General features: G+C 35.9%; 5 protein-coding genes, 2 long non-coding RNA genes, 4 other non-coding genes and 2 pseudogenes across 18 annotated transcripts; 8 read left to right on the top strand and 5 right to left on the bottom strand.

Annotated features, from left to right (window-relative positions):
- Positions 1–5146: 5146 nt before the first annotated feature.
- Positions 5147–7958, bottom strand: LOC145123682 (uncharacterized). 6 transcript variants are annotated; one of them, XR_013715237.1, is made up of 7 exons: positions 7212–7958; positions 6883–6937; positions 6713–6770; positions 6460–6598; positions 6239–6352; positions 6052–6127; positions 5147–5353 (listed from the first exon to the last, which is right to left on the bottom strand). It is a non-coding gene; the product is annotated as an uncharacterized LOC145123682 (long non-coding RNA). The 6 variants fall into 6 exon arrangements; XR_013715235.1 differs by having other exon boundaries at positions 7436–7958; XR_013715238.1 differs by lacking the exon at positions 7212–7958 and having other exon boundaries at positions 6239–6349; positions 6883–7203.
- A 399-nt stretch (positions 7959–8357) lies between these two features.
- Positions 8358–11074, top strand: LOC145125621 (uncharacterized). Its single transcript, XR_013716077.1, has 3 exons — positions 8358–8496; positions 10325–10677; positions 10747–11074. It is a non-coding gene; the product is annotated as an uncharacterized LOC145125621 (long non-coding RNA).
- On the top strand, positions 8538–8622 carry LOC145128147 (small nucleolar RNA Z199). The gene has a single exon (XR_013716748.1). It is a non-coding gene; the product is annotated as a small nucleolar RNA Z199 (small nucleolar RNA).
- LOC145127925 (small nucleolar RNA SNORD18) lies at positions 8686–8763 on the top strand. Its single transcript, XR_013716530.1, has one exon. It is a non-coding gene; the product is annotated as a small nucleolar RNA SNORD18 (small nucleolar RNA).
- On the top strand, positions 8868–8938 carry LOC145128148 (small nucleolar RNA R64/Z200 family). The gene has a single exon (XR_013716749.1). It is a non-coding gene; the product is annotated as a small nucleolar RNA R64/Z200 family (small nucleolar RNA).
- Positions 9040–9133, top strand: LOC145128149 (small nucleolar RNA Z221/R21b). The gene has a single exon (XR_013716750.1). It is a non-coding gene; the product is annotated as a small nucleolar RNA Z221/R21b (small nucleolar RNA).
- A 3904-nt stretch (positions 11075–14978) lies between the features above and the next one.
- On the bottom strand, positions 14979–20524 carry LOC145126392 (nucleoside diphosphate kinase IV, chloroplastic/mitochondrial-like; annotated as a pseudogene).
- Positions 20525–21034: 510 nt separating this feature from the next.
- LOC145123374 (uncharacterized) lies at positions 21035–23895 on the bottom strand. Of its 2 annotated transcripts, none has more exons than XM_079058585.1 (7): positions 23661–23895; positions 22773–23097; positions 22097–22190; positions 21892–22013; positions 21590–21748; positions 21415–21507; positions 21035–21286 (listed from the first exon to the last, which is right to left on the bottom strand). In XM_079058585.1, the coding sequence occupies exons 2-7, from the start codon at positions 23079–23081 to the stop codon at positions 21230–21232; spliced, it is 834 nt and encodes a 277-aa protein (XP_078914711.1). In that variant the 5' UTR covers positions 23082–23097; positions 23661–23895; the 3' UTR covers positions 21035–21229. The 2 variants fall into 2 exon arrangements, with proteins under 2 accessions (XP_078914711.1, XP_078914712.1); XM_079058586.1 differs by having other exon boundaries at positions 22773–23062; positions 23661–23894.
- Positions 23896–29349: 5454 nt separating this feature from the next.
- DGD2 (digalactosyl diacylglycerol deficient 2) lies at positions 29350–32854 on the top strand. Of its 2 annotated transcripts, XM_079059741.1 has the most exons (6): positions 29369–29506; positions 30181–30389; positions 30485–30867; positions 31307–31573; positions 31783–32132; positions 32215–32854. In XM_079059741.1, the coding sequence occupies exons 3-6, from the start codon at positions 30586–30588 to the stop codon at positions 32705–32707; spliced, it is 1392 nt and encodes a 463-aa protein (XP_078915867.1). In that variant the 5' UTR covers positions 29369–29506; positions 30181–30389; positions 30485–30585; the 3' UTR covers positions 32708–32854. The 2 variants fall into 2 exon arrangements, with proteins under 2 accessions (XP_078915866.1, XP_078915867.1); XM_079059740.1 differs by lacking the exon at positions 30181–30389 and having other exon boundaries at positions 29350–29506.
- A 339-nt stretch (positions 32855–33193) lies between these two features.
- LOC145126047 (elicitor-responsive protein 3-like) lies at positions 33194–34443 on the bottom strand. The gene is made up of 5 exons (XM_079061445.1): positions 34314–34443; positions 34144–34209; positions 33922–34051; positions 33539–33653; positions 33194–33437 (listed from the first exon to the last, which is right to left on the bottom strand). The coding sequence occupies exons 1-5, from the start codon at positions 34378–34380 to the stop codon at positions 33372–33374; spliced, it is 444 nt and encodes a 147-aa protein (XP_078917571.1). The 5' UTR covers positions 34381–34443; the 3' UTR covers positions 33194–33371.
- Positions 34444–34933: 490 nt separating this feature from the next.
- LOC145126391 (umecyanin pseudogene) lies at positions 34934–35356 on the bottom strand (annotated as a pseudogene).
- Positions 35357–37301: 1945 nt separating this feature from the next.
- LOC145126390 (uncharacterized) lies at positions 37302–39330 on the top strand. Its single transcript, XM_079061767.1, has 2 exons — positions 37302–38697; positions 38891–39330. Exons 1-2 carry the CDS (start codon positions 37302–37304, stop codon positions 39328–39330), a joined length of 1836 nt encoding a protein of 611 aa, XP_078917893.1.
- A 290-nt stretch (positions 39331–39620) lies between these two features.
- Positions 39621–40697, top strand: LOC145123614 (uncharacterized). The gene is made up of 3 exons (XM_079058812.1): positions 39621–39877; positions 40238–40384; positions 40488–40697. Exons 1-3 carry the CDS (start codon positions 39668–39670, stop codon positions 40629–40631), a joined length of 501 nt encoding a protein of 166 aa, XP_078914938.1. The 5' UTR covers positions 39621–39667; the 3' UTR covers positions 40632–40697.
- Positions 40698–70821: the final 30124 nt, after the last annotated feature.

Genomic DNA, 70821 nt, shown 5'->3' with positions numbered 1-70821 from the left:
AGTTGATTCCAGCTTAGAGGAGGCCAAGGAGGTTGCTTATTCGTGGATTGCAAGCAAAGGACATCATCCTTGAGGTAGCATATCGATCCTTTTTCTGTTTTGTTAAAGAATCCATGGATCTAGGGTTTTCTATACCCTTTATTGGGTTGATTTGTTGGAAATATGGTCCCTTATCATGTTTAGATATCAGATCTGGATCCATAGTGGTCCATAGGACTTATTCCATCTTGCTTTATGAGGAGTTATGGAAGAAATGGACTTAGGATGTTGTATTTGGGGCTAAATCATCAAGTAGAGTCATTTGAACGTTGCATGAGTATCAAGTTCGAACCTTTACGTGTTTATTGAGCTTGGGAAGGTTGGATCTATGGATTAGGGGAACAGATCTGACCTCAGAAGGTCATTTGAGTATGAGCATGGCGGCAACTTGCCGAGTCCATAAGTGGACTCGACGAGTCGAGTCGGGGTTGCCCCGCGATTCGTGACAGGTGTAACTCGTCAAGTGGAAGAAAGACTCGACGAGCCAAGAGAGACTGAAAGGATTCAGAGGACCCGCATGGACTCGCCGAGTCACCTTTGTGCACTCGACGAGTCGAGTCAAAGTTGACCGTTGACTTTCGTTGACTTTAGGGTTCTGGTCAAGACTGATTCAGGAGAGTTCAGGGAATGGTAGAATGACCTTCTACCCAGTCCGTAGAGATGAGATCATGAGAGAGTATTGATCAGAAATGTTATTGAATAATAGGAGGAGGCTAAGTCGGGACGTTGAGCGCGAGAGTTTATCCGACTTCATTGAGGTGAGTCTTCTTACTATACTTTACCTAGAGTGGCAATTAGAGTTATGTGACAAAGTATTTTGTATGCTTTTGCATGATGTGAGTTCTATGTGATTTATGCTATGTATGTTCAGAGTTAGGACCGGAAGGTCCACAGAGTTAGGGCCTGAGGGCCCACAGAGTGATGGGACTGGAGGGTCCCACTGAGACACATTGACCAGAGGGTCGAACAGAGTTATAGCCTCGAGTGGCTAATATGTGTTGTGTGTGGTATTTTGGGGAACTCACTAAGCATTTATGCTTACAGTGTTGTGTTATGTGTTTCAGGTACCAGTGAGGATCGCGGGAAGGCGCCGGCTTGATCAGTACACACATGAGGAGCTTTTACATATTATGGTCTTGGGATGTGATGTTATGAATTGTTTATGTGATACAATGATATTTTTATAACAATTACTAATGGAAGTATGTTTTTAAAATGTTAAAAAAATTATTTGAAAATTTGGGTGTTACAATATTTATATTCATTGAATTATTGAAATAAGATGGAGAATTCTTTTCACAACCTTTTCTCTCTTATTCTCAATCTGTTCTACACATATCACTATTACAACCAATGTTGCTTCAAGTTTAAGGCATCCTAAAGTTCCAATGGACCTTATCGTTAAGTCACTTGCATTTATAAGGAATCTAACTCCATGTCTAGGTGATATCACTATGTGCTTAAAATGAATATATTATATATTTTACAAACAACGGACACATAATTAAAATTGAAAATATTACTTTATCATTTTTTGAAAGACTGCAATCCAAACTAACTATATTAAAATACGGTTAATTTCATAAAAAAATATTAATTTTATGGTTGTATGGTCAAACCATTTCCTTTTACCAAAAAAAAAAAAAAAAAACCTGTATTTAAAAAAAAAATACTTTATTTTGCTCGATTATCCATTTTGCAGGTTAACTTCCAGTAATATACAAGTTCATTTTAATGATTGTTCGGTTTAATACATTTTTCTCAATTTGATTCAAAAAACTATAACTTTACTTAATGACAAGGGGTTCAATAAAAGTTTTTCCTGCACCGACATCTTTATATGGCTATATATAACATCAAAACAATTTACAAAATGGTTGATATGTGACAATGTTTTTATTTTAAAATGATAAAAGTCGTAAATATATGTGAATGATATTCTTTGATGAAAATGGTTGAACGTAAACTTTATGTGGGATGACACAATTTTAATCATTCAGGTTGACATCCATAGTTATTGTCAATTCTATTGGTCTAGTTGATCATCCTTCAAATGAGTCCGATAAACAAAAACAAATGGGGGTAATGATTGTATATGGGAGACCGATAAACCCGATAAATTTTAAATGAAATGGTAATTGTTGTGTTTGAGATTAGATGAATATGCATGATAATAAAATGATTTTAATTATGAGACAATAGTACAAGACAAGGCTACAGAGATGTCATAAAGTTTTTTTTGTGTTCATGGAATAAAGCTTGAGTGTTATAGGAGACATAAGATTGGAGTGACACCAACAATCTAAAGAAGAGGCATTTTATACTTGTTTATCTTATATGGTGTATTCATCATTAACACTTGTGGAAATGCACACCAAATCTTCGATGATGTCGGATGAACAAAAAAACTCCCTCCAACACATTGGTCGTATCATATGTCCGAAACAAATATGTATATATCCTTTTAGATTCAAAATTTCGAATACAACTTGCATTTGACTTTGATCTACACATTTTTCTCATCGATATTTGTTTCGCTCATTATAAACAAATTTTATTGTATTTATATTCATTTCAATTCGTCAACGTCGATGAAACACGTGGAGGGACATCATTATTTGTCATTTTTGCCACCATAAATGACTCCTTTTAATTAGCTGATTTGCGAATGAATAACCCTCCATGCAAGGTGATGATTATGTTCACCAGTAACAACATTCAAGTTCCAAAAATTATAAATATTATAATAATTTGCAACCAATTTAAAATGACAAATTATTTTTTTGTCATTATATTTCTGCTAGATGTATTCACACCTCTATATACGACCACTTAGATCAACAATGAATTTATTTGACTATGAAATAGAAGACAACCAGACAACAAGCTGTGGTGTTAAACTTTTAGACTGCAAAAAATACATACTTCGCGTTATATTGTTATTCATCATCGATATCAACGTCAAATCAAAAAGAAATTAAACTATTTTTATGGAAAAATATTTATAATGATTTGACGTAAAATAGTTTGCAAGAACATTGTGAATTTTATTTCAGAACTTAGGTCATACGGTATGGAGGCTTCATCATGCCTAGGTATCCTATGTGGAATGGATTTTCACTAGTGAACACCATTCCAAAGAGTAGTGGATGTGTTGTGGAGTGGTGGCTACCACGGAAGATCACCAAAGCCTTTGTGTCTATCTCTCTCTTCTTCATTGGTTCTTCACTAGTTCTTTACTAGTGAACAAAGGTATAATGGGTTTGTTGTGAAATGACATTTGATGATATGGAATTGTTTTCACGCGTATATGTGTTGTAAGGATACCTGATAGCCTTATAGAGGTTCACAATCGTAACAAGCCTCTATGGAAAAAAATTTAAAATAATAATCTTAATATATAAAACTAGCTAACATCTATTTTTTATTTTTATCTATAATGATGTTGTGGTTTTTTTGATTATTCATTGGGAAATCTCCAAAATTAAGTCTCAATATTTTGGTCTAGTTTATGAAAAAATTTTAAATTTTATTTTGATAACAAAAAAGTTTTGATTACCGGATAAAAAATTCAAATCAACTTTTTTACTGGTAAACTTTGCTTTTACCCGGTTATCTCTAGAAAAGTTATATTATTTTGACACAATTTATGAAAAAGTTCTATTTTTTTTACTTGAACTCTTTTTTCTCTTTCATTAAAAATCTGAAAATTTCTTAGTTTAAACTACAAATAGGAGTAAACATCATTAAATTCTATAAACTAATGATCAATGTATTTTATAACCAATTATTTGACACAAAACAATGACGTTAGAACCATTTTGAACTCATCATCGTTCATATAAATTATTTCTCACACATATTTATGTTAGAATTATTATAAGATATTTAAGTTATGTGTTGAACACTTTATATTACAATCTATCCAAAAGTAGGTTAAATCATTGATTGATGATAAACCAATCAATACAATAGTAGGTTAAGTAAGGCGGTACAGATTATAGAGAAGAACATAAGTTTATCTTTAAATCTTAAGCATATATGAACAATTATTCCATAAATCAATTACTTCACGTGTCTACAAATTTAAAGTTCGAAGCTCCAAAACACCAAGAGTGTAAGAAACATAGTGTTCTTCTATGGATTTACTTATATGATCATTTTTGGTTTGACACATGAATGTTTAAAATGAAGTTGTATTTAGACGACATACCAATATATAACTTTGTGATTTTATATTATGTTAAGTGATGCAATGATGGACTTGCTTTTGACATTGTTTGTAGAAAAAACTACAATGTCTTTTTTCGTTTACATCATAAAAAATAGTCCTGAAAATGTAACAAATGGTAAAAAAATGAATTTTTTTAAAACCAGTAAATATCTAGATGTTTTATAAAAAAGTAAAAGAGCCGAAGGAAAATTTCGAGAGTTTTTTAAAAACTAGACCAAAATAATGAGATTTTTTTCTCAAGGTAACTAAAAAAATAATTTATTGGTAAAAAGAGCTGATTTGCATTTTTTATCTGATAATCGAAACTTTATTATTAACAAAACTAGCCGTTTACCCGCGCCAAACGACGGGTGAAAATAGTTTTTTTAGAAATTAGTTTTAGAGGCTATTAGTTTTTTTACACAAATAGTTGGATGTTTTACGTTGTTAAACAATGTAAAGATGTTCAAAACATATGAGGTCACTAATATGTGATAAAAGTAGATGAATGTAGTATCGCTCCCCTTCAGCGAGATTAGAATTAACCAAACGACCTCGCATTAATCTTTGTTTTCAAGGATTCGAATGACTTGAGCTCGGATTCAACGTAATTTTTTTTTTGAAAAATCTTTGTATGTTTAATGTCTCGCATTGATATCTTCTTTATTTTTTAGGAAAAAAAGTATTCAAATTATTAATTTTTATAAAAAAAATTATGCAACATATGCATACTAATTATATTGTTTGTTTTTCGTCAACACAATGCTTAAAAAAGGAAAACCAAGTGATGTACATTTATAGTTATTGCGGTTAGCACCTAAATAGGCTAAATGCAATGATAATGATAATAATAATAATAATAATAATAATAATAATAACAACAACAATGTACGTTTGATAGTTTAATTACATACCCCAAATATCATTCTTAATAGTTTATACTTTATATACATGAGAAAAACACAATGTCCGACTTTTTTTTTTACATATGTAAGAAATGATAAATGGTGATTTTTTTTTTAGTTTTGGAGTGTCCACAACTTTGAGTGTGCAGAATGCCATATTTCACTTCCATTGAAGTTTTGCTTCCTGTCAAGGTCTCTTAACGCCATTAAAATGTGTTGTTAATATAGATTTAATGTAAAAATATGAAATTAGTTATTGCAAATATGATTTTAACCTTCTAAACTTAAGAACAAAATATGACAGATCAACATAAAATCACCAAATTCGACTAATTCTCAAATTTCTTATAATCACATTACAAATCGAAGTAAAACAGATAGTTTGATATCATAAAGTGGTGGGTTTTTTTTTGTAAATGGTGGATTTTTTGGTATAATCCGGTGTGTGTGCGTCCAATGTAAAAGTGTACATCTATTTCCTTGGCCGTTGATCGTTATGATTTCCGACGCTCAACTACATTCAACTATGTACATGTAACAAATATACATTATATGAGATTCCAAATCGATTTTATTAACAACTATAGATTTGAAACGTGCGTATAAGTGTTGATATTATTTTTGGCACAAAATCTTTTTTTAGCATTTTATCATTTTGGGAGGTACATAAGTAGAGTTTAGAATATTTGGTTGAAATATAAATAAAAAAATAAATCCTTGTTCCCGATAAGATTTGTGTTTCAGAGTCAGCATATTTCACACTTTAGACGGTTTTATAAAGGCAATCCAGGTTGAAGCATAGACAAAATACCAAAAGACAAGTTTAAGAAAAAAGAAACATTGAAGGATAGATAAACATATGAACAAAATTCCAAATATTAGCTTTGATAATACCATGTTGAAAGAGGGAAAGATGCAGGATTGCCAATGGAAGTTGCTACAAAGTCGACACTGTTTTGAACCCATTCACCTAAAAAAACATATAAAATAAATTAAATTTGAAAAAAGGAGTATTCATTACATAAAGAAAAAATATTTGAGTATACAATGAAGGAAAAAAGACAAGTACAAGTAAATATACCAAATTAGGAGCAATGCAGGAACAATTTAACCAATGTAAGCCGGTGCACTTGAAAAAAAAACCTTTGATTTTGGTTCACATGGGTGAACTGAGCTTTAGAGTTTAGACTTTCTTCTAACATACGAAGTTAAAAAGTAAATACAACCAAAATCAAACAAACATGATTGCTTTCCATGTTACAGATCAAGGATTTCATCAACAATAAATGAATAAAAGTTTACCTATTTGTCCTTGTCATCATTTCAAGGAACTTTAAATCCTCGTCATTGTAGTTATAGTTTTCAAAATCATCTTCACCTATGGAGACTTCATCAAAATCAATTCAGATTGTTAAGGTGTTGTATGAATTGTACCTGTCACCTTCATAAGACACAAATGTTAATTCTCAAAGTGTAGATGTTATTTTTCGGTATCATGTAATGCCTGCATATATAAACCATAATTCTTTAGTAACTTGATGGATGTTCTCCTCACCTGATGTTCTCTTCTCCTTAAATTCTGGAAGTTCACCTCACTTTAAGTTTTTCTTGCTCTACAATCATTAAATTACCAAAATAATACCAATATGACAGTTAGTATGTAGCAGGAAATAAAACAAACAGTTGGCAGACATAATTAACTACAATGTTAAATGAAAAACTAACCTGAAAAAACAAATTGGGAGATCGCTCATACTCTTTGTAGCATATATCAACTTTTCTGTGGAAGGCATTTATGTATTTCGTTCTTAATCATATGCTCCATAAACTTGCAAAAAATTGAAATCATTTGTATCTCCAAATTCAAATGTACAGGTTAAGTTCAATAATACGATATTGTTTTCAATTTTTGACATACAGTTGGATTTCGACTTTTAGGGTTCAAGAACAAATTACCAATAGACTAAATCATTCGAATATATTTAAAAATGAAATTTTATACTACTAAAAGACAATTAATCAATATCAAAAGGTAAGAACAGAGGAATGTTTACCAATCCAAAGCACTAATGAGGAAACCAGCCAAAGGGGCAAAAACCCAATTATCAAAATGAACAATATAAACTAAAAGATGGCGTCCATTACACTTATATCTAACAATTGACCAATAATTGGTAAACTTGAATTCGAAATGTAATCTGCACAAAAAACTAAAGGAGCCAATTCGGTAATAAACAGTGAAATTGCAAAATTGATTACAAAGAGTGTAAACGATTGCCTGCTTCTTGGGAGTTATAAAACCGAAGAAGTTATAAACCGAAGAAGCCTCCGTATCGTGATGATTGAAGAAGTCTTTGGAAGGAAACTGAATACCGACTCTGAGGAAGTGGGGAGAAGAAGTCGCAGAAGACGCAGTCGATAGGGAACCGCTGGTAGCGGTTGTGCAAGCCAAGAAAGAAACCGTAATTGTTGAGAAATGGAAATTATATCACCAAAGGAGAAGAGCGCCTGATATAAGGGGAGGGCAGGCCAGAATTCAAAGATTTTTGCCGGGATCTCCGGCTTCAAGATGACTTCATCACAGATTAAAGGACCGGGTCAAAGTCTGTGATAGATAAGCGAGAGAAATGAAAAGCGAGAGAAATGAAAATAATATGGAAAGAGTGTGGGTGCTGGAGTTTTTAAAGTGATTCTTGAAGAGACTCAATTCAAATTTTGAATCGGGTGAACGGAGATTATGGTGGAGATTATGGGTTGATGATGGTAACAGGCGAGATCAGGAGAAGATAACGGATTTCAATTTTGACTTTTGACAGATTCAGTTATTTGACCGGATGTAAAGCATAAATTGATTATAGCACGTGGGGAAAGTGGACAATTTCTATTATTGCATTTTTTTTTTAATTTTTGAATGAAACAGAAATTAAAGAATAAGATAAGATTGGCTTTGTTATTTGTATTATAAGCTTAATAATTAGGACGTCTTAAATCTATTTTTAGAAATAGTAAGATTTATATAATAATATAGTAAGATATATTTTAAAATATTTTTATAGATTGGACAAAAATATTAAGAATTGGCTGAAGATTTGGTTATCTATTATCGCTTTATCACTGTAAAAAATAAAAATCGTTCAAATGCAACAGGTTACAGTGGGCCAGAAGCCCAGTCTAACTTATCAACTAGGGTCTAGGGTTTCTTTCATTCACAGTTTTACACCATAAACCATACGTTTCCTCTATAAAACCTACCACCGGCGTTTTCATCTTTCATCAGCTCATACAGTGTCTTAGGGTTTATCAAGACACCCGCGGCATAGGGTGCTCTACTGTCTACAGGTAATCTGGATGTTGTAGATAGGTATTATTTTTGTTCTGTTCGTCAAGTGATGAGAGAAATAACTGCAACAAAATGATCGAACTATGTGTTCGTGATTACTTATAGTATTTAAGTCTCTGATGTTGAACAATTGATTAGATTTTTGCTTATGATCTTATTCTTATTTACGTTCATCGTTCGTGTAATTGGAGATATGATGATCAATTCATTGGTCCGTGTTTCTGAATTTACCGTGACCGACAACTTATTAACCAAACTCTGATCTCCATTCTCGATATTCGATCTTATTTCCTTTTCTCTTTACTTTGGGCGTATATTTATTGTTTTGGATTTTCAAAATCCTATGTGTTATGTCTGATTTGTTAAAATTTATCTGCTTTGATGATTTATGAAACCAATCACATGTCAGACTTCAGAGATTCCTTTAAGTCTGAGCAGATGTGTGTAAAATCTGGAAGTACTTTTTATCTTTCCGAAACTACTGAACAGCTAAGTTCAAAATATTAATATTTTGTTTCTGCAAAGGTTGATTGATAGATAGGGGGCATTGACGATAAACTAGGAAAGTCATGCACCACTCTGAAATTCATTGTGATCGACAAACTTTCTCATTACCCATATTTTGTTTCTGAGCCCTTTCTTTTATTCCTGTTTTTTTGTTTGATAAATGATATTTTCCTTTTGATTTTATTTCGTTGACTGTGATGGATCAAGAGAAGATCCAGATGATGGGATTTCTCTAAGGAGATATCAAACCATGATGCGGACCGTATGGCTTTAACTAGCATTTGGGGATAAAATATTTGGTTTCTGATGGTTCTTCTCTTCATCATCAAACATGTCATTATCATCAAACATGACTTCAACCGCTCAGTGATAAAACAAACAACCTTTAATGACAGCTTCTAAATAGAGCATGAGTTGCTAATCATTAAACCTTGAGAAACTTAAATGTTTAAGAGCATTTCCAACATGTGCATTTTTCAAACCAAAATACTTTGTAAGTAGCCAGTTCAAACAAACATTAATAACAACGATTACAAATCAAATTTCTTGGCATCATAATTAAGTATTTTAAAAACCTTTCTGTAAAGTATCCATGTTTCTATCTATGAATTGAATAGGCAGTAATGTTAAGTAAGGAAATCTCATGCACTTCTTTTGTTTTTTTTTCTATCTTGATTTTGATCGATTAAAGAAATATCAGATGTTATTTTGTCTTTGGGGAGATTAAATTACGATGCGTCCCTTAATTTTCATTACTATTGGAGATAATTATTTAATAATAAACTTGTTAGTTTATTTTAATCTTTTAAATTGGTACAAGAAGTCTTCATTTGGACCAGCAGGTCGTCTTGGTTGGACCTGGAACTTGTTGGGTCAGTTCCGTGAGGATCAACTATATCCGATTGTGTTTGTTTTTAGACTGTAACAAAACGTCTGCTGTTTACAAAATTTTGTAAATATAACAAAAATCAATGGGAATGAATTTTATTATGTGCTTTCTTTTTAAAATTAAAAAATATATTGTAATTGCTATGATGCCTGTGTTTATATAAAATTAAAATTTCTTTTGGTATTTGATTCTTTTACGTATGTAGATTGATCTAAACTTTGTGGTTATTTGTACTTTAATGTATTTGGAATGTACAACAGTTAGTATCTATCTGTATTTTCAATATTTGAACCTGTGTATGCAGGAAAAGTAAAACAAAGTACCGATATTTTCATCCAATTGACACAAAAGTCCCAAAACTAAATTTTTTTGACACAAAAGCCTGAATTACCGGCATTTATTGACCCAATTGACCTTTTTTGCTGATGCAGCCTGTTTACTTAGTGACGTGGCACCAAATGCGGGTAATTTAGGCTTTTGAGGAAATGCTTATGAGGACCACAGGAAATGCTTATGAGGACCACTGATTTATTAAATGAGAGGCTTATATAGTGTTGTCGACCTTACTTAAGCACCATACTGTCAATCCCTATAAACCCTAGCTTCGTATTTTTCAAAGGAAAAGATGAGAATTTTGTCTTCTTCATCTGTTAGAAGCAAGGCTGTGAGTATGTTTAATCCCCCTCAAAGGACACATTGCAACTGTGGTGACTTAGTTGGAAGGTGGACTTCATGGAAGACAGGAAATCCTGGAAGAAGATTTGTTGGATGCCCAAATTATAGGGTTAGTTGTTAATGTTGAAATTCTTCATCTTTTAGTTTTTTTTTCTTTCTTTAATCTTGGATTATGCAGGATTTGAGTAAAAGATTGCAAATTCTTTGATTGGGTGGATCCTTCACTTTACAATTGCACAATGGGTGGAATGGAGATGTTGTAGAACAAATGGAAGAAGTAGTAGTAGAAGTTGTTCCAGCTCAAGTGCAAGGTGCAGGTGGTGTTGTTTTTAGGGTGGTCAATGTTGTGATTTATTTTGGTTTTATGTTTTGGTTTGTATTTTAAGATAATGTAGTGGGATATGTAGTCACTATGTACGATGTTTCTTTTGCAATGTAATGAACATTTTACTTATGTTGTATTAACTTTTGCAATGTAATGAACATTTTACTTATGTTGTATTAAATTATGGTGAAATCAAAGTACAACAACTATGAACCACAAATGAATAATATAACTATCAATAACCAAACCAAGGCTAACCTGCACAATCAAATTTGAACTAAAATATGACATTGACCAATTATGATCATTGCTTAATGCCCTTGCTTAATTACCGGTAGTTGTTTACAAAATATGATTCAATATAAGTGGATATGTACCACCATTTACAAAAATATGATTCAATATAAGTGGATATGTACCACCATTTACAAAATATGAACCAAAAGATGGTATGCAACAGTTTACATATTACCACCTTTTACAAAATATGAACCAAAAGATGATAAACCCTATCCCTAATCTATAATTAATGTCTTATCTTCACACATTCCTATTCCAAGAGGGTCAACCACCTTCTTTTTCAGCTTCCGAAGAATGATCCTCTCTGAGGATCTCCTTGTTCTTTGTTGCATATTATTCCCAAATGCCCTTGTTGTACTGGATCATTCACTGGAACACCTTCTTCATTTCCTTGAACATCTTCAGCTTCCACTTCAACTCCTTCTCCACCTTCATCATTTCCTTGAACATCTTCGGCTTCAACTCCTTCAACTTCATCCCCTTCTTTATCTTCTTCTTCTCCATCTCCTTCTCCTTCTTGTCCATCTCCACCTCCTTCCACTCCATCTCCTTGCCCATATCCTTCTTCTTCTTCATTACCTTGTCCATCTCCACCTCCTTCCACTCCATCTCCTTGCCCATATCCTTCTTCTTCTTCATTACCTTGTCCATCTCCACCTCCTTCCACTCCATCTCCTTGTCCATGTCCTTCTTCTTCTTCATTACCCTGTCCATCTCCTTCCAGTCCCATAAGTTTTCCATTGTTAAAATTCTTGACACATGTATGATGTGGATACATTTTCTTTATTTGGAATGACTTTTCAGTGCTCATCCAAGAGGCTTTAACATAATAAGGACAACCGAATTTCTCATGATCACTAGCACACACACAATGTAGTCTAACACTATCACATTTATTAAACCTAATCTGATAACCTTTAGATATGGCATGATTTGTTAAACAGAGTTTAAGTTGCTGTGGAGATTCATACCTTTCTCCCTCTTGAGGTTTCATTCTATTTCATTTCACGTTTGGATCATGTGTGAAATATTTAAACTGAGCTTCACTATTATTTTCCTCTTCATCCACAACTTCATCTACATTTTCTTCCTCCTCCTGTTCGTCATCCAAAGGTTCTTCTTCCACGGGTGCTTCATCATCTTCAACATTCTTGAATAATGGGATTATGAAGTCTTCATCTTCATCGTCAAGAGACAGTGAGTTCAAGAACTCATCTCTACATCTCCTACTCTGTTTCTTTAGAAGGTCTTCATCTAGTTCCACGTCGATTGTGTCAAAGTCCAACACACCTTCCATCTTCAAGGCTCCAACTCGTATCTCCCTCGGACTCGAATTCGTATCTCCCTCACAGTAAAAACCCTAGAATTGTCGCAGTAGAAAGAGAGGTTTTTCCAGCTCGATTAACCCTTCTTCATTTAATGATGTCCTCGTCATCTTCCAGGTAAGCGTTAGTAGCCACATCAACTCGATTACCAGCTATTAAATGAGTTACCGGCAAAAAAGGTCAATCGGGTCAATAAATGCCGGTAATTCAGGCTTTTGTGTAAAAAAAATTAGTTTGGGACTTTCGTGTCAATTGGATGAAAATATCGGGACTTTACTGTATATATCCCATATTCAATATTTGAATATGGTAAGAGTATTTTAGCCTTTATTATGATAGACGAACATAGTTATATAGATATAGATTTGAGTGGTAAACCTAGATTTTTTATAACAAAAATATATAAAAGTGTAAGTTATTCGGCTATGGCTTTGAAGAATTAGTTCTCACAAGGCTAAGAAAAATATGATAAACCTAGGTTGGTTTTTTATGTGTGAATATTATTTAATAGATTTAAGCTTTTTAATATATGTGAAATTTTAATTGTTGATTAAAAAAAGTATGTGAAATTATTTTTTCAAAGTTATGTGAAATAATTTTTATTTGTGATTAATGAAAAAAAATTATATTGTATAATTAAATGTTAAATTAATTATAAAAATAAAGCAAGTAATTAAAATTGATATAAGACAAATCATAAAACTAAGTTGTTAAATAAACATATTTGAAAGAATATAAAAAATATACAAATGAAAAATACAATTACTAAACATCGCACTAATTAAGCTAAAAATATAAATTTTTTCAAGAAAACTATCGCACTAATTATGCTAAAAATATAAATTTTTCAAGAAAACTATCGCACTAATTATGCTAAAAATATAAATTTTTTCAAGAAAACTATGAAGGGTAAAAACAATATCCAAGAAAAAAAAAGAAACTTAAATAAAGTTGCACTATTTGAGTTTTTTTTTTATTTTTTTTATTTTTTTTTTATTTTTGTATAAGAACGGCAAATCTACACTAGTCATAAGCTACTTCTAATACCACCTATGTCTTTAATTAGACTTGAACCCTCAACCTTTAGGAGGGAAGACAACATCCGGTACCGCTGGACTAGAAGCCCTTTGGTTGCACTATTTGAGTAGTCGAGACTTTCTGAACAAATATACATTTAATGTCATAGTTGTCATGTTTACAACTGTATTCAGTTCAAAGAAAAGAATGATCCAAATTAGGTTCATATACAATAGACTATAAAATCAGCTGCCATGTAAACCAGGTTAATGTGGTCACCTCCAAAAAACTTTGTACCTTTCACTTTTAGTTCATTTTCTAGTATTTGAAGTTACTCACAAACTTCTGCAACAACTTGCTCATCTCCATTGTTGCCAAAAACCTTGAATAGTGCAAGAATGCACCGAACAAACCAAAAATAAATATAGGATCAATAAATGGACCAAAATATTGTTCTATCATCAATCATCATCGTTATGATTAAACATTAAATATTAGATATATGTAACCGGAGTATATGTTTTAGCACTCCAAAAGAAGATGATTGTAGCTTCAAAAGAATCTTTATACTTGAAAATTGGTTACAATTTCTCAATCTATCCTTTAACAAATGCTCATATGAAATCAATTCATGTGTAATCAATCATGCACTAAGAATTACATAATCACACAAAAAAACAGTAGCAATCAATGAGGATTAGGAAAGAATGAATTTCGCCCAAAATCGAGCAACAACCTTCAGATAAGGATCCCAAGGCAAATGTATCATTCAAGCTTTCTCGTTACACCATAAAAGGAATTGTTTCATTTTAGTCAACAAACTGAATAATATAAAAGATTAATGATATCTTCTAATAAAATAATATGAAAAGTTACAGGCCTTTCTTAAACATAAAGGAATCTGTACAAGTAAATATGCATTTAGGGGTCCAAAATTGAAATGCACATGCATCTGGTCAAAATAAATCAATGAAAGTTGAGCAATATAAGATTTTTTTTTTAACTTCATGAAAGATTAATCCCACGTAATAAAAATCAAATAGGATTAGATTATGATCATTTCAAATTCATGAAACTAAAATTTTAATATCAGGTGTTATGTATATGATTTTAAGTGACACTTTAAATCATTGATTGCTCCTTGGTCATCCTATCCTGGAATTTAAAAAATCATCATTACATCATGAAAAGCCTAACAGATATAACAAAGAAACTGGAATCAACAAACGGGGGCTAAAAGAGTACTTACGGCTAAAAGAGTATTTGCCTAATTCCCTGACACTTCTCTTTTGTTAATCGTTTGACCAACCCAAACAAACATGACAATATGTGTATCTAACATCAATATATCATTTGGAAACATGTCATTTTGTTCAAAGAAAAATGAAATAACAAACAGTGGCTAGATTCAAGAAACGACCATGTAGTTTAAAAAACTATAAATTAGAAACAGTACCTTCCAACAACAATGGCCAAATCACCTATGATGGTTCCAGGCTCTGATTTGGATGGATCCGTGGCTCCAATAAGCTTCCTTCCATATCTAATCACACCTTCTCCTTCCCAAACCTGCATATATAAATCAACAACAATGGCGTAATTAAAATTCCTTGTTTCCTCACAATTCTCATGCCAAAACAATAACTATTTTAATAAGTTCTAAGTTCCAACCATTTCAAGAACAGGCCTCGAGCTGAGGAAGTTGCACAAGCCATTGAAGAATGGACGATCCTTAAGATCATGATAATGCTTCCCAACAAACGCCTTTGAAGGTACCACAAGTTTAATAGCTACAAGTTTGAAGCCTTTACGTTCAAATCTAGCTATAATCTCTGAGAGTGAAACTCTCCATGCCATAAAAGGGCAGGAGATCTGATCTTTATATACAAAGAAATAATTAAAAGAACACCCCTTAGATAATAGACAAAATACAGGAAGGTAAACCATCACAATAAAAAAAACAAATGGTGAGACTCAAGAGTGACTGATATCCCCTTCAAGCGAAACGGTGGCGGTCTGATGCACAACATGTCCCGAAAGAACTCGAATTGATGTCTAGGAAGAATCTTTGTAAATATATCAGCCACATGGAGCTTGGTAGGAACAAACGTAGTGTGGAGTTTCCCAGAAGAAACAAGCTCAGGAATAAAACGATAATCCAGTTCTATGTGCTTAGCTCGTTTGTGAGAGACCGGATTTTGTGTGAGAAATAAGGCATTTTTGTTGTCACACAAGAGTGTAGGACGATCCGGAGGTAGAGCATGTAACTCTCTTAATAAGTGAGTGATCCAAATTATCTCCGCAGCGGTGTTGGCCATGCATGGCCCGATACTTAGATTCACATCTAGACCGAGAGACGGTAGGTTGTTTCTTCGCACTCCACGAGACAAGATTGTCGCCTAGGAAAATAAAGTAGCCATAAGTAGAACCCAATCCGCATTAGAATAACCAAGAAGGGAGGTGGTGGGATGACGCGAAAAAGTGAGACCAAAGGACAAGGCACCCTTAACGTAGCGGAGAATACGCTTAAGACTATGAAAGTGACAGCGTGTAGGAGCATGTAGAAACTGACTAACTTGGTTGACTGCATAAGAAATATTAGGACGAGTGATTGTCAAGTATTGTACGGCAACCACAAGTGACCAATAGTGGGTTGGATCATCAAATAGCTCACCACTAGTGACAAAAGCGGCATTGGAAGCAAGTGGGGTGGTAGCTGGTTTGGCATCAAGGAGGTTTGCTCGTTGGAGAATGTCATGAGCATATTTGGATTGGCTGAGAAACAAGCCATTATCAGTATATATGACTTCAAGTCCAAGGAAGAAATTAAGGCGCCCGGGATCCTTGATGGCAAACTCAGCATGTAACTTGGTGACAAAAGACTTGAGGACCTTATCGTCATTTCCTGTCAAAATTAAATCATCTACGTAGACAAGTAAGTACAAAATGCACGAACCCCGTTTGAACACAAACAAGGAAGTATCTGCCTTACTGCACACAAACCCGCTGGTAACAAGAAAGGTGCTGAGCCGATGAAACCAAGCCCGCGGAGCCTGTTTAAGACCGTATAGAGCTTTGTTGAGACGACACACATGATGAGGAAAAGTAGCATCCTGAAAGCCAGGAGGTTGTTCCATGTACACGAGCTCAGATAGCTCACCATTAAGGAAAGCATTGTTAACATCAAGCTGGTGAAGTTTCCAGTTATTAAGAACAACCAATGATGGAACAATACGCACACTTGAGGCCTTAACCACCGGACTGAAGGTTTGAGAATAATCAAGCCCTGGAACTTGACTGAATCCCTGAGCAACGAGACGACCCTTGTGTCTTTCAATCGAACCATCAACATTATATTTGGTCCTGAACAACCCACTATGTTATGATGTTCGGGTCGGGGGACCAATGTCCATGTATTATTCTGGTGGAGCGCCTATATTTCCTGATGCATGGTAGTCACCCAGTGGGGGTGTTTGGCAGCGGACTTGAACCCTTTTGGATCAGTGGAAGCAAACAACGCTGAATAAAGGGCATATGCAGATGTGTGAGCCAAATCGACCCGATGTTTTGGTTTAAAAATGCCAGCCTTGGCTCTAGTGATCATTGGGTGTCCAACATTTGAAGCCGGAACGACAACAACAGGTGAAGTCGGGAGCTGCAACAACAGGCGAGGTCGACGCGGAGGGAGAAGTCGATGTTGAAGGTGAGACTGACGCTGAAGGACCAACAGGTGAGACCGGCGCTGAAGGAGCAATAGGTGAAACCGGTGCTGAAGATGGATTAGGCTGGGGTTGGTTCGGAGTTAATGGAGACACCGAATCAACTGAGGAATCCGGACTGACGAATGAAGGTTCAAAGGGTGAGCACGACATGTCATCACAAAGACCATAAGCACGCAATGGTGAAGAACAGGCCGGAACAGACGAAACAGTTGGAGTAACTGGTGAGCATGAGGGATCATCCAAAAAAGATGTCAAACTTAACATTGTTGTTGGAGTTCCAGACGTAGCATCAGAAAGCGGGAAGCACTGCTCATCAACCTTGGCATGTCGGGTAATATAAATGCGGGACGACACCAGATCAAGACATTGATAACCCTTATAACGCGAGCAGTAACCCAGAAAAATGCACGGAAGGCTTCGCGGAGATAGTTTATGATCCGCATAGTCACGTAAGTAAGGGAAAATACGACATCCAAAAGGCCGAAAGTGGTCATAAGTTGGCGCCCGATGAAAAACAAGCTCGAACGGAGATTTATTATCCAACATTGAAGTAGGTAGACGATTGATTATATAAATCGCAGTACTAAATGTATGAACCCAATATGATGGAGGAATGTGAGCATTGAATAACATTGCAAGCCCTGTTTCAACAATATGTCGGTGTTTGCGTTCGACACGAGCATTTTGTTGAGGAGTATATGGACAAGAAACCCGGTGAAATGTTCCATTATTTTCAAGTAGTGTGCGAACGTGGTGATTTAAGAATTCAGTGCCACCATCTGTTTGAAAAACCTTGACTTTGCGTGAGAACTGGGTTTGAACAAACTTGAGAAATACATCCAATATTGCATGGAAGCCAGATTTGGTTTGAAGAGGGTAAAACCACGTGAATCGGGAATGATCATCAACAAAAGCAACAAATATCGGTAAGCATCAACAGAACATTCGGGAGATGGTCCCCACAAATCACAATTCACCAAGTCCAACACATGTAATGACCGTTTTTCATTAATAACAAAAGGTAAGCGGTGTGCTTTAGCCAATTGACAAAGAGAGCACACAACCGGTTTTGGTAAAATAGAGGTAACCGATAAGCGACCCTGTTTATTTAAAAGTAAAATGGTGTCAAAGGACACATGTCCTAATCGAGAGTGCCATAATTCAGAAGACGCTTTCAACTTCGACTTGGTGGATACAAAAAGAGCCTGAGGACTAGTAGAGAGAACATACAAGCCACGATCACACCGACCTTGCGCGAGAACTTGACGCGTTGTCCTATCCTGAATGTAGAAATATGGTTGAGAAAACAAAACATTCAGATTATTATCAGTGGTTAAGTTGCTAACAGATAAAAGATTTTTAGTAATCTTGGGAATAACCAAGACATCCCGAAGGCGGATAGTATTATTAAAGGAGGAGTGCCCAATATGTGATATGGGAAGAACCTGACCATTCCCAAAGATAACTTGATTGGGGCCTGAATATGGTGCGGCATGAGTCACTGATGTGGATGAAGAGGTCATATGATCAGTCGTAGCGGAGTCAACATACCAATCAGGTCCAGCAGAAGAAACATGATATTGAGCATGAAACGCTTTGGCAAGTTGATAATCAGAGGTGGGAGGATGGGTAGCATAAGTAGCAAGCCGAGGACACACATTGACATAATGGCCATTCATGCGACACAATTGACAGTGAGGAGAACGGAGACCGCGTCCCCGACCACCCCGAGAGGACCGACCCCCACGGCCCCTAGTAGCAGAATTTTCACGAGATTGGGCAGTGAGCGCAACAGTTGGAGCAGCAGACCCATGAAGTGATTTGAGAAATAACTCGTGCCCTTCAGCCTGTGCAAGGAGATCACGAAAAAGAAGGGGGGTGCGAGAGGCTCGAGTAGCTGTTGAAAAAGACTCAAATGAACTGCCAAGACCACACAAAAACCAATGAATCTTGTCAGATTCCTCCACAGGATGACCAAGCGCCGATAATTGATCACAGATTGTCTTGAATTTACGGCCATACTCGGTAATAGTAGATGCTTCTTTAGAAAATTGGCGAAGCTGATCACGGAGGTTTTGAATACATTCAACAGAGGAGTTGTTGAAGGTAGACTCAAGGGCTACCCAAATTTGTTGAGCGGTATCAAGACCAACGATTTCAGAGAAAGCCTCCTCGGTAAGAGAGGCATGAAGAATGATAACAGCGCGCTGATCAGCAGCAAGCCAGGCCGCAAACGCCGGGTTTGGCGAGGGCTTATTGTCAACAAGAACTTCTGTGGGCGGGGCAGCAAAGGTGCCATCAACGTGACCCAACAAATTCTGATGGGTGAGAATAGGAGTTAATTGGCTCTTCCCTGACAGGTAGTTTGAAGGAGAGAGGCGAATGGTGATTAGATGCATAAGGGTGTTCATGGGAAGGAAGGTTTCTGTGGAAGAAGAAGAGGAAGACGACACCATTGTTTAGGGGGGCAGCAGAGGTGCCATCAACGTGACCCAACAGATTCTGATGGGTGAGAATAGGAGTTAATTGGCTCTTCCATAACAGGTAGTTTGAAGGAGAGAGGCGAATGGTGATTAGATACATAAGGGTGTTCATGGGAAGGAAGGTTATTGTGGAAGAAGAAGAGGAAGACGACACCATTGTTTAGGGAAGAAGAAAGGGTAGGATCTTAGGCGTATGATACCATGAGAGTGAAACTCTCCATGCCAGAAAAGGGCAGGAGATCTGATCTTTATATACAAAGAAATAATTACAAGAACACCCCTTAGAGAATAGACAAAATACAGGAAGGTAGACTATCACAATAAATAAAAATAAATGGTGAGACTCATGAGTGACTGATAATCTCTGAAATCTGGAAAAGAATTAAAGCTCAAATGATCGGTGCATTGACAAGTATGAGGGATTGAGGGTTAAAGTAGTAAATTACCAGTCCTCTTTGCACACCATCAGGCTTTATCACAATGAAGGTTCGCTCCATCTTTGGAAAGAGAAGTAATCGTTTGTTAAGATAAAATCACAGAAAATGATAATGGCATTTAGTCGAATACCTGTGCTACCTATGCCTCTTGGTCCTGAAGCATGTATGCTGTAATGAAATTACACATATCAATAACCTCTACAAGGAAGAGAATAAGATCATAAGAAATTAAGAATCATGGAATCTGAAAGCTAGTTTGAATCTGCAGCAGGAAGTGCAAGTGCTCCGGCAATCCATTTGTTTGAAGTGTTTGTGAAATCGGTGATAGTGTAATTTCCAGAACGTAATTAGCATAGTAGAAGAAATAATACTACGATCGCACCAATACTTTCTTATGAATAGTATTGTACTTCAAAATGTCGACACTCTTGAAGATCTTCTTCCAATTTTTCGTATTTTATTTCCTTCATATTCAAAGTGATTTGCACTCTGCAAACATATGTTAAAGGAGTGCAATAAGGTAGATTTATGGATTGATTTAAGTTTTGAATTTGAATAGAATCCGATAATTGTCAAACAGACTGATTTTGAGGGATTACGATCAATCCCAATTAGTTAAGGATTACGAATTTTATTTAAATTTGCAAGTAAAATTGTTGAAAATTACACATGTCTTTTTTAGAGAACAGGAGAAAGAAAAAACAAAATTATAAGAAAATGACATGTGGCATAGTAACTACTCTTTTTTTATTAAGAAGGGTAGATGATTGAAGAATTCAATAAACATAAATACATATTTATAAAGAAAGAAATTTTAAGAGCATTGATTCAAATAGATCTAATTATACACCATCAAATTAAATAAAATGTTGAATTATAAATCATCAAAGTAAAACAAAGAGACTCCCTTTTCCCAATAGATCTAATTCTTTTATTTCATCGTAAATGAATCATACATCATCAAGTTTAATTCTAAGCTCTACCAACCCTTCCAAAAAATCTGAGCCCTAGAATTTACAAGAAACCCGTTTTCTATTTCTCCAATCTTTCGCCTATCTGCTTTCATAATCATGGGTAGCTTGAGTCTTTTCTACAATCCCCTCCAGTTTCTGGTAATTTAGAGCCAAAACAAACCAACAATAACATTACCAAATTTGTTTTTGTTTCAAGTCATTTATTTGTGTACAAATATACTATTATTACTATTTTCTTTAGAAGGTTAAATAAAAAAAGGTACCTTGATGGATTTGCTGAGTTGGACCATTTTGTTTATTATGACATCTGTATGATTCAACCCTCTCTGTTCTTGTAAAGGAGGTCGAGGTGAATTCTTCCAAGTGGCAAAAAAAAAAAAAACAAATATTAATTGGTTTTTAAACACTATAAAATTACATGATTAGTGGATTGATTACCTTCCAATTTCTTGATGCTGATCTTAAAAAATTTGATCCATCTGTAAAAGATCTGGATCTCATCTGAGCTGGAGTTTGTGGTTCACTACCATGTCTCCAACTCCTACCAGTACCAACATCTTGTATTTGTATAACCTTTGAAGCTTCTTTTACTATCACCTAAAAACCATGGCATTAATTCAACTTCTAAAATGATATACTTTTTTCAGAAAAGTAAGGGTAAAATGGTCATTTAATCTCTCTCACCAAGACAGACATCGTGCTACCTATTCAGCCACTTAATGGGAAAAAAAAGCATTTACCTTTCTTAAAAGTTGAGGATTAGAAACACCTTGAATTTGTAATTCATCAACATAAGCAACTTTCCCTTGTGCTACACTTTCGAGTCTAAAGGTATGGATTCCAAACATGGCTTGCAAGCAACCTAGTAAGAAATTACATAATTGCCATGTTGAATAAGTCATAAAACAAGTGAGATGAGAGTTTAGGGTAATGTAATACTAATACCTTGTTCAATAATGATATCTATTGCTCGAGCAAGAGGTATTCGCCTTTCAGAATTTACAACCCCCCAAAAAGGTATAAACGATGGTCTTGACACCTTTAAAAATTAAAACCAAAACTCTCCTTAACATCTATCTAGCCTCCATATAAATCAAAGGCTTACTTGCAAAAACAGACCAACTTACTTTTTTTTGTATATTATAGCATCCGACTTTTATTATTTTCGATCACATCTTTGCACTTTTAGTTGCTTTCTTCATAAGACAACGTACTTTGAGAAATCTACTAAGTTATAATATTGTACTTTCAAATTTTCTTATTGTTAGGATATTATAAATAAATTTATTATACTATGAGAAGTATACCCGATTGCAGCAGTGAAAATTGCTTTGTATTTGGATGAAAGTAGAATTCAATAATAAACAAATCAGCAAAATGAAAGTAGGATATTATAATAAACAAATCAATTAAAACACGTTGTATAATACTTCAAAGTAAAATGCTTTAATAGGAATAAATGAAAGTAGGATGCTATAATAAACAAATACATGAAAGCTCGTTGTAAACTACTTCAAAGTACAAGGCTATGATAACCAAATAAATGAAAGTGCGTGGTTATTTTTTGCATTAACAAGCCTAGATGAAAATCTGAAATTTGGAGTGTAACTTTTCAAAGTACCTTGTAAACTACTTCAGAAGGAGTAACATAGAGTTGTCGTGAAGATATGTCTTTAGAGAGCACATAAAATCTCATGGGAAGATAGAGCAGCATGATGACACCAACTCCCCAAGCTAAAACCAAGATCAATGATATGGAAATCCATATAATAGTGTCATACATTACAATACTTGAAGCAAATTCTTCAAAAGAGGCAGAATATAGTATCTCCCATGATACATCCCCATCCAGTTCAGACACAGGGTCAGCAAGTGATAATTCCTTTGAAGACCCCACTCTTGGCAGCCCATCTGTATGACCCAAGAACATCCTTCAAGCCAAGAATCTAAATATTGTAGATGGTGTTAGCCACCAATTGATACAAAGACTTATCACTTATGTTCTTTTATGGATGCTCACAATCCACCAATTATCTATGTACTTCAATGAATGTATTCCTTAATGATACAGTATTCGATGAAAGTGTCTGCCATCTCAAAATCCGATAATTCAAATCTATGACCAAAAACTCATTGAATTTGTAGTAATAAGCAATTACCGTATCTCTTCTTATACCAATTAAAAGGGGTGTGAAGTTACTATCCCTAATTCTCTCTCAATGATAGGAGCCCTAACAGGCCAATCTATTGTGAACGTATCTAATACTTGTATTACTCAATAGTTAGCTAAATCCAAATCAAATACCATGCAATTCCACTAATAAAATGATGCCCAACTCAAAACAAGATCAATATGTTCATCAATGAATCTCATCAATAACAACAACGACTTTCATCCGATTTATCAGTTCAATCAGTTAAATGAACAACAAACCGACACCGCAGTGTCTAACTATGTGTAAAATCCATATAAAACAGTGAGCAAGAAGGTAACGAATCAATCATTTACCTGAAAAAATTTCGGGTGTATCTATAGTTTGCGACGAGACGTTTCGACCATCTACGAAGGTTTTGAATGATTTGAATCAAAGAATTTGTGGTAACAGAAGTTTATTGTTCATGTGGGGCCTTATATTGTAGTATGATTTGAGGTTCGATAGAAATGGGGTTAAAGTAGGCTTCAAAAGAGGTGAAATACTGAGCTTGAGGAATCCATCTTTGAGAAAAATTCAAGCTTTGATGCGAGTGATTAAATCGAAAATATCCATTAAAATAAGAGAAATTTAATTTAATTTCTTCCTATTTATATTTCTAATAATGGAATGGTGTTAATTTTATCATACACAGAAATAAAAATATATATATTTTTTTAATTTCTCTTAAACTAAAATCTGCCAATCAAAACTGAGCAAAACAAATCAGATTTGATTAAAAAAATAGGTTAATTTACCAAATATTTTATATTAATTATTTTCGTTGATTTGTAGTTTAAGATTATCTACCAGTCACATGAAAGTTTTTTTTTATTTTCGAATATATTCCTTAAACATTAATTATAAGAATTTTTTTTTTCAGAACGGCATAATTATAAGAAATATTATTAATTAAATATAAGATGCATTAATTAATTATGAAAAATATATTTTTTATAATTAATGCATTTCATATTTAATTATGTCAAGATTTTATATAGTTAATGTTTTTTTAATGAATACTCTTAGACACATGTTATAAAATCTTTTTTTTTCTAAAAGAAATCTCACAGATCCCCAAATTTACTAAATGATCAAAGGATTCAAAAATCTTATTTTCTTAGCATTGTATCATTTAATTGTCAAAGGGATAAAAAAAAATAGAAGTTGATATTTCCATTTAATAAATTCATTCATCCACATGAAGTACAAAACATTTGTGGTTATCGTACAAGTTGGTAAACATATATTTCAAGTGGATGAATCAATTTATTAAGTGAAAATATCACTTCCCATATAAAAAAACCTTACGTATCTCTAATTTTTGTGTTTACTTTATTGTGGATCTTTTTTCCATAAAAAAACATGTTTACTTAAGTCACCTAAAGAAAGGTTATGTTTGAGCTTCTCTTTTCACCTAAAGAAATGTTATGTTTGAGCTTCTCTTTTCAATGAATCATTGTATTTAAGTAAACTTGTACCTATTATAAATATCATTAAATTTTCAAATTTCTTACTATTTTATTATGAAATTCAAACTGAAACACCAATATTCAATTTATCAATATATATTCATTTGAAATTCATTTTATAAAAAAAAATATCATTTTTATGGAAAACTATCTTATAGTGTTTCTTTTCAAAAGATTTATCATTAATAAGCTTGAAAGAAGGTAACAATCATCTTATCATAACATAAGCTAAGCATACCACTAGTCCACTACATAAATGTCACCTTCTTAAATCTCCAAGTTTCTTTGACGACTCCAATCACTAAGTTACATGAATACATATCAAAATATCTGTTAGGCATTGTGAACGCCTAGTGAATAATAACAGAATTTCACATCTTTAAAGTCAAAAGGAATTAACATAATCCCTTGACCAATAAGAAATTCCAAAAATAGTTTGAAAACTTTTAAATCTTTAGACTTTGAAATCGAATAACCTTTAACTCAATCATACTCTTTCAAACATCATAAATATTTAAAGTGGTCAAGCTATTTAAAACACCTTATATCTTAAAAATATTTTAAATCTTTAAACGTCCTTTAATCATAAAACATTGTAAATCTTTTGAACTCTTAAGTAATAATACTCTTAAAACATTTGAAGTATAAATATCATTTTTTCCATTTAAACGCTTGACCCTAAAATCTTAAACACATCCTTAATCGTAAGTAAAACGTCTTAAACCATAAAACTCTTTATTGAATCTTGTCCAAAACATAACTCTTTATCCTTTTCTTTTGAAAACCCTTTGGTAGATAACAATCATAAAAATTTCACAAATAGAAGGTACAATGTATTATGCTTCTATCATTAATCTTTGTCTATCTCTTAGTTCTTTTTTCACACGTTCTCGTTATTATCTTTGGTTCTCTTTTGCAATGGAGTTGTAGGACATACACTAATCTTTAGACCAAATTATATAAATGCACAATCAAAATATGGAAAGCTTTTCAAAATTTATGTCGGTTACTCTTAATCATTATTCTTTTATAAAACACATTTCCATAAATACATATAAATGTAAATATAATATAAGACATAGCACAAAAGTGTAACACATTTAAATAAGTTGAAGTCGAAAAATCATTTTTAGCTTTGTATGAGGGACATGTATTCGATAATACTCACCTCAATATATTGTGATTCTAATTTATATTGCTTCTATGCTCAAATGATCTCTTAATCACCAGCTAATGATATGCTCAAAAAGATAAAAATGACTAAAATATCTTTCACAGGACCCAACTTTCTTAGTCTTATGTTGCTTGTTTTAACCCTATATGGAAGTTTTGGAAACAATTGGAGGTCAAAGGCTAAGAAATCAAACTTTAAAAATCACTTATGAACATTACAGAATGTTACACGGGCATGTAATTTTTGTTTTTCAAACCTTTTGGTCATTCGGTAAAAGTTAGGGGAATACGATGTTTTTTAAGAAAAAAAATCATTATATTATTACCACAAGGTAATCTAGAAAACTGCAAATCCAAGAAAATAAAAAATAAAATTAGAAAAATTGTTGTTTTTTATTGGTAAAATATACTTTTGGTTTAAATAGAAAAATCCTAAACATTGTAGGCATTTTTTAAAAATTAACTCTAAAATATAACCAGTAAATATTAATAAAATGTATTAGAATCTATTATCTTATCGGTTCCTTGTTTATCATTGTATTTATTTTTTATATTTATTTTCCCTTCATTATATGTATTACCGTATGTATTATATATATACCATAAAACAGAGTAAATATACAATACTTATGGTAATCCATATAATGAATGGAAAGATAAATACAATGATAAATAAGAAAACGATACACGATAATAAAATGTACTTTGAATAAAACAAATTGGATTAAGGGGGTGTTTGGCTTAGCTTTTCACAGCCCAAAAGTCCTTTTTGGAAAAGAAAAAAAGCAAAAAATGTTTGGCAAAACTAGTTTTAAAAGTTATTTTTGGAGTTTTTATACAAGGAAAATGAACTTTTTGGAAAAGTCAGGAAATCCTGATTTTTTGTAACTTTTCCAAAAAGGACTTTTGGACTGTGAAAAGCTAAGCCAAACACCCCATAAGATTCATCATAATTGTTATCATGTATACAACATTTTAATAGACGAAGATTTTGATTAAAAAAAAAAGGAAAAAAAAAACTCTTCCATTTAGTTGTTTATCACTTTGGCTCGTTTAAAGCCGGATATAATCTTTGACAAAATTAAACATCAACGAGCTCGTGAACAGTTTTTCTTTTTTACTTGAATTGACCTCTCCGTGTTATTCAATCACACACATATTATGAGCTATAATTAAAAACTCAAATATTAACACGATTTCTTTTCGATTTAAATTTAGCAAATAAATAGATAAACACTTAAATATATAAAATAGCAATATAATTGTATTTATTTATATACCATCTTTTTGTTTATCATTATATCATTATATACTTATAAAGGAAGCATTTTTTCTTTCACCACATTCATTTGAAACTTCCATGTATTTTTCCTTTCACCACATTCATTTGAAACTCTCATGACTTTTCAATTTCCTTCTAATAATAATTATAGTTTGGTTAATTATGTTAAATAAATATCAAACCTAAAGTATAATCATATATAAATTAAATTTTAATATTAAAATAATATTTGGAACAATTTGTATAAAATACTTAAATTATTAATTTAAATATAACATTATAGGGTTAACTTAAATATAAATTTTAGTTTAACTTAAACAACCCAAAGAATACTTTGTAAATAGTTAAAAGCGATAAATTATAGTGTCTTTCTAATAATGTTTATAAGTTGGTTAATAAAGGTTAAATAAATATCAAACCTAAACTGTAATCATAAATAAACTAAATTTCAATTTTAAAATAATATATTTACTTCTACTTATAAAGTTATGTCTTTAACTTTTAACATATTATACTTAATTTATTAAATTTAATATGTTGTTATATGTAAACCATTATCAGTTTAAAGCTACAACTTTTGAACAGTTTGGACAAAATACTTAAATTGTTAACTTAAATATAACGTTACAATGTCAACTTAAATATAAATTTCAGTTCCACTTAAAAAAACCAACGAATATTTTTTAAATAGTTAAAAGCGATAAATTATAGTGATAAATGCAAAAACTAAATTGTAATCTCAATTTAACTAAAATATTTCCTACACATACTTTTATAATCGTTAAAAATTTTCAAATAAGTAGCTTAAACTAACTTACAATAACAATAGTTAAAATTAACTCTATATAAATGATTATATTGTTACCTTTAAAATCAAAACATAATGTTTGATGTTTTAAATCATTATAATGATAGAAATTAAAACATTAAGCAAATAAACTTTAAAAAATTAGTTAACAATAACAACAACTATAAATAACATTAAACCATATATTATATTTAATTTTATTCATATGTAACTCGCAGGTAGAAGTCATTCAAACGATTGAGATTATGAAGTTATAATAGATGTATATATTACCATATAATTCAAAATAATCAATATATTATATCAATTTAGTCTATGAATTATTATATCAAATTTAACAACAACGTTATTATTATATATAAAAAAACATATATTTGTAAAAACTTCAACTATATAGGTGTTTCTGCGCATTACAATGTTAACTTAAATATAAACTTCAGTTCCAATTAAAAACCAAAGAATATTTTGTAAATAGTTAAAAAAATTATAAATTGTAGTGATAAATGCAAAAACTAAATTGTAATCTCAATTTAACTAAAATATTTCCTAAAGATATTTTTATAATCGTTAAAAGTTTCCAAATAGACAGCTTAAAATAACTTACAATAACAATAGTTAAAAATAACTCTATATAAATGATTATATTGTCACCTTTAAAATTAAAAAATAATGTTTGATGTTTTAAATAATTATAATCATATAAATTAAAACATTAAGCAAATAAATTTTAAAAAATTAATTAACAATTACAACAACTATAAATAACATTAAACCATATATTATATTTAATTTCATTCATGTGTAACCCACGGTTAGAAGTCATTCAAACGATTGAGATTATGAAGTTATAATACATGTATATAGTATATATTATCATATAACTCAAAATAATTAATATATTATATCAATTTAGTATAAAAATTATTATATCAAATTTAACAACAACGTTATTGTTATATTTAAAAAAAACATATATTTGTAAAGACTTCAACTATATAGGCGTTTCTGCGCAACGCGCGGGCATTCGCCTAGTTTAGTATAATATTATACTTTTAATTTTTTATATTAAGGAATGAATTAAAAAAAAATATCTTGTGATGCATCATTGTCAAGTTTTTGATTTTTTGTTATTATAATATTATATCATATAACTCAATAATGTGGAATTGTGGATTCTTGATTTAACCATTTTTTTTCGATTTTTTGTTATTATAATATTATATTATATAACTCAATAATGTAGAATTATGGATTCTTGATTTAACCAATTTTTTTCAATAAAAGGAAGGAAATTCTATTTTGAATATTCGCATCTTTTGCTTTAACATCTCATTAAGCGTTTGATTGTTCCCGTTTCTTCCTTCGTCTTCTTCATCAAGCTGCGTACAGTTTTCTTGTTTACCAACCATGCCTTGTTTCCCGTAAGAGGTACGCTTTTATCTCACTTGTAACAGACCGTTTCTTTCATGATTGGATCTTCTTTTCCGATTTGATTTCATTTACTCTGCTGTTCTTGATTCCATTTTGTTTATATGGTTGATTGTTTATTCGTGCCCTCATATGTTAGTTCATCATGAAAACAAAGGCAAGAACGAGTTTTTCTGAAGCATAAAAACGTTATTTTAATTTGCATATGGAGTCATTTGTTCGAATATTTGATCGCAATTTGTTGCAGACTGATAAATTTTCTCCTATTTTAATTTTGGAATTCTATGCTCTTAAATCAGGACTATGGTTCTTTATCTTGTTTCATCAGCAAATGGTTCATGATTCCGGCTTAAACATAAGTAAACTTCAAATTGATTCTGTGTTTTGGAATGTTTCTATGTGCAAAAACGAAGGGTTTTTAGGGTTTTCCATATGATCCATAAATCCTGAATTTGTTCCCCTAATGCTTATTATGAAACTCTAGCGTCAGTTCTGTAAAAGGAGATAACCAGAATACTTTGTTATTTTGGAATCTAGAAATTAAAAAATCCACGTGTGTTTATCATTAGTCTCTTATTAGAAGTTTTTGAGATTAATTGTTGTGTAGACATGAAAAGTTACAGAAATGAGGCTTCTTTGTAAGTGCTATTATTTACACTGCTGTTTTTAATCAGATTTATTGATGCCATCAAATGTTAAGTCAAAAGGAGTTATTCTGATGAAAAAAGCTGGTTCTTTATACTTTATTTCCAATTCATGTCGACTGATTTGTACAAGTTTTTTGATCACATCATTTGTTACATACAAGAACGATAACTTTCTCCCTACTTTTGAAATTTGATGTCTGTAAAGTGAGACAATTGTTCATGATTCCAGCTTATCTGTAAGTATTTTTGAAATTTGTGTCTGTATGTGGACTTTGGAATATGCTACAAAAAGTTATAAATGATTTTGTTTGATTATTACTCTGTGATGCAGTTCAAATAAGCAATTTATCAGTCTTGGACGTGTTCTACAATCCTATATACAACATCTAGAACCTAAAACCTATTGATAGTATATAAAGTCAATGAATATACATGGATAAAAAAGAGCATATCGCGATATTTACCACAGCAAGCCTTCCATGGATGACTGGAACGTCTGTTAATCCTCTATTCCGAGCTGCGTATCTTGCAAAAGATGGACACAGAAAGGTTACTTTGGTCATTCCATGGCTATCTAAGAATGATCAAGAATATCTGTACCCTGACAAGATAACTTTTGATACACCCAAAGAACAAGAGAAATATGTCCGTGAATGGATTGAAAAAAGGACCGACCTTTTGTGTACTTTTGATATACGTTTTTATCCAGGGAAGGTAAATTGTGCAAAGAGTTTGTTTTTGACTTTTTTCCATGTAAATTCAAAAATCGTCCGTGTTGTTTGCAATTCTGATTGGTTTTAATGTGTATATATATATATATATATATATATATATTTTTTTTTTCAAAAATGGTCCTTAGTAGCATGTTTTGTTCTGGTTTTGGTACCTGACTTTAACAACATCATTAGTTTAAGTCCGTTAAATCCTTGTAAAAATGACAGGAAGGGTAAAATAGTCATTTTATACATACTTGACGGAATTAACGTCAGGGACCAAAACCGAAACCAGTCTGAAACGTGTCAAGAAGGACTGTTTATTAAAACGATTCCTTTTTGGACCCAAACCAAAGAAAATTGCAAACCTCAGGGTACCATGTTTGGAGTTTACTCTAAATTTGAAACTAATTTGAGTAAATACTTATTGATTTTTGAAGTTTTCTAGAAGTAAAAGAAGCATTCTTGCTCTTGGGGACATAACAGAGAGCATTCCGGATTCAGAATCAGATATTGCTGTTCTTGAGGAACCCGAGCATTTAACATGGTATCACCATGGTAAAAGATGGAAGATTAAATTCCGCCTTGTTATAGGAATTGTTCACACAAATTATTTGGAGTATGTCAAAAGAGAGAAAAATGGACGTGCCTATGCATTTCTTCTCAAATACATGAATAGATGGGTGGTCGATATATATTGTCACAAGGTAATTATTACTGGAAAAACATATAGTTTCTCATGTTCTTGCATAGATTGATTGCCTTTGGGCCTGTTTTATTTTTTACTTAATGTATTTTCCCTTCTTTTTTCCTCCCAACTCCTCTCACATTGAAAATTGTTTGTTGGAAGAAAAGAAACAAACTTTATGTGTACAATGACTGTTTGTTGATGACATATCACAAATCTTTGTGGCAGGTGATACGGTTATCTGGTGCTACGCAGGATCTCCCAAGATCAATTATCTGCAATGTTCATGGTGTTAACCCTAAATTTCTTGAAATTGGGATGAAAAAGAGACAAGAACAGAAACTTGGAAACCAGGCGTTTTCAAAAGGTGCATATTTTATTGGGAAAATGGTGTGGAGTAAAGGCTACAAGGAGCTGCTTGAGCTTCTTGGTGATCATCAAAAGGAACTTGATGGACTTGAAGTTGATTTATTTGGCACTGGCGAAGACTCTGTTCAGATTCAAGAAGCTGCTGAGAAATTGAATCTAACCATTAGGGTTAATCCCGGACGTGATCATGCAGACCCTTTGTTTCACGAGTAAGGAAAATGACCATTTTACCCTTTTTTGTTTACAAGTGATTTTGTTTCTTTAAATTATTGAATCTGATTGGTATGACAGTTACAAAGTGTTCATGAACCCAAGCACAACCGACGTGGTCTGCACAACAACAGCAGAAGCATTGGCCATGGGCAAAATCGTCATTTGCGCAGATCACGTCTCGAATGAATTCTTCAAGCAGTTTCCCAATTGCCGAACCTTCAAGGACGGGGGCAGTTTCGTCAAAGTGACACGTCAGGCGTTGACCGAACAACCTGCCCCACTGACCGATTCACAAATGCATGAGCTCTCATGGGATGCAGCCACCACAAGATTTCTAAATTGTGCTGAGCTAAACAAGGTGCCCGAAAAGAAACCCAAAAAATCAGATTCCAAAACCAGTTTTATGACATCATCGTTGAGTTTTAATAGGAATCTTGAAGACGCATCTGCTTTTATGCATTTTGTAGGGACCGGGTTTGTGAGCCCTGTCCCGAATGACGAACAACGTAAAGAGCTCGGGTTGACCACTCCGAGTAGAAAAGACGGATTTACCCTTTGGAAAGGTGCATAATGAAGTTGTTTATGTATGTCTTGCTGGTTTGTTCTTGACTTGCATCTCTTTATTCGTTTTCGTTGAATTGTTATTTGTTAGTGATCTTGTAATTTACAATTCTTTGTGTGATAACTTGTATTTATCTTTTTGACCTTTTGATTGTAATGTGATTAGCAATTTAGGATGTAATTTGAAAGCTAAGGCCCTAATAGACTCTAACATGACAAGACAGAACATTGGACTTACAAAATTGGAAATGAAAAAACTGCTATTTTTTTATCCCACTCAAAAAAGGTGTAGCAAAGTGCGGCAATTTCTTATTTGAGCAAAATACATAATACATGAATACCCTTTTTATCATTTTAGTTGGGTGAGAAGATAAATTGCAATTTTTGTGTCATTGGTTTTAGTCTCGATGCCTTAGAGGATCAATATAAGGTGCATTTCAACCCCTCTTTCCTTTCCAACTTTCAAGACAACACTTTGCTAAAGTCAATAGGCTGTATAGACTTGTCTTTAACATAATAATATACAAGTTACATAAAATTCAAGAGCAAAATGTCTTGCATGATGGTTTTTGTATTGTACCTACATACTTGCATATGGTTTTTAACATTGAATTAATGAAACAAATTACATTTCTGATGGAAGATCACAACCACAATCACAATTTTCTGCATGATCAATCATGGCTTGATTGCTTCCAACCACCCATATTCCCATCCGTTGGATCAAAACCTCGACTTCTCTGAAACATAGAACACACAAAAAAAAAAATAGAGAACAAAAAATTGTTCATTATTGCTCATGTGAATGCTACAATATCTGCAAGTAATGAACAACATGAACCTGGGCTGTAAAGTTAAGGCCAACTCTAATCTCTCCACAGTATGCATCGTCCTTCATTACATTATATGATTTTGCTGGGATGTCTCCATCATGAAACAATGCATCCAACGAGATACTAAACAAGTTCACAACATCACACATTTTTTCATGTCCAATTTGTAACACAAGACATAACATGTTATACTGCGTTTAACATTCATTGAACTGAGGCTGAACTAACTTATGTTAATAGGACAAAATTTCGCCCAAAAAAATAGAACAGGGCCTTGCACTCGACCTCAAACCCCTAGGAGTGTGCAGAAAACCCAAACTTTAAATTTTATACTTGTTTTTATTATTATTATTATTATATGTAAATAAATGAAAGAAGATATGCAACTTACCTAGCATGGCCAACAAGATCATCTGCATTACCGGTATCGCTATCCATTATTTTGATCTTTAAATCCGCTGTCTCTTTACTCGAAACATCAAACAAAAATGTCTCGTTCCATTCAGGGTTAGATCCTTTACCTACACATTATTAACATATATGTATGTTTTTTTATATATTTTTTAAACATTCATTCTGGTATATCACAAAAACCTATAAAAAAAATACGTGCCTGGTGCAACATTGCTTTTCTTTTCCTGACTCCTGTACGTTATAATAACATATGGGTCCATGTTGCCTGCAACAAATTAACCAACTTATATATACTCTTCTTTTATAATTAAACGATCCCTATAAATTAACATGCAAATTTAAATTAACTTGTTATTTGAAAGGGCTTACATAGGACATCCGTGTTCTCCAGGCCTTTGGCGCTAACGACAAGAACTTCAAGCGTTCCTTCTGGCATGATTAATGGTAAGATAACAAGATTTCGATTTTTTTTTTTTTTTGGGAGTTTTTCTCCTCTATGAAAGACTGCTTCAAAATTCAAATATATATATTTATGTGTGTTGTATTATTGAAGGTTGTGAGACATATTCGGTGGTTTTAGAAGTGAAAAAAAGAGAGGATAAATTTATTTCAATTTACTATTTTAAATGGAAAACCTCATAAAATCTAGGAGTGTAGCTAGGGTCGGATTTTAGAAATTTATTGAAATAAAATGATAAATTTTCTTTGGCTGTGTCTGGTTTTGCAAAAAACAGAGCTTTATTCTGGTTTTGATTATATTGAGAGTAAAATGACTAATTTGACCACTGTATTTTTCATTTCATTTAATTTATTATAATTATTAAAAATGATATAGGAGCCATCTTCTTCTTAACTTCACCACCATTACAGAATCATATTTTATCCATATTTTTATTGTATCCATCATCAACGCCATATGGAAAACGATATGAAAATGTATAATTATCGAAGTATAACTTCCTCATATTAATTCAAGAACACATACAAAATCAATGCGGCAACAATGCAGACGAGTTGTTAGCTGTGGGGGCAACCCTAATCGCTAATTTCTGATGGGAATTGCAATGTGGGCCTATGGTGCAGATGTAAAAATGGTTGTTAGGGTTGTTTATGGTGAATCTAGCGGGGCTGGTGGTATGGAGCGAGATAGGGTTTCCGGCGTCGCAGTTCCGATACGCCTCCTTCGTCACTTCTGCAACAGTATGAGATCCGTTGGCGAAATTAAAGATAAGCGCGTCATTGACTGTGAAGGCATTGTGCAGTGACCAAATAATGTAGAAGTCATCAGTTGGTGGCACGATCCACCCGAAGGAATCGCCGACGACATGCTCTGTTGCCGCCGATTGATGGAACTCCATTGATGCAACCACCATCGCCATAAGCAGAAGCAAGATTGACTTTAGTTTAGCCATTTTTGATCGTTTTTGTGTTCGTATTCTCAGGTTGCCCCAAAATGTTAAAGCTTGTCTGATGCCATGGGAGAGTAAGTTTTGGGTATATTTAAAGGAATGTAAAAGTTGCAGGTATTTGTTGCAAAATTTAATGCTGGTGTAAGTAATGTTTGATTTTCGAGATGAATCAAATTCTTACCATTTTTAGAATACGATTACATGTGTAAAGATATTATACTCTTACCAAGATAATCACTAAATTACCAAAAAAATTAATATTCAGGCCAATGGGTGTTGCCATTACGTCAAGACCCAACAATTTGATACACAACACGAGCTTTTCGTGTATGGGTTTTGGAAATTCGTGTTTTGTGTTTAATTGTGTCGACATAAATTTTAAATCCGTGTTTCGTGTCTTACGCGTGTTAAACACGAATTTACTTGTTTAAATACGAACAAACGACACATATAAACACGTATAAACACACGACACAACATATAGACATGAATTAAATCCGTGTAAAGTCATGTTTATCCGTGTTTTCGTATAACACAGTTAAAGTGTGCTTATTCGTGCATGTCGTTTGAATATGTGTTAGACACATATACATGATACACACAAATTGTCATTTACGCCTCACGCTTGATTGTTTAGACCATTCAATATATTTGCAACGCCACATGGGGTGCGATGAGGTGACAATATGCACACCACCTCTGTCTTGACATGACACCACACAATGTGGTGAAATGTGGTCTACACCACATGAGGGAACGTCTCTTTTGCCATATCATATGTCTTTCTCTCTATTCCTCTTTTTATCTCTTTCTTGTCTTTAAATCAATTAAAAAATATTTTTTTTAAATAATTAATAAACAAGAAAAATATGGTGATATGGAGTGGTAAATATTTTATAATGGTATGGTGTCGATGCAGGGCCGGCCCATGGCATGTGCACCAAGTGCCCATGAACAGGGCCCAAAAAAGTATAGGGCCTAATTTTTTTATAGAATTTTTAGTATAGTATACTCATTTAATGGCCCAAAAAAAACTAGGTTATTCTTTTCATTTGTTCAACTGCACGCAAGCAAGAATGAACGGCTGAGCTGGAAGAAATTTCGGGAAAAAAAACGTTTGGGTTCTTTACTGATTACGCTGCAAGCATGGAGCATTCATTACAGAGCAACGGTATTATTGATCTTTTGATTGCTTCTTTTATGTTTTATCCATCGATTCCAATCACCACAAGCAATCAACATAATCTTACTTCTTTATTTCTTCTCAAAACTTTGAAGCAAGCTGCAAGTCAAGGTTTCAAGCCCTTCATTCCTTCAAGCAACGATTCATTCAAAATCAAATATTCAGAAGTTTCGAAATCAGAAGACAGAAGGTTTCGATTTTTGAAATTAGAAACAAGCAACGATACATACAACAATCTGAGGTTTAGACATTCGAAATTAGTAGGTAAAATTAAGGCAGTTCTTATTTTTTCATGGATTTCTTAGTTGTTAATTGTTAATAATAAGTTCTTAGTTTTATATTTCTAAATTCTAATCAGATTTTTTTCTTCTCATATTCTGCTTCCAATCACTAATCAGTTTGACAATTTCTAAATTTCTAAATTTCTAAATTCGTTTATGATTTTGAAGGTGTTTTCTGATTCTAAATTCGTAAGACAGAAGTCAGAAGAAACAAGGAAGTGAGGAAATTAGTTTCTAAATTTTGAAGGTACAAGCAATTTCTGATTTATGTTTTGATTTCAAGTTTCTGAATTCCTTTCTGTTTTTGGTTTCTGATATTGAAATATATCATGCTGATTTGGGATTTGGATTATGTTTTTTTTACAGTTTTGATACCCTTTCTGGCTTTCTTGTTGATTTAAAGAATTGAAGTGTTGAAATTCTAGAACCAAGAAGAAATCTACAAATCACAAAAAGGTCGTTTCTTTCTTTTCTACAATTTGCAATGCCTCCTAGATTAAAAAAATATGCATCTGGATATGAAAAACGTAAGAAAAAACAAAAAATTGAAGAAGATAATAAAACTCATGCAGGATCTATGCATAAGTTTATAACAAAAAAAACACAAAACTTTTCGGAAAATGAAACACAAACTGTTAATGAAGCTATTCTTGATGATAATGATAATGTTGATGCTAATGTTAATAATAATGTTAATGATAATATTGATATTAATGATAATGCTAATGTTGATGTTGATGATAATGTTGATGTTAATGATAATGCTAATGTTGATGTTGATAATAATGTTGATTTTCACACTTTTGATATATTTGATCCAAGAAATTGGGATGTTCTTGATTCTAACATGATAAATATTTTAGCATTGAAAGGTCCTAAAAGAGATTTATCCATTATAAAAGGTCCTAAAGATAAATATTTAAGAAGATTTTCTGCAACATATTATACTAAAACTTTACCAAATGGGGAAAAATGTGATAGAGATTGGCTTGTTTATTCTAAAGAAATTGATAAAAAATTTTGTTTTTGTTGTAAAATATTTCGAAAAGGGTGTGGAAAAGGTCAATTAGCAAATGAGGGTTTTTGTGATTGGATACATCTTAACACTAGAATTAAAGAGCATGAAACAAGTATGGAACATGTTAAAAATATAAATACTTGGTATGCTTTACGTTTAAGATTACAAAAAAATAAAACTATTGATAATGCCGCTCAAAAACAATTAGAAAAAGAAAAAGTTCATTGGAGACAAGTTTTGTTGAGAATTATATCAAGGAGTGCAAAAAAAAAAAATTTAGATATAAATTCTAGAGCTTTTTATACTCCTTGTGGTTGTCATAGTTTGAACTTAACTTTATGTGATATGGCTAATACTTGTAGTAAAGCTGAAAGTTTTTTTGGAACAATACAACGTATCTATACAATTTTTGCAAATTCCACTAAGAGATGGCAAATTTTAAAAGATAATGTGAAAGGGTTAACTCCTAAATCTTTGTCATCCACTTGTTGGGAGAGTCGTGTTGATAGTGTTAAAGCTATAAGATTTCAAATTTTTGATATACAAAAAGCTTTACTTCAAGTTGCCAAAAATGATAATGATCCAAAAATAACAAGTGAAGCTAAATCCTTAGCAAAAAATGAACTTGGTAACTTTGAGTTTATATTGACATTAGTAATTTGGTATGAAATGTTAAATATTGTTAATTTAGTTAGCAAACAATTGCAATCAAAAGATATGCTTATTGATGTTGCTATGGAAAAAATAAAGGGGTTGATTTTGTTTTTTAAGGAATATAGAGAAAATGAGTTTTTAAATGCTTTAGAAACTGCAAAAGATATTGCCTTGAAAATGGGCATTGATCCAATATTTCCTAAGAAACGTGAACCTAAAATAAAAAAAACATTTTGATGAAATTTCAAATGATACTTCTTGTATTGCTTCACAATCCGTGCAAGAGAAATTTAGAGTTAAATATTTTATTTATATTGTTGATAAATCAATTATTTCTTTAACTACAAGGTTTGAACAATATCAACAATATGATAAAATATTTGGTTTTTTGTTTAATTCAGAAAAATTGCTTTCATTAGATGATATTACATTAAAGTCTTGTTGTAAGTCTCTTGAAACTTCACTCAAGAAAGATGAACAATCGGATATTGATGGAAATGACTTATATGTTGAATTAAAATTACTTTTACATCTCTTGCCTACAGAAAAAATGACAGCAATTGATATTCTAAATTTTTTAAAACGTGTTGATTGTTTTCCTATTACATCTATTGCATATAGAATTATGTTGACTATTCCTGTTACTGTTACATCTGCAGAACGGAGTTTTTCAAAATTGAAGATTTTGAAGTCCTACTTACGATCTACAATGACTCAAGAACGACTTAATGGATTGGCTTTGATGACGATTGAGCGTAACATGTTGGATAAAGTTACTTATGAAGATATTATCGAAAAATTTATTTCAACAAATATTAGAAGGATAGCTCTTTTCAAGTAGAAGCCAATGTCTTTTTTGTGTATTATTTTGAATGAAAATTTAATTTTATGTATTTGCAGTAGAAAATTAAAATTTATAGTTTTTTTTGCTTATATTTTGAGATCTTTCAAAATTTAGGGCCTATTTTTGTTAAATCGCACAGGGTCTCCAAAATCTAAGGGTCGGCCCTGACAAACATCCAATTATGTTAAGCATATTTTATATAGGGACAATCACAGCATAGCTTTAAAATTTAAAGGACTGAAATTGCACATTAAACAAAAGTAGAGCTGATTATCACCGTAGGTTGGTAGATACAAATCTGATCAAGAAAGAGCAACAAATCATTTGGGGGGAAATGGCGGCAACCGTCGTATCGAAAGAGATGCCTCCGGAAACCGTCGCAAAGGTCACTGGATTCTTCATGAGCGTCGGCGGTGGCTCCGTAGTTCCAGAGAAGTATGAAGGCGAGCGAGTCCACCCCGATTTGATCCGGAGCCTGCTTAAAGTTCAACACATCCATCGTGGCCGGCTAACCTGCATCCTCACCGTCAAACCATACGTTTGCGTAATTTATCTCCCTCTCTCTCTCTCTCTCTGTGATTACAGTTCTTTCATAACGATTTATTTCCCTCCCTCAATGTTTCTATTTATTTCTGTAATTTGTGGTTATTTTGGTACATTCGAATTTGGTCAAACTATAGATCGAGGTCACACGATCGTTGGAATTGAACTTAAAAAGAGTGACATTAAGTTCGAAAATTCAGTCGAAATCTCGATTTAGTTCCTCTATAATGGTGGAATCTCAATCATCAATTCAGTTCATATGAATAGTCGAATTTAACCTAATACAGTGATATTAACTTCCAAACTCGTGTTGAAATTTGGGTTTATGATGCTGTAATGTCATGTTCATTTTTTCTGGCAGAACGCTTATAACACTTTACATGGAGGAGCAGTTGGATCAATAGCAGAGATTGTGGCCATAGCTTGTGCAAGAACTGTTGTCCACAAAGATAAAGAGCTTTTTCTTGGTGAATTGAGCGTCTCTTATCTAGCTGCTGCTGTGAACCAAGTATGTGTTTGATCCAATTAAAGCTGTTGTTATTATCATGAGACGAGAGTATTGAGTGTTGATATGATATTGAAATGCAAATTGTTTGTATATGAATGAACAGGCAGAAGTGATGATTGATGCATCTGTGGTGAGGAGTGGAAGGAATCTGACAGTAGTTGCTATAGAGTTCAAGCTAAAGGATAAGGAAATATTGACTTACTTGTGTCGTGCTACCTTCTATAACATGCCTCTTGCAAGCCTATGAGGAATATTATACAATTATTACAGATTAATTGTAATATATATCTCAATTATGTGTTTTATTTCATCATGTTATTGTGTTTTAAGTTATTGAAACATAAAAATCAAATTTAATATATATCGGGAACTACTAGTAACTCAATTTATAATATAATACAAGTAACAAATATTACAGTTAAAATGTCATCTTTCAATTAAATAAACTAAAAATACAATGTGAATGGTTTCAATGCTTGTGGCGGGTTTCATCTTCATGCTCTTTTGTAGAAGAATAGTACCCTACCACCATACATACTAAGCTGATGCATTCTAGTTTTCAAAGTTCAGCATAAACAATCATTTTGTTCAACACACAAGTTTTGGTAAAAGAAGTACTAGATTCAGATAAGATAAGACTGGGATCAAACTTATGGAAGAAGAGATGATGTTGATGATGGTTCTTCAATGCATAGAGAATTCAAGATAAAGCCCAAAAATTGAGAAACACCCAGAGAATATATGGATTTCAATGTGATGATCAGATTGAAGTCAAACTTTTGCAAGAACAGAGAATGAAAGCTCCATTTGAGCTCAACGATTTGAACAAGAATTGGTTGCGTTATAAATGATTATCGCAAGAAGCGATAAAGAACAATAAAAAACAAAAGTATAATTGTGTGGAAATCCTTGCGGGAAAAACCACATGGCACAACAATGACTAGAAACTAGAAAGGCTTTCTTTATAGCCACGTGCAAACAAAGATGTGTGTGGGGGTGGGGGTGGGGGTGATATGTGACAAAGGATGAATGAGTGTGTGAAAAGACCAAAATGTCTTCATGTGCAAGGCATACAAGGGTTGGGGGTGTTAAACAACGACAACATAACAACGGTTAGCTTATGGGACGAACAATGCAAATTTAGCATTAGGGGCAGTCTTTGCAAATTTGGTATTGGGGACAGTCTTTGCAAGAAACAAAACCTCTTAAATAAATGTGTTATATTTACCAAACAAAGAAACAAAACCTTTGAACTAAAGGTGTTATAATTATCAAACATCCGTGACCAAATTTTAGTTTGGATTAAGAACGATCTTCAGGGATCATATTGTGGTTTTACCTGTTGAATGTCCACCTACACGATGAGGAAGATATATCAACGTTTTAATGCATTCTAGTACCAAGAAAAACATAATAATGATGTTTCTCCCATAATAATGACCCTTAACTCTTCTCGTTAACCAAGAAGCCTTTGGGGACAAACTTTGCAAGAAACAAAATATTTGAACTAAAAGGTGTTATAATTAGCAAACATTTGGGACTAAATTTTAGTTTTAGTTACGGATAGTCTTCAAGGGTTATATTGGGGTTTTTTCTGTTGAAGGTTCACTTACACGATGAAGAATATATATCAACATTTCATTGCATTCTAGTACAATGAAAATTTTAATAGAGACCTTTATCCCCTAACAATGACCCTTAACTCCTCTTATTAATTAAGAAGACACCTTTTTTTGGAACCGGAAAATATTATATCCAAAAGAGGGCCAACCTAACAAGGAGCTAGGCAAGCAACCAACAAGAAAGTTACAAAACAGGAAAAGAAAGACAAAACAGCCATTTCAAATGCAAGAGAAAGGGCAAACAATCCAATTAATTCAGTTACAAACACCTTTCTTTCTCCTATGTTTAAACCATAAATATATTGTGGATTTAATGATATCCGCCACTCTCTCTGGAATGGTTTTTATGTTGTTGAACACTCTGTCATTACGAACTCTCTATATACACCAAAACATGACATAGCAAATGCTAATTAACATCCTCCTTCTCTTTAAACAGGTTCCCCAACTGGAAGCAAAGTCAAGAACCTCATAAACGCATGAGAAGTTGGAATATTGAATTCCACACCACCTAAACACCCAATCCATTATGGAACATGCTGCAGGACAACCGCATAATAAATGATCGGTAGTCTCTTCCATAACACCACAGTAGCTGCAATTCTTGTCCACACTGTTAATTCCCCTTCTATGAAGATTAATGGCTGAAGGAATCCTAAGGGTTTTATCGGTGTCATTGTAATAAAGAACCAATAAGTTATAGCTTAACTTCTATTTATAAATAATCAAACCAAAGATTAAAAAGCACATTTATAGAATATGACATGTCCACATAAAGTTTTTGTTGGCTTTGGAGGTTTAGAAATGTATTTTGTTTTGAGTTTTTAATATATTAAGTGGTTATCGTTTATGCTTCGAATCACCATCAAATGAGTACAAGGAGAAAAGTCAAATACGAAGGATGAGTGTTTTATCTAGGATTAAAAGAGCTTTCCATCTAAAAACGTCACTGAAACCTTCTTTTTGAATCCTTCTGAAACCTGCTTTATGGCATCTTAGATCCTTCCGAATGAGAAAGGAAGAATAAGGGGGAGAAAAGGGAAGAACTGAATAAATTGAAGATCTTCGATGAGGAGATTGATGGCGACAATGATGTTTGATTATGCAACTAAGAAAGATAGATGTGGAATAAGAAGAATGATAGAGAAGATAAAGGGTCAATGTGAGAGGGTGGAATACCACGCCAGCTGTTAAGCTCAGTCAGCTACAAAAATGACAGCCACGTGGTGTAACGCATGCAATTCCGGGCTAGACATTTAAGATATAGTAAATAATCTTAGTTAAAGATGTATCGTAATTAATATCTTGTGGATATAAGGAGCGCTTAAATCCAACTTCATATGAAGAAGTTATGCTTCTTCGAAATTTCACGATCAACCCAACACAGTTATGCGTGTCATAAAAAGTGAATCGGTGATATGTTGCTTATTAGCCTAAGTAAGCGAAATGAAAGTTGTAGTAATCGTAAAAGCGAAAACGTTGGGTTTTGTATACTACAACATCCTATGGTGAACATACAACCCTAAATGTCTTGGATCTATGTTTTCTGTAATTATACATGTAATAGTGTTTCCAAAGCATTAAGCCTATAACCAGCATGCAAATAACATATGTATAATAAAACAAGTTTTAGACATACCTCTTGATGTTGTTGATGTTGCTAGAAAGACTTTGGCCTTTAAGAACTTAGTGCCCCAAGTGTTGCACCTCAAATGGAATCACAACACATCTAGGACAAAGGATGACATTTTGAGAGAGAATTACATGCACCAAAATCGTCCATCTTTCTCTAAGAATAGAAGCCCACGAAATTGATCATGAAGTAACATATTTATATGTAGGATTCCAAAGGTCATGGGTAAAACCCAAATCCATACCCATGGGTTTTATGATCCATGGTTCATGTGGCCCAACTATTTATGTATCCATACATAAACTTAGTCCAATATGGATCATAAGCCCAACACATATAAATATAACCAATTACCATAACTAGTCCCCATAGATTTAATTAGTCTCTTTTGATCACTAAATTAATTCCAAACTAATTCTTGATCAATACTAATTAAATCATATGATTTCATATTAATATATTAGAACTTTTAATATATTAATAAATCATATATAACCTCTTCTCAAAAGTCCATCCTAACAAATTGTCCTGATGATATGCAACCCAAATGGACCATGCTACTCTCGGGTCGAGTACATACCAATAATAGTTATGGGCTTAGACATCCAATCCAACAAGAACGCCTAAATCTGACTTCGTATGAGGAAGTTATGGTTTTTCAAAGTTTCACTATAGCAGTGTTTGACACATAAATCGAAATTTAAATCGGTTGAGTGTTAGCCAAAACAATCTAAACGAGAGTTGAAGATCTCGTAAATATGAACTTGTTGATATAAAGACAGTCAAGAACGAAGTTCGTATGAAATAGTTATGATTTTCTCACGAACTTTAATAGTCTAATCTCTATTAAATTATGAATTTAAAATGGAGTAAGAATTAGGTGTTGTGATCTAAAGGAAAGTTGTAGAGCTCATCGAGAGGATTTTGGGATATAAAGAACGTCGAAAACGGAGCTCGTATGCGAAGTTATGGCCGTCCAAGATCTGCGAAAATTACTTAGCCTGATGGTGTGGCAGCAGTTGGAGGCGCCACATGGCCATGTTATGTTGTTTCATTCTCTGCGAGACAAGGTGACGTGGCACCACGAGATTAAGACACGTGACAGCTTCTAGAAGAGGCAGATGTGGATGAACCAACGCATGACACGTGGCGAAAAGCAGATGGAACCGCGTTACCCATAGGCGCGGTGCACCTCAAAAGGGTGCGTGACGCGCCCCCTCTAAACTCTATAAATAAGTGTCGAATTTGTTCATTCTTTCCTCACATTTCACTACAGAACTCTTGGAGCCCTCCCACCCCACAAATCCGATTTTACTAAATAATTGGAACACTTTAGCGAGGCTCTAAGGTATCTAGGAGCCCGACGAAGAGGAGCTTTCGGGTCGGATTTCTTTCCGATGAATTTCTCGGTTTTCGCTATAAATCTTGTAAGTTAAGTTGCACATATCATGTTTCAAGTGTAACTTGTATTTATATTCATAGTCATTATTATGAATCTATAAATAAGATTTATCAGTGATTACAAGTCATAATATCGATTGATCTATAACTTGAATTTGTGGGAATTGGGAAGAAGATGAGGGGGTTGATGTATAGGCTAGATCTAAAGAGGTGTTTTACAGTGAGATTTCCAAAACAGTATACTCTGTATACCAAACGGACCTTACCTCCGATATGATCTTACCTGGTTAACCTTACTTGGTAGATCTTGATGTAGACATTGAGATTAGTGAGGAATCTAGACTATCATTAGTCACCATGAATATAAGACTAAGACTTAGTGATATTCGTACCTAGGTCTTTTAAAAGGAAAAGATAAGTTGTTAGGAGAAGCTCTGCCCAAATCACAAGTCGTCCACTTTTAACAAGTGAGTGCATAGTTACTTTCATCTTACACATAGATATGAAGTATTTAGATAATTAAATGCTATATGCGCTTATTAATTGTGACTAGGATGTTCTGTATTAGATGAAACAACATGAGTTGATTTTTATCTAATATTAACCATATATGTATTTCTGTACTTATAATATATTGGGTAGTAAAGGGTAATGAGAGATCAAAATGATGTAGGATGCCATGACTTTTATAAATAAGATGAGAGATGAAAATGATGATAGGATGCCATGACTTTTATAGTACTATTGTACTAACGATGAAGTCATGTAACAGAGTATAGATGACGACCACATACTATTCTAGATAGTGCAGTGGAACACAGGCAAGCTCACAACCTGTAGGTGATGAACTACGTGTTCATACGATGTACTATATTCCTTACTGACATGTATTGCAGAGGAATCCTCGAAGCAGTATTGTCTACTCGATGTTCGCGATGATGCTTAGGATAGGCCCTTGAAGATGAATATATAAGAAAATGGGGATCGTTAACCGGGTTAATTGTTCGATGTGAAATAGATAATTAAACAAATTAATTATGTTATTTTAACATCCCAACAAAAATGACAAAAAATTTCATTTTTAATAAAACATTTTTATAAAACCATAAGATAATCACCCATTGTTTTCAAATCAAATCCATGGAAAATCGGAGTATCAACAATCTCTCGAACATAAAATACTAGGAGGATGTGTGCAATCATGCCTTCGCCTTGGCCCGATCATCAGAAGTACCTGAAAACAATGAAATCAACAACTGTAAGCCAAAGCTTAGTGAGTTCCCCCAATATACCGTACACGACAATACATGTACAATGCATGTGCACCAGCCCATAGTATACCACTGAATTTCCCCCGTGCCCACATTCAACAGACTGGATTGCTCCCGAGCCCACAGTCCTCATACTGGATTGCCCCCGACACACAACGCATGCATGGATTGCCCAAGGTTTGTTGGCCTACAACACAAAGTCATACCGCCTCATCCCAACCGCACTATATCGACATATGCAAACAGATAATGAATAACCATCAAAACATGTAATCATATAGATCTACCAATCTAACAGATCACTACAATATAAAAACATCCTACACACAAGGACACATCCTACAATACAAAGTATAGTGAGAAAACTCACCTTGCAGTCTAAAGGATACCAACACTGATCACGGATCTAATAACTAGCACTACATGTCACCTATATAATAAACAAAGACCAAATCTCAAACAACATCCCTAAACCCTAAATTTGACCAAAAGTTAAACTTTGTCAAAAGTCAACAGTCAACGATCAAAGTCACATAACTAGCCGCCACGACGTGGACAAGTTTATGCCACATCGTGGGTACTATAAGACAAAATAGGAGAGAATCTGACAAACGCCACAGCGTGGGGACCAAACCTCCACGTCGTGGGAACTTCCCATACCAGCTTAATCCATTAAGCTCTTAATCCTTTTCCTCACCCATCCATACTTTCCAGAAGGCTTCCATACTCCTAAAAGGTCATAAAAATCATAGCTTTATAGACATGCATTTCCAATGCATGTCTTGAATTCAAGCTAGGTCAAAATGGTGTAAAATGGGGTCAAGATCTCATGCAAGAGTTCAAAACTCTACCACACTTTTGATCCATCACTTTTGACTACAAAGGGACTCTGGGGATCCATAAAGTTGGCGACTTTATGGAACCCCAACACTCCAACTAGCCTAAACATGAAGAAAAGCACATGAAAACCTAGATCTAAGCACATAGGATCATAAAGCATGGAGATTGAATACTCACAAAGGCCCAGAGAGTGTGAAAGAAGATGATGATGAGGCTTGAAAGCTGAGATGATGCACTAAAACTCCTTCTATTCTTCTTCTAGGCTAGAAATCACCCAAAAAGCTCAAGAACTTGAACAATGGAGGCTAGGGTCTCAATGGGGGAGGAAAGGAAGTTATGGAGGCTGAGGGTGTGCAAACCCTAGCCATCACATCCCATAAATAGGGGCAAAAACCACATAAATTAGGGTCTCTCATTAAATGGATGTCATGCTGTGGTGCCCACTTAACCTCCACGTAATCTCTGGCCATGGCCACGTCGTGGCCACCAAAAATCCAAAACGTAAATAATAAAACTTTTAAGAGGGGCATACCGGAACTTGGTGTTACAATTATTGTGGGTTAAAAACCCTATGTACTCACCGGGTTTCCCAGCCTGACCCACTCAGTTTCTTTATATCACAGATAGCGATACAAAGGTACATGGATAGTGATGTTTGGATCTGATGAGGAATTCAAAGAGATGTAGGCCAATAGTATAATAAGATGTTGTAATGCCTATAATGACTATGTTTATGCTTATGTTTCTTATATCAGTTATGGCATCCCAAGTTTTTAATAATCAATGAAAAATATTTATTCGGAAATACTTTTTATGGGACAAATTCCACATTTATAAAGAATACTCTGCTTCAAAATAAGCATAAAGAAAAAGTCTTTTCGGTCCATGAAAATGGGGATGTCACACGTCGCATGGTAAATAAATAGAGGATGTAAAACTGACTAAATGTCATTTATTATTTATGGCAAAAACCTAACAAAAGTCAAGCATCTACGTATATAAAAGTGATGTTAGAGTAAAACTGTTATTTTTGATAAACATAAAGGTTTTTATGTAATTACTCAAACCATTTACTTCTTTTATAATTTTTGTCAATTTTGACCTTTATACTTAATAGTATTTTAGAAAATCTCCGAAAAGTCCATAAAATCTGACCCTGTTAACAAAAAACCATCCTTGATTTTTATTTAACGGTAAATGTTTGTAAAATGGGTCTTCTACCCAGTTAATGCTAATGTTTACAAGTTTCCTGGATAGAAAAAATAAAGTGTGTAGACTTATTAAATCTCTGTACGGTTTGAAGCAAGCTCCCAAACATTTGGCATGGGAGATCTGACACCTGTGACAACCATCAAATTTCGGTCAAGTCAAAGTCAAACAAAGTCAACAAGTTAAACCGGTCAACTCCATTAACCCTTGTATGTTAGGGTTTACGTTATGTAATCACTGTACAATTCGCTATTTTAATGAGAAAACATCATTTGGAAAGTTCATGTGTTTGATATTCCTTAGCCTTAACAGTGCTAAACAACGAACCAAAGCGATAAAACATTATTGCACAATCATCGGGATTGTGTAGGACACTAAATCATGGCTTAATGGGGTCTATGGACCTTGCGTTGCGAAGCCGGACACTCAAAAAGATCACAAACGAAACCTCTCTCAATCTCATTCAAACCCTACTCAAGATTACTTGACGCTAATAGGATCAAAACTCATACACTACGATATAAATTGACGTTAATAGCAACATAGTATAGTACAACGTTATAACTATAATCAAATTAAATTATGATACCATATTAAAATCAAATCAAAGTATAATGCTCTAATTAAATTTAAAAGAATCAAACTTGAATGCTATAATTAAACTTCAAATCAAAGTAGATTGTTATAATCAAATAATAACTCATCTTTTATAAAACTCCATTTTTATAAACTTTACATTAAATTTTATAAAACTCTATTTTTATAAACTTTACATTAAATTTTATAAAACTCTTATATTAATTATGTAAAAGATGCTTGTGTTAGTGGGAAATTATGAAGACCACCAAAAGCAAAAAGATTATTCTCATGGTCTCCCACTCACACCTCCCATCCACTTTCCTTTCCTTTTTCTCCCAACACATTATTCTTTTCACCACTTAAACCTTCTCTATTCTTTCTCTCACTCTCAATCTCGAAATTCATCCAAGAAATACTCATATTCCAGCCAAGAACAATCTATTATACTCAAATCTTCATCCCTCTTGAAGCATTCATCAAGGTATGTTGTTAAAAGTTTCAAATTCATACAAGAAACAAATTAAATCCACCAAAATATCTAAAAATCATGTTATGCATAAACCTGATTTTTCTCAGAATCCCATCAATAAAATAAGAAGTTCTGGAAATTTTCAGAAAATAACTTATTTTTATTGAATTACTATAATTATTGCAATAAAGTAGGGCAATAATTCACATAAAATACTTTTTGCATTCAATAAATTCTGAGAAAATTCTGGGATGACCAATATATTGATTAAACATAATTTATGAAGTTTTATGCATTTATATTACTGTTTACTATTATTTATGATTTTACTGATTAATTAATAATGAAATATATAAAAAATACTTCCCATAGTCACAAATATCCGAAACTTATACACTGGGCTCTATATCATGTTATAAAACTATGGTTAATTTTACAGAATTTCTGGGAATCATTTATTATTTTTCCCGAATTTTGTTGTTGTTTAATCATTAAAGTATTAAATAAATACTAAAACAGTTCAGAAAAATATAAAAATTTTACAGTAATTAATATTGTATGAAATAATGATTTCCTAATAATTTCATAATTTTTCAATACTGTGTACTATTTAAAACCATTTTCCTAAGTATTTAAGCATGTAAAAATGCATTTTAATGATTATTTCATATAAATAATTGTTAAAATCTGTAAATAATTATAATTGGGCAAGTTATTATTTGAATAAGAAATTATTAAAATCTGGCCTAAATTGAAAATATAAATTAATTATGCAAAGTAATTAATTCAATTTAAAATTCATTTAACAAATGAATACCTTAATATTATAATCAAAATGAATTATTGTTAATTCATCTAATATAAGAATGTGTGTCTAATTATTTGTATTAGTACTCTATTCTCGTTTAGCAGTTCCTAAACCAAAACTATTAATTATATTAGGTTCTACGTCATTTTGACCCGAACCGTCTATCGTACGACACACGCATTTCGTTTTGGGACTAATGTGAGTAATCTACCCCATATTTTATAATTTTCAATACTTTTGGGGTGTATCATGTGGTTCTAATATGTTCCAACTTAATTTTATTGTTTTATCACAATTGAGACATTGTTGGGACATTTATACGTGAGTCATTAATTGTATAACTATTGTTTGTTTACGCTACATGTACTTGTAGTGCATTACCATTTTTAGTCTAATCTCCATGACTATGCCCGTATTCTTGAGGTACGTTATGGACAATAATAGCGCTATTGGGTTGACCACCCCGCCTTGGGACGCTAAGGTGATTGATCGCACGTGGTTGAGTGTGTATGATGATTAGATGCTCCATCCTATATATATTTATATATATATATATATATACATATGTATATATAGGGTGAGGACTTATTGTTGTTGTTATCATTTGTTAATCAATTTTTGATTTATAAACCGTTATCTCAAATACAATTGTTTGCCGACTTCAAAAGAAAACAAATTTCAAATTATAAATGTTTCAACTTCACAATTTTCTCTACTAAAATTAGATTACTCACCAACTCTCGTAGTTGACTTGTTTTTACCCATGATGCAGATTTGAAGAATGAAGTTGATGAAAAATAGGTTGTGCCTTAGAAATCCACAAGACTGTTTAAATTTGATGTAATAAATGTTGTTCGTATTTGGATTTGTATTTGTATGTGGTGGATCTTGTTTGCATACTTAGTACTTAATTGAATCTAATCATATTATAACATAGTTGTCATGAGACTTTGAACAATATATCACGCCTTGATCGATTCCGACAAGGATCGGGGTGTGACAACACCATTGTGACTGCTTTTAGATTTCAATATAATAGAAATGAAAGGTGTATTTATTCCAAATGCACATCCAAATTCACAATTATTATATGTCTTTATTTCAATGATATTTTGATCATTGGTACTCACCTGGAAGGTATTTTTGAGAAGAATAAATTCATATTCTTGAACTTTAAGATGAAAAATCTTGGAGAAGTTGATACAGTTCTTGGTATCAAGTTGAAAATGACAAGTACTCAGATTTATTCGAGTCAATATCATTTTATAGAGTAACTTCTGACAAAATGTCAACATTTGAATATTAACGAATTCAACACTCATTTTGATTCAAGTGTGAAATTAAACATGAACTATGGTCGAGCAGTAGCTCAACTGGAATATACAAGTGCAACTGGGAGCATGATGTATGTTACACATTACACTCAGCATATTATCAATCCAAGGACGGAGCACTAGAACGTAGTGGGTAGAGTACTAGGATACATGAAAAGGTCAAATACTCTTGAGTTGACATACTAATCATCTCTCAGAATACTAGAAGGTTATTTCGATGCTACATGGATAGATCACACCAGTGATTCAAAATCCACAAGTAGTTGGATTTATGTTGTAGTTGGTGTTGTTATTTATTGGGCGAGCAAAAAAGAAACACGCAAATCTCATTCAATGATGTAAGGTAATCTAATTTCCTTTTCAACAACATGCAAAGAGGCGGAGTGGATTAGTGATCTACTATTGGATATCTGTATGTCGGATACTTTAATTCCATCTATATCCATGTATTGTGACAGTGAGGCCAGACTGTCTAAAGTATACAATACAATATATAATGGGAAGTCAAGACATGTAGATATGGGACAAAGTATTATGAGACAAATAGTTGAGAGTGGTACCATCAAATTTGGCATATCCACTTACCAAATCTCTGACGAGAGATTTGGTTACATCTACCACGAGAGTCCTGGGTCTAAAACCACAGTAGAATCATTTAGTTATGGAAACCCAAATTGAAATTAGTGTTCCTAATTCTCAAGTTTAAAGGGTAACAACAAAGACAATAATGATTGAAGGTACTATCATTAATGATATATCCATGTGAGGTAGGATAGTACGTTGTTGCCGAGAATGAGGTTTATGAATAATCTTAACAAAGTTTTGGAGACATCTAAGCAATGAAGATGTTGTAAAACTTTGTCTATATGATCTAAAGGTCGTGTTGCCCCAAATAAAGATTAGTGATTTATCTTCAAAAGGGTCATGAAAAGAATTTTAGTGCTTAGCCATATTAGCGCTCAGTGAGGAAGCAAAGATGGAAGTTAATGTGTAGGGGGTAAACTCGGGTGGTAACAAGGCTCTTGATTTAAACCTATAAGGATGGCATTGAATCAGTTTCATCTTTTTTGTCCACATAAACGAGGGTTTAATCTCCGTGACATTTAAGTGACATCATTTATCATAGTTAAAGGAAAATTTGAAACTTGGTGGGAGATTGTTGGAAATTATAAAGGATAACGCAACTTGATATATTTCCTTTATCCTTCATTGGTGGGGGAAGAAACTTTAACGTCCGCAACTTCGGGCTAGACATTTAACATAAAATAGATAATAATTATAATATAAATCCTCGATTAGGATTATCATTAGTCGTGAGTGTTGCAGACTACGTATTATAAAGTCATTTCAGTAATTTATCGATAAGCGACAAAATGGAAATCCTGATAGAAGATTATTTATGACAAATAATCTTGACGGAAAATGTAGGAGTTGCAATATGAACCCTGTACACATAAAGCACATTCAAATCCATCTTCGTATGTAGAAGTTATGGACTTCCGAAATTTCTCGTTCAGAGAGTGTATCGTAAATAATGAATTGGAGATATGTTGTTTATTAGTCTAAGTAATGTAAACAAAAGTAGTAGGAATCATGAAAACGAACCCGTACATGTAAAGAACACCCAAATCTGACTTTATAAGAAGAATTTATGACTTTTCTAAGTTTCAGCGCATCAGTGTGTGACATTGATATCAAAATTTAGAACGGTTGATTGTTAGGAAAAACAATCTAAACGAGAGTTGAAGATCTCGTTCATACATATATGTCAATATAAAGACAGTCGATAACAGATATCATATGAGAGAGTTATGATTTTTAAATGGACTTTAACAGTCTAAACCTATAAAAATATAACTTTAAAAATAATATCAAAATTGGCCAACTGAGTCTAAAAGAAAGTTGTAGATCTCGTCGATAGCTACGTGTGAGTATAAAACCCGTCGAAAACAGAACTTGTATGAACAAGATATGAATTTTTAAAGGTTTTATAAAAATTCACGCGTAGCCGCGCACACAAACAAGATGTACGGAGCACATCTGACACACCATAAGAACTTTCCACATGTCACCATAAAGAAACTGCCACGTCACCCGTCCGACCGCATGTGCGGCACGCTCCGAAATTACGCGTGACACGCTTTCGCTTTTTGCCACTATATATAGTTTCGACTTTCATTCGTTCTTCGTCACGTCTTCCTCTGAAATCTCCCTGAAATTTCTCTCGCATCTCTAGTCTTTTTTCCCTTTTTAATCTCAAGTTTCCGACGACTTCGACGAAGCTCTGCGGTGTCAGATAGTCGGTGAACATAAGCTCCCGGATCAAATTTCTGCCTGTATAATCCCCGGTTTTCACTATATTACTTTGTAAGTTAAGCTACACTTACTTTATTTAAGTGTAACTTTTAATTATAGTCATAGTCGTTTTTTATGAACATATAATTAAGATTTATCAATGATTTCAAATCATTTTACTGATTGATCTACTTACGGGAGTGATGTCTAGGCTGTATTTAGTGAGGTGTTTAAAATGAGATTTCCAAATAGTATACTCTGTATACCAAATAGACCATACCTCTGATATGATCATATATGGTTATTCCTTACTTGATGGATCTTGATGTAGACATCGAGATTATTGAGGAATCTAGACTATAATTATTATAGTCACTAGGATTATGAAACTAGACTAAGGCTTAGTGATTTATACGTCTAGGTCTCTTTGGAAGTGCGAAGCGAAGCGCTGCTGAAACCGTTAGTCACCCATTTTATCAAGTGAGTGCATAGTCCCTTTCATGAACATAAATTTAATGCAAATATTTATTGAATGTATTAAATACCTGTGAACTATATGCTTATTGTCTGGAATATGTGGTAGAAATACATATGTTTATATATAAGATGCGAACTAGATATGGTTCTATATGTGTTATAGTATATAGATAATATGATTACATGATAATAAATAATCGAAGTATTATTAGTGAAAAAGATAAATAAAATACCTAATAATCTATGTTAATATTAGGATAAGGTTGTCTAAAACAGAGTTGGTATTCCAAGGAAAGTTCATAAGCTCAATAGTCTTGCCTATTAGGGAATTAAGACTTATAAACGATGCTTAGTTCAATTAAGTATGAATAGGGGTAGCAACATGTTAAGGGTATGTATGTTAGGAACGGAGAGTAGAAATTTGTCTTATGACACTATTAGGTGTCGATGTACGGTAGCTCTGTACCAGAGTACATCTTAGTATTCCTTTTGGATGACCATAAATGGTGGGTCCATATCAGGGAACTTAACGATATGTCTGGTCATCTCCCATAATAGGATGACAACACTTGACCATTCTAGGCGGTCTTGTGAATAACGTTGCTAATGTAGGTTCATAACCTACAAATGTAGATGAAAGGTAATACCATATTCATCAAATTTCTCTAAAGGCTTGGGTGACTTATGAATTACACCGGCCAAGGAAGACCCTAGCTGTGTAGTCAAACCCTTACCTTAAATGGTTCGTCGGGGAGATAACTCTCCCTGCCAATCGTGGACTAGGATCTGTAAGGATCGACTAGGGATAGATATGTTTGCATAAAAAGTCTTATAAATAATTAAGTTTAAGTTATTGTAACATCCCAATGATGAGATACTTCTAATTTTGACCTTATAATTGAATTATATTGAATTTTGGTCCCTAAGTTAAGAAAGAGTGCAAAAGGGCCCATAGTGGCATTTTGTTAAAATTTGGGACTTGAGGAGTACGTAGTACATATGTGTGTACGCTAAGCGTACTAGGGCGCGCCTTAGTACGATGGGCGTACATCTCGTATACAGGGAATACGTGGAAAACATGCAAATCCTAATTTTTACGGTTTAGGCTTATATTTAAGCCTCCTTAAGGTCTTATATCTTCTTCTTACCCAGCCTCCTTCTGTGACATCGACCCCCAAGCAACCCTAAGAGCAAGAGAGCAATTTTTGAGCCTTTAAGATAGTTTTGAAGTAGTTTTGAAGAAAGAAGAAGGTGTTCAGAAGATCTTGGAGTTGAGAGCACTTTAGATCTGGAATTTCTACCTGGTTTGCAACATCTTGAAGGTATAAAGCTTGCAACTTTACCCCTCTATCATGTAGATCTAGATTCTTACTCCTTTAAGTCACTTTTTGGTCCTAAAATGGTGATTCTTGAACATTGATTGTTCTGGACCCATTAAGTCGTCCTTTCAGACCTTGCAGAGGGTCTTGAATCATAAAAATGGGTTCTTAATGGTTGGTTTTGCTTCATGCACTCTCTAGAAGGTCTTAGCGTATTAAGACCTTAAGTTAAGCACTTATTGGATATGCAAAGTCATAAAGTTGGAAACCTTATGACTCTTAAGGATGATTTAGCCTTGGACCTGGAAATGGGACGTAAGAGCTTAAGGCATTAAGATCTTAATGAGCTTTTTGGAAAACTGGGTGTACGCCTTACGTAATCTGAGTACGCAGTGTATTCGTGGTCAACCACCCTGATGGTGGTAAATGCCCGAGTACGCCCCGTGTACGCTCACTGTGTCGAATCGGCTGAGTTTACTCAGTTGGGTTTACTCAGTTGACTCAGTTGATTTGACCAGTTTGACTTTTACTTTGACGAATTTTGACTTAAGGGTATTTTGGTATTTTGATTGATATTGGTCATCTGGTTGAATAGGTGATGGTTAGAACTGAGATTCGGAGTCGGGACCTCATCAGCTATTGTTCGGACTGTGAGGTGAGTTTTCCCCATTGTACTTGCGGGTCGAAGGCACCAAGGTCTAGCTATTAGATTAGATATCATGTTATGTGATAGTATGTTATCGTGCTGTAGTGATCTGTTTCATCGGTATCCTGGTATATAGGATGCTGCTATGCTTAGTGATCTGTAGATCTGCCTGATTGTCTATTGACTGGTTATATATATATGTTTATCTGTTATGTATATGTTGACATGTTATGTGTGGTTAGGTTGAGGTGAACCAGTGTAGACTGAAGGCCAAGAGCCCTAGGGTGGCCCAGATAGACTGAAGGCCTAAGAGGCATACCAGTCAGGCTGAAGGCCCAGATAACGGTCCAGATAGGCTGAAGGCCCGGTGAGGCGGTCCAGTCATATTGAAGGTTCTGTGAGCAGTCCAGATAGTCTGTAGGCCGGCACGACGTTCCAGTCAGGCTGAAGGCTCGGTGTGCATGTTATTTGTTATTATGTTTATGTGGTGGTATTTTGGGGGAACTCACTAAGCGTTGGCTTACAATTTTGTGTTATGGTTTCAGTACTTCGTATGATCGCGGGAAGGCGAAGGCATGACCGTACACATCCTCTTTTTTATGGCTTATGATTTTGGGAGACTCTGATATTTGGAAAATATTTTTGCAAACCATGATTTGTAAACAATTTATGATTTTGGGTTGATTTTAAAAGTTTAAATTTCTTGTGATTTTTATGGATGTTACAAGTTGGTATCAGAGCCTTGGTTTGAGTGAATTGGAGGAATAGTTGTGTGAATCCAGTCTTAAACTAAGGAAAAGGTTTTAAAAATGATTTTCAAATTGTTTTCAAAATAATCAAAAGAGGATGTGATGTGTAGGATCAGTCGGAGCCAGTAAGTAGACCCCAAATTACCACACTATTATTTGATATTGTGATATGTTAGAACAACCTGCTAGTGATAGGCTAGGGATCTTCAGGAATTGCATGATAGAATTGCCTGATTACTTGATGCCTGTTAGCTTAGAGCTTCCTTCTTATATGGAATTGACATCATAACTGTAGTTGCTTAGTGTATGCATCATAGTTGCACATAACTAAGATGCTATAGCCTGAGAATGTTTGGTTTAGCCTTATTTCCTGTTCTTGTTTGATGAAGGGCTTAGGGTAGAATCAAGTATTCGACAGTCTATAGGATCAAGTGTTATGTATGATTAACATACACGAGTGCTGCAGGGTTGGTGGAAGTTTCATGGATGAGTTGTGTGGAGTCAGCCGACCAGTCGTGTAATGTTTAGCCTTCCTCTAGTAAGTGAGGATAGAGTGTATGTGTATGATAATGTATATTGTTAGGGTTGTTATGATGATCCTCTGAGACAAATATGGGTAGGTATGGAAGGTAGTATGGGCCTGTACTACTGGAAGCACATGACATGTACGCATAACAGGGAAGTCACAACCATTAGGGTTTTGGTTTGGAAATTGGTCCCCATGGTGTTATATGCGTTTTATTTGATATCTCACTAGTTTATTTTCAGTATGGTGGTTACGAGGCGATTTGAGACGGTATCCGGATCAGGAGCCGGGACAGGTAGCCAGGATGGGTCGGGATTGACTGAGGATCGGGTTAGGGAGATCATTCGGGAGGAGGTTGTTTCCATTGTCCGGGGACAGATACCGGAGCTATTTGGGTCTATCAAGACCACTATGATGGAGTTATTTGACGACCGGTATGCTGCACTTTCGGAGACTACTGTTGTTGCAGCCTCCGCGACCATTGTTTCCGCATGGATTGGCGATGGGAGAGCCTTCCAGTACCGGGACTTCGACTATACGAAGCCCCCGATATTTGATGGAGTTCAAGATCCGATCATAGCCATGAGGTGGTTGTCTGACTTTGAGGGGTGTTTCTTCACTTGCTCTTGCCCAGCTGACCAGAAGGTCAAGTGCGCTCTGAACCTTCTGTGGTCCAGAGAGAAGGATTGGTGGAGACATGTTACTATCTCATATTCTTCTGAGTAGAAGGCTAATGTGACTTGGGAGCAGTTATCTGAGATGTTCCGTTCTAGATATGTTCCGCTGGTGGAGTGAAAGAGGTTGGCCCATAAGTAATTGGATTTGAGACAGGGGACTGAGTCGGTGATGGAGATCACTAAGATGTTTATGAAGAGAGCCATGTTATGTCCTGAGTTTGCTGTTCTGAGAAAGCTCATATGACCCGTTACTTGAGAATGCTCAAGACGGACATCTGACAGTTTGTATCCATGCAACATTATGGTTCATTGTTGGAGTTGTGGGAGGCCGCTAGGCGGCGGGAGATCGAGATGGAGCTTCAAACGAGGGAGTAGAGACAAGCCTTAACATAGTCACAGCCTGTACCGAAGCGGTTCAAGGCCGCTGATGAAAGATCTGGGAGTTAGAGGGGCCGCATTTGTGGGAGGTGCGTCATGGTTCATGATGGTGCTTGTCGATCTACTGGTGTATGCCACAAATATGGCAAGGAGGGGCATTACGCGAGGGATTATCGCCAGCCGGCCCCAGCTCCGAGTACTAGGATTTGCTTTCACTGTGATTAGATTGGCCATATGAATGTCAACTGTCCATTGCTTGCCTCCAAGCCGACACAGGCCCCGACGTCAGCCACTTTGAGGATCATCGATGGGTGCCAGGGGAGGACGGAGCCCCCGAGGGCTCGAGGCTGTGCTTTTCAGCTCACTACCGAGGAGGCTAGATCAGCTCCAAACGTCGTGACCGGTATGTTTCTATTTATTATTTTGTTGATTGTATTTTATTTTATGCTCATGTATATGCTCCTAATAGCTCCGTTCTTAGTGAACACTTTGTCTGCTCTTGTGTTATTTGACTCGGGCGCGAGTCGGTCCTTTGTATCTCGATCATTCAGTAGGGAGTTTGATAGCCTATTTGGGAGTTAAAGTGTCCGTTGCGGGTTTCTATCACCAATGAACACGGAGTTTCTGCATCCGCAGTGTATCAGGGTTGTGTATTGGAGATCTTTGGGGTGCCTTATCTGATTGATCTGATCCCTATCCACATGGGTGATGTATGTGTGATAGTGGGTATGGACTGGCTGAGCAAGTTTGGTGCCATGATCGATTACGATGGCCAGCGAGTGGTAGTTCGAACCCCAAGTGGGGGAGAACTGGTTATCTATGGAGAAGGCACCAGGGTTGGTTCAGGGCTTTGTTCAACAACTCGGGCTCGACAGTATATTCAGCATGGGTGTGCGGGTTATTTGGCTTATGTGGTTGATACCCGGGTAGGGATCATATCTCGGTTTCCGATGTGCCAATTGTCTGGGAGTTTACTGATGTTTTCCCGAAGGAGATACCAGGTGTGCCTCCTGAGAGGCAGTTTCAGTTCAGGATTGATCTAGTATCAGGTGCGGCTCTGATTGCCAAGGCATCGTACCGCTTAGCACCGCCTGAGATACAGGAGTTGTCCTCTCAGCTTCAAGAGCTGTTAGACAAGCAGTTCATCAGACCGAGTAGTTCTCTGTGGGGAGCGCCGATATTGTTCGTCAAGAAAAAGGATGGTTCACACCGGATGTGCATTGATTACCAGGAGTTGAACAAGTTAACAGTGAAGAACCATTATCCTCTTCCACGGATTGATGACCTCTTTGATTAGTTGCATGGTGCATCTTGGTTCTCCAAGATAGATCTGAGGTTTGGGTATCATCAGGTGAGAGTGAGAGAGGAGGACGTGGAGAAGACCGCGTTCCGAAATCGTTATGGGCATTACGAGTTCATAGTGATGTCATTTGGGCTCACCAATGCGCCTGCTGTATTTATGGATTTGATGAATCGGGTATGCAGGCTGATACTCGACCGATCTGTTATCGTTTTCATTGATGATATCTTGGTATATTCCAAGACCGGAGAGCAGCATGAGGAGAACCTCTGAGAGCTTCTGGGAGTTTTGATACAGGAACGACTTTATGCCAAGTTCTCGAAGTGTGAGTTTTGGTTACGAGAGGTCCAGTTACTGGGGTACCTCATTAACCAGGATGGGATTTTGGTCGATCCGGCCAAGATCAAGGTTATAATGCAGTGGGAGGTTCTGAAATCTCCCTCAGAGATTAGGAGTTTCTTGGGTTTGGCGGGATACTATCGGAGATTTATTCAAGATTTCTCCAAGATAGTGGTACCCCTCACTCGTCTGACGAGGAAGGGAATGGATTTCCGATGGGGCCCTGAACAGCAGTCGGTGTTTGAGACTCTTCGGATGAGGTTATATGAGGCCCCGGTATTGACCCTTCCGGTGGGAGTAGAGGAGTTTGTGGTATTTTGTGATGCATCCATCACCGGTTTGGGGGCGGTCCTTATGCAGAGAGGATAAGTGATTGTTTATGCTTCGCGGCAGCTGAAGCCGCATGAGACGCGATATCCCACTCATGACCTGGATTTGGGGGCAGTGGTGTTTGCCCTAAATGTTTGGAGACATTATCTATATGGGGTCCGTTGTACGGTCTACATGTATCACAAGAGTTTGAGATATCTTATGGATCAACCGAACCTGAACATGAGGCAACGCAGGTGGCTGGATGTGGTCAAGGATTATGACTGCGAGATCCTTTACCATCCGGGTAAAGAAAATGTGGTAGTGGATTCTTTGAGCCGCAAGTCGGTTGGGTCTTCGGTTAAGGAGGTGTGTATGAGGATATTCGTTGATTATCCACTTTTGGGATTGATCAGAGAGGCACATGCAGAGGGATTTTGGAAAGAGAACTGGAAACAGGTTAGGATCAGGGGTGAGATCGACAGGTTTGTCACAAATAGTTGAGGGTTATTAATCTGGTGTGGTCGGGTTTGGGTTCTAGTTTCTGATGGGATCAGGCAGATTGTACTGGAGGAGGCTCATAAGTCTTGTCTTTTATACACCCGGGAGCCACCTAGATGTATCAGGATTTGAGATTGATTTACTGGTGTCCGTGTATGAAGAGGGAGATAGCCTGGTATGTTGAGAGGTGCTTGACTTGCAGGATGGTCAATGCCGAGCATCAGAGGTCGCATGACAAGCTACAGCCTCTAGAGGTTCCCATGTGGAAGTAGGAACAGATCACCATGGATTTTATCACCAAGTTACCAAAGACAACCAAGGGTTTTGATGCTATATGGGTCATCGTGGATTGATTGACCAAGAGTGCCCACTTTTTGGCCATCCGGGAGAGCTCTTCAGTCGAAACGTTGGCCGATGTATATGTCCGAGAGATCGTTGATAATCATGGGATTTCAGTCTCCATTTTTTCGGACTGAGATGTTCAGTTCACTTCCCGTTTATGGCAGAAGTTCCACGAGGAACTGGGCACGAGATTACATTTCAGCACTCCCTATCATCTACAGACTGACTGTAACATCCCAATTTTCAAGGCCAAAAATTTAATTATTAATTAAGTAACTCATAAAATAGTTTACCAAAAATATCACCAACGTCGAATCAATTTATAAAACTGTAACGTGTCTCAAAACCATATCATCCATAGTAATAAAAATCAGAGTACAATCCCAAGAAATCTCATAGTGCGGAAATCATGCGTGTGTGTGATGTGCCGCTACCGCGCCGGCTCCTTCCCCTTCGCTGAAGAGGTACTTGAAACCAAAACTATAAATCGTAAGCACAAAGCTTAGTGAGTTCCCCCATCATACCACATACCATACAAACACATAACACACATACTGCCAGGCATATCTCGGTTCCCGACCTACCCCTTCGGTCCTCTCGACCGGTGATCTTGCCTAGCATATCTGGGTGTTGGCCTACCCCTTCGGTCCTCTCGACCGGTGACCTTGCCTAGCTTATCTGGGTGTTGGCCTACCCCTTCGGTCCTCTCCACCGGTAACTGGGGAGTATTTCACCCCTACTACCACCACATAATATCATATCACATATATCATAACCTGTCTAGCATAGATGGGTACTAATCTACCCCTTCGGTCCTATCGACCGGTAACCGGGGACTATTTCACCCCCTTCTACTACCACTATCACATAACATCATATCATGCTGGTACATAAACGTAACAGGTAGCAGCAAATCTAGATGAATATCACAAAGACAATCATCTAACATACAACTCCTACTAGTGGGTCGGCATTGTGGCCGTAGACCCACTTCTATTGGAAAGTAACTCACCTCGATGTCGTGTAGTGTTGGAACTGTCCTCTGCATGAAGGTCGGCTCTCCTCGAGTCCTCAATCCCTACACGACAACCCTCAAGTCATCAAACAGAACATACAACCTAACCAGGGTCAACTCAAGTCCAGTCAAAGTCAATATTGGACAAAGTCAACACCCAGTTGACTTGACTCGCCGAGTTGGTCTACCAACTCGTCGAGTACATACTTCACTAACCTGATCCAACCCCGACTCTACTCGTCGAGTCTAGCAAAAACTCGACGGGTTCTCCTTCATTCAAACCATTGGGACCATCTTCATCCGACTCGCCGAGTTCATCCTTGAACTCGTCGAGTTCATCTCCCACATAAGAATGTGTCCAGTCTATGACTCGCCGAGTTGTATGAACAACTCGTCGAGTCCATATTCAAAGAGTGGGAGATTGCCTTGGACTCGCCGAGTCTGTTCATCCAATCGTCGAGTCCCATGATTCCCAGGCCCCCTTTTTGCGTCTAAACAACTAAGGGACTTCCTTCCCTAACAACTGGTCCATCCACAGAAAGGATTTGGTGGTCAATTCACACCGAATCGCCGAGTCCCAAGAATGACTCATCGAGCCCATCAATGACCATTACTATACAGTCGATTTAGATGGGTCTTAACTCATCAAAACCATAGATCTGGCCTTCTAATGTCCATTTTACACGTAAAGCTCCAAACTGGGTGCACATCCATGGGGTCTTTGGCTCAAAAAGCCATAAAAGGTGTTCTACAAGATGCATGGGGCTCTCATGGCCTTAAAGTTGGCACCTTTATGCCATGAGACCCCTCCAATGACTCAGATCTGAAGTCAAGATTCCATGCACACCTCACAAATCCAAAAACGGCTTGGAAAGCCCTAAATGTACCCAAAGTCCAAGCTTCTAAGAATGAATAACACATGGAAGACCAAGACAGGGGTATTTTACCTTGATTGAGTTGGAAGTGGACCAAACCCTCTGGATCTTCAAGCCTCAACTCGAACTCTCAAGCTTTTTTCTTCTTCTCAAGCTTCACCAACAACCAAATCCACCAAAATGGCTTTAGAACATACAAAAACGGCTAGGGTTTCGATATACAGCTCTCTGGGAGTGATAAGGACAATGGAGGCTAAAATAAAGTGTTTAAATAGGGTGCAAACCCTCAAATTTAGGGTTTCACTCAAACAACACCTACTCGTCGAGTCATTCTCCGACTCGTCGAGTAGGTCACTTAAACTTCCCGCGAATCCCGTCTCTACTCGACGAGTTGGGCCACCAACTCGTCGAGTCCCAAATAAAATACATACAATTCTTGAATAAAATACATACGAGGAATCAGGTGTTACAAATCTCCCCCACTTATTTTAGACTTCGTCCTCGAAGTCTGCCACTGGGTTCTGAAAAATCTTTGGGTAATGCTCCCTCATCTCGTCCTCCGGCTCCCATGTCCATTCTGATCCCTTGCGGTGCTGCCAATGCACCTTTACCAGCTCCACTCTTTTGTTTCTCAGGTCCTTCGACTTCCTGTCAAGGATCACCACTGGTTGCTCAATGTAATTCAGGCTGTCATCAACCTGAATATCCTCTAAAGGCATCATTGCCGAATCGTCCACCAGACACTTCCGCAGCTGGGAGACGTGAAAAGTGCTATGGATCTGACTGAGTTCGTTTGGCAGATCCAGCCTATATGCCACCTTGCCCACCCGGGCTATAACCCTGAAAGGTCCAATATACCTGGGCCCCAGCTTGCCCCGCTTCCTGAATCGAATGACGCCCTTCCAAGGCGACACTTTCAGAAGTACCATATCCCCGACCTGGAACTCCAGGTCCGATCGACGCTTGTCGACATAACTTTTCTGCCGACTCTGAGCAGTCTGAAGCCTACTCCAAACCTGCTGAATCCTCTCTGTAGTCTTGAGTACCACCTCGGTACTCCCCATGACCCTATGTCCGACTTCACCCCAACATATCGGGGTCCTGCACTTCCTCCCGTACAACATCTCGAAGGGAGGACGGTCGATACTCGCGTGATAGCTGTTGTTGTAGGAGAACTCAGCTAATGGAATGTAGGTATCCCAGCTACCACCAAAGTCTAGAACGCAGGCCCACAACATATCCTCCAAAGTCTGGATGGTCCTCTCACTCTGACCATCCGTCTGCGGGTGGAATGCTGTACTGAAATGCAGACGAGTACCCAACTCGTCGTGAAACTTCTTCCAGAACCTGGAAGTAAACCGTACGTCTCGGTCCGAAATCACGGATACTGGTACTCCGTGTCGAGCCACAACCTCTTAGATGTAGATATCAGCCAACTTCTCGGCCGAGATGCTCTCCTGGATCGGTATGAAATGGGCACTCTTGGTCAACCGATCCACGATGACCCAAATCGAATCCACTCCTCGTGCAGTCCTGGGAAGTTTGGTGATGAAATCCATAGTAATATCTTCCCATTTCCACATGGGAATGTCTAGCGGCTGCATCTTGCCATGTGGCCTCTGGTTCTCGGCCTAGACCTTCCTGCAGGTCAAGCATCGCTCTACGTACCAGGCGACGTCCCGCTTCATGCAGGGCCACCGGTAATCGGGTCGAAGATCCCTGTACATCTTCGTCACCCCGGGATGAATCGAGAATCGGGATTTGTGCGCTTCCTCCGTCAGAACCTGACGCACACCCCCATGATAGGGAACGCACACCTTGCGGTGTAGCGTCAATAATCCACGGCTATCATAGTCGAAGGAGGAAACCTGACCCACAATTCGCTAGCTCTTCCGATGTTCCTCCTTCATGGCCTCCTGCTGGGCCTCCCGAATCTGCTCCAACAACGGGGTCACAACTGTCATCCTCATACAGATGTCCATGATCGGTGCTGCCTTACGGCTAAGCGCGTCGGCCACGACATTGGCCTTCCCCGGGTGGTAGAGGATCTCGCAATCGTAATCCTTTACCACATCAAGCCACCGACGCTGCCTCATATTCAGATTTGGCTGGTCCATGAGATACCTCAGGCTCTTGTGGTCCGTGTAAATGGTACAATGAACCCCGTAGAGGTAATGACGCCAAATCTTGAGAGCGAAAACAACAGCCCCCATCTCCAAATCATGCGTCAGATAATTCGCTTCATGAGGCTTCAGCTGCCTCGAAGCGTAAGCGATAACGTACCCCCTCTGCATCAATACCGCGCCCAACCCTGAGATGGACGCGTCACAATATACCACAAAGTCCTCCACGCCCTCAGGCAGGGCGAGTATCGGCGCCTCGCACAATCTCTGTCTCAACGTCTCGAACGCTGCCTGTTGCTCAGGCCCCCAACGAAAGACCACATCTTTCCTTGTCAACCGGGTCAGGGGCACGGCTATCTTGGAGAAGTCCTGAATGAATCTCGGATAATAGCCTGCCAGTCCTAGGAAACTCCGAATCTCGGATGGAGACCTCGGAACCTCTCATCTCATCACGGCCTCCACTTTGGCCGGGTCAACCAATATCCCGTTCTGGTTGACAAGGTGCCCAAGAAACTGCACCTCGCGCAACCAGAACTCGCACTTGGAGAACTTGGCATACAAGCTCTCCCTCCTCATGGTATCCAAAACCTCTTGCAGATGCTCCTCATGCTGCTCCTGCGTCTTGGAGTAAACCAAGATGTCATCAATGAAAACTATCACAGACTGATCTAGCATCGGTCTGCACACGCGGTTCATGAGGTCCATGAACGCGGCAGGAGCATTGGTGACCCCGAAGGGCATCACCACGAACTCGTAGTGGCCATACCGAGTCCGAAAAGCAGTCTTCTGTACATCCTCCTCTCTGACCCTCATCTGATGATATCCTGTCACACCCCGAAACCGTGATGGCGGAAACATTTTGGGGTGGAGGACGTCATGCGTAGTATCACAACAATTGTATCATAGCAAGCATAGTAAACACAACCATACATTGAATACATATGTGAAAAAGGTTTACATTGTTTGATACATAGTCTTGTTCATATCAAAAGTAAAATAGAAAGACGTGACTCTAACGCTCCGACTCCTGCTAAACTCCTGGGAGTACCTGTCTACTAGTTTCCTGAGAATACAAGCAATTTTGAAATATATCAGCATAAAGCTGGTGAGTTCATAAGCATTTAGTTTTGGTGGAAAAGTGTTTCTGGAATCCTTTTGAAAAGTGTTCTTCAAGAAAATCCTACATTTTCTTATAAAAGCGTGTTTGAAAACCCATTCCTTCCCTGACTTCTAGATTCGTACATGATATGTACAATCCAAGGAGTCGTGGGAGGAATATGAATATCCATTGATTACCTGTTGAACAATCTGATTTTGAATAGCCGGGTTATCCCGGGAAAATCCTATATTTTCCCTAATGGTGGTTTGTTGATTATCCGTTTTAAACTGAGGTTTGCAAGTATCTACCATACTCGTGTATATAAAAGCAGTTTTCTTTTAAAAACCCTGGTTACACCCAGAGAGGTATATTAGTCTTAAAAACTAAATAAAAGAAAACCGTGATGAACTAAGTCCTGAAGATATTATTATTAATACCCCCCAGTAATCTATCGGTCATTACTTGAGGTTAGTTCATTTGATTCATTATTACAAAAGTAAATTTCTGCTACCTAGGTTTTGAGTTTCATGACCATAACTGACTGGATATAGCCCGCAACGGCCTGTATCCTTAATGACTTTGTCACCCGCAGACCTGCCGGTCCGACTGTAGCTAGCAGTGAGGTGCGGGATTGTCAGTCCCGTATAGATCTATACACAACAGTCACGCTCTCCCTACAAGAGACTCTGGTCACAAGTGCTAGTCCTACACTCTAGATTCTGTGGGAGTGTTACCAAGGACGTGCCTCAAACTTAGCCTAACAAATTTACAAGTAATAATACTGAAAATCCTGTTTATGATTTGCATGAATCCTTTATAAAATAATACGTTTTACTATATGATTCACAAGTTCATTACCCTAGTTTGGAAAACTGTTTCTACGTGTTGATTTCTTAATCGGTTGGTAAAACTGTTTTCCGTGTTTAAAAGCATACTGAAAATATAATTATCTTAAAAAAAATAATATATTTGAGCATAAGTTTCCTTGTACTTTTGCTTGTATTCCCCCCCTGAAAACATGAAAAACTCGGAAAAAGCGTAGGGGTATGAACTCACCTTGGGTGATTTGAATGAAAGATCGATACGGAACGCGGGATGTTCAAGTGAAGCCTTGAACACGATTTGATCCTAATTAACAAGTAATGACACATAAAGGAGTCAAATGATTGTATTTCACCACTAGATGTGATGGAGAACCACTCTAGGAACTTGGGACTACTTGCACTAAGTGTTAGGACCTTAAAGTATTGCATTAGGTGAGTGTATGGCCATCTTTAAGGTGTGTGCGGCCATGGGTGTGAAGCCAAATGGGTGTGTGGCCGTACACTCATGATGGAAGGTGCCTTTGAGGTGTTTTCAAGGTCCATACTTGCATCCATGAAGTGTCCTAGGCCCATACTTGGTTGTAGTACAAGTTTAGGGTCTTAGAAATGGGTTTGTGGTCCTATGGTGTGTGTGTATGGTCGCACAAATGTGTGTGCTGCTGCACAAGGGAGTGTGCTGCCACAAACGCAAGTGTGCTGCCGCACACATGAGTGTGTGGTCGCACTCCTTCAAATAGATGAAGAACATGACGAGACTTTCATGATTCGAGGCCTAGATCAAGAGGTTCTTCATGCACAACACATTAAGGGATAGATTACTCATGTTTTTGAAGCCTTGGGAGGGTTTGTGGTTGAAGAGTCTTGAGAGAAAAGGTGTTGTGTGCTGCCAGGATGTTAAAGGAATGAAAGGAAAGGGGTCTACCCTTTATATAGGGTGGGTGTGCTGCCTAGAAAGGAGTGTGCTGCCAGGAGGTGTGTGTGCGGCCGCACACCCATGTGTAAGACCGTACACTCCCTCTAAGGGTGTGTATGGCCCTGTTTTGACAGTATACGACTTGCTGACTCATTCCTAAACTCAACCTTGGTCATACTCAAGCTTAGAATCACTTAAACGAATCCTCAAATAGTGCCAAAAGTCAACGAAACATGTTTAACTTTGATTGAAATGGCTAAGTGTGCGAGACAGAAGTTCCGGGTTGTCACTTCATCCCCCCGTTAGAGGGAATTTCGTCCCGAAATTCAAGAATAAGAATATAACTCATGGTCTTGGAAAAAGATGTAGGTACTTAAGGTTCATGGGACTCTCGCGCCCCCAAGTGAATCCAAGTTCCTGTTTAACATTCTAGTGGACCTTCACTATCGGGATGTGACGTTATTTCGTTCGCTCGACTTCTCGATCCGTGAACTCGGATGATTCTATCACAAAGTGTAGACTCTCGTCTAACTCGAGGCTGTCGAGGGGAAATTGTAAGTGTCTCATATGTCGGACACTCATTTTGGTTTGGAACGAGGAAGACGAGATGAGCGTTGCTAAGCGCTCGAGGTAACTGGAGTTTGTGTGCTATGGTACTGATCCTAGCGAGGATCTCGGATGGTCTAACGTATCTTGGATTTAGCTTTCTACGCTTTCCAAAGCGTATCAGGCTTTTCCAGGGTGAAACCTGTAAGAAAGACACGTTCACCAATCTGGGACTCCAATGCTTTTTGTCTATTATCGACATAGCCTCTTTCGTACGATCTTTTCTGCCGTCCCTCGGGTGATTTCAGGACTCGTGAGAGTGCTGTCGGGGACTTGACTCTTGTCTATTTGCGTGTCGCCCGCCTCAGCCCAGCACAGATGGGGTCTGTACTTATGGCTGCGGAGGGCTTCGAACGGCGCAACCTTGCTACTGGAAAGGTCGTCGTTGTTGCAAGAAGGTTCAATTAAGGATAAATGTGGGTCCCATGACACATCTTCAATTGTCCGGATGGTTCTCTTACTTTGTCCTTCTCTTTGCGGATGATACTCTTCGTATGAATACTTTCGGATTTCGAAGAGAGATGAATTCTTTGAAGTTCGCATCTGGTTGTCGTCACGAGCGACGGGAGTTTCGCGATCGAACGATTTAAGACAAAAGGGTTTGGTATAACATAGACTCAGTCGAGCTAGACAGGATGGTGTCGTAGAATCGTGCGTCAGGTTAGTCTGGGAGGATCTTTTTGCTAGCACATTGGTATCCCTAAATGAACGTCTCTGGTATTTTCTGCGTTTGATTTGGACTTGGTGGGTACTACTAATGCGAGGGTCCAAATGTTTTGAAACTATGGGCTCTCGATGGGATGGTTCTTACTAGATTTTCCTATGATTTCTTGGCGTATACGGGTCATGTATAGCTACAACTGACTCTAACGTATACACTAGGCTACCCTAATTTACCCCTTAGGGCATCAACTTTTAAGAGTACGCCGCGATTAAATTTGGACGGGAAAGAAACCACAATTATGAATAATTATTGAGGTTTTGAAAACGTACCCAAAACACTGTATGGTTCTTTGATGCTTCCCTCCTTCTGAGGTCAGACTCCTTCTGTCTCCTCGTCGTTCTTCTCTGTTGGGCAATCTCTTTTGAAATGCCCCATTTCGCCACATACATTGCACACTTGAACTATGCTAGCATCGGTAGTGGAAGAGATATGTTGAGTCGGGGTCTTTGCGAAGCGAGCTTCCTTACCATCCTAGCCCTTGGACAATTTTTTTGAAATGTCCTACACTACCACATAGGTAACAGGTTGGACTACCCCCAACATTGGCATTCAGAGTGACGAACTCGACTAGGGTCCTACATCTGCTGGAGGTGTGCCCCTTCCTGTTGCATCTGGTGCAATGCAGCACTCGCCAGACTCCATGATGATGGAAGTTGCATTTGCTGCAGTGCGGGAGATTACCCAAGTAGGGTGTGGTTGGGGTTGGAACAGTAGGGCTGACTGGGGTATTGACTATCCCAATTCGTTGCCTTTCAGTAGGTCCTTGGGTTGAACAGCTTCCTTCGAACTTTCGCTTCAGGATGTTAGGTTGGGGATCAAGGGTGTCCTTTCCAGTAGGCATTTGTTGTTGAGGTTGGTTAACGCCAGGGTTTGGACTACCATTAACACTTCCACTCGCATTGGTGTTGTTAGCGTTAAGGACAGCTAGGGCGGCTGCTGTGACAGTAGCTTGGAACGTAGTTGAGTCCATCTGAAGGTTTGGTATCTTACCGGTGGGTTGGTTATGTTTCTTTGGGGGCATGATTTGTTGCATGTCAAGAAAAGAATTCGTGAGCAACAATGGTTGCCTCTGGATATATCCTAAATGTTTATCTATGCATTTGAGATTTCCCGTTTTGCTATCTGACTCTCGGTGATTCGACCCACATCCCAATGATGTGGTCTTAGCAATGATAGAAAAGATTTGAGCACACAAAGTTCACATACAATAAGTTTACGAACTCCTAATTGCTCA

This window comes from Lactuca virosa, chromosome 7, assembly GCF_052849685.1.
Source record: "Lactuca virosa cultivar CGN04683 chromosome 7, Lactuca_virosa_CGN04683_v6, whole genome shotgun sequence".
NCBI classification, from domain to species: domain Eukaryota; kingdom Viridiplantae; phylum Streptophyta; class Magnoliopsida; order Asterales; family Asteraceae; genus Lactuca; species Lactuca virosa.
Note: the sequence above shows the minus strand (reverse complement) of the source record. Positions and strands in the feature narration are given on the sequence as shown.

What these genes read in the sequence shown, in the direction of transcription:
- LOC145126047 (XM_079061445.1), bottom strand. Translation starts at nt 34,380, where the DNA reads ATGCCAGAAGGAACGCTTGAAGTTCTTGTCGTTAGCGCCAAAGGCCTG. An exon ending in GGAGAACACGGATGTCCTAT is followed by an intron (nt 34,210 to 34,313) that starts GTAAGCCCTTTC and finishes AATTTGTTGCAG; the next exon opens with GCAACATGGACCCATATGTT. An exon ending in GAAAAGCAATGTTGCACCAG is followed by an intron (nt 34,052 to 34,143) that starts GCACGTATTTTT and finishes AATAATGTGTAG; the next exon opens with GTAAAGGATCTAACCCTGAA.
- LOC145123374 (XM_079058585.1), bottom strand. Translation starts at nt 23,081, where the DNA reads ATGTTCTTGGGTCATACAGATGGGCTGCCAAGAGTGGGGTCTTCAAAG. An exon ending in ATCCTCAACTTTTAAGAAAG is followed by an intron (nt 21,749 to 21,891) that starts GTAAATGCTTTT and finishes CATGGTTTTTAG; the next exon opens with GTGATAGTAAAAGAAGCTTC. An exon ending in AACTCAGCAAATCCATCAAG is followed by an intron (nt 21,287 to 21,414) that starts GTACCTTTTTTT and finishes CTAAATTACCAG; the next exon opens with AAACTGGAGGGGATTGTAGA.
- LOC145123614 (XM_079058812.1), top strand. Translation starts at nt 39,668, where the DNA reads ATGGCGGCAACCGTCGTATCGAAAGAGATGCCTCCGGAAACCGTCGCA. An exon ending in CCGTCAAACCATACGTTTGC is followed by an intron (nt 39,878 to 40,237) that starts GTAATTTATCTC and finishes TTTTTCTGGCAG; the next exon opens with AACGCTTATAACACTTTACA. An exon ending in TAGCTGCTGCTGTGAACCAA is followed by an intron (nt 40,385 to 40,487) that starts GTATGTGTTTGA and finishes ATGAATGAACAG; the next exon opens with GCAGAAGTGATGATTGATGC.
- LOC145126390 (XM_079061767.1), top strand. Translation starts at nt 37,302, where the DNA reads ATGCCTCCTAGATTAAAAAAATATGCATCTGGATATGAAAAACGTAAG. An exon ending in TCCAATATTTCCTAAGAAAC is followed by an intron (nt 38,698 to 38,890) that starts GTGAACCTAAAA and finishes TGTTTAATTCAG; the next exon opens with AAAAATTGCTTTCATTAGAT.
- DGD2 (XM_079059740.1), top strand. Translation starts at nt 30,586, where the DNA reads ATGGATAAAAAAGAGCATATCGCGATATTTACCACAGCAAGCCTTCCA. An exon ending in TACGTTTTTATCCAGGGAAG is followed by an intron (nt 30,868 to 31,306) that starts GTAAATTGTGCA and finishes TGATTTTTGAAG; the next exon opens with TTTTCTAGAAGTAAAAGAAG. An exon ending in GCAGACCCTTTGTTTCACGA is followed by an intron (nt 32,133 to 32,214) that starts GTAAGGAAAATG and finishes TTGGTATGACAG; the next exon opens with TTACAAAGTGTTCATGAACC.